General features: G+C 32.1%; 5 protein-coding genes across 5 annotated transcripts; 2 read left to right on the plus strand and 3 right to left on the minus strand.

Moving 5' to 3' along the window:
• Window positions 1–746: 746 nt before the first annotated feature.
• On the plus strand, window positions 747–6986 carry LOC126669756 (pathogenesis-related homeodomain protein). Its single transcript, XM_050363304.2, has 11 exons — window positions 747–984; window positions 1210–1706; window positions 2657–2822; window positions 3423–3546; window positions 3636–3748; window positions 3849–4205; window positions 4540–4773; window positions 4896–4985; window positions 5267–5317; window positions 5650–5880; window positions 6604–6986. Exons 2-11 carry the CDS (start codon window positions 1216–1218, stop codon window positions 6862–6864), a joined length of 2118 nt encoding a protein of 705 aa, XP_050219261.1. The 5' UTR covers window positions 747–984; window positions 1210–1215; the 3' UTR covers window positions 6865–6986.
• A 448-nt stretch (window positions 6987–7434) lies between these two features.
• LOC126670003 (uncharacterized) lies at window positions 7435–11231 on the minus strand. The gene is made up of 2 exons (XM_050363654.2): window positions 10852–11231; window positions 7435–7724 (listed from the first exon to the last, which is right to left on the minus strand). The coding sequence occupies exon 1, from the start codon at window positions 11134–11136 to the stop codon at window positions 10858–10860; it is 279 nt and encodes a 92-aa protein (XP_050219611.1). The 5' UTR covers window positions 11137–11231; the 3' UTR covers window positions 7435–7724; window positions 10852–10857.
• A 6530-nt stretch (window positions 11232–17761) lies between these two features.
• On the plus strand, window positions 17762–22012 carry LOC126668855 (uncharacterized). The gene is made up of 5 exons (XM_050362066.2): window positions 17762–18284; window positions 18682–18785; window positions 19054–19230; window positions 19428–21286; window positions 21775–22012. The coding sequence occupies exons 1-5, from the start codon at window positions 18049–18051 to the stop codon at window positions 21922–21924; spliced, it is 2526 nt and encodes an 841-aa protein (XP_050218023.1). The 5' UTR covers window positions 17762–18048; the 3' UTR covers window positions 21925–22012.
• A 2188-nt stretch (window positions 22013–24200) lies between these two features.
• Window positions 24201–29413, minus strand: LOC126669242 (uncharacterized). The gene is made up of 5 exons (XM_050362656.2): window positions 29254–29413; window positions 28826–29058; window positions 27556–27792; window positions 26381–26529; window positions 24201–24513 (listed from the first exon to the last, which is right to left on the minus strand). Exons 1-5 carry the CDS (start codon window positions 29338–29340, stop codon window positions 24335–24337), a joined length of 885 nt encoding a protein of 294 aa, XP_050218613.1. The 5' UTR covers window positions 29341–29413; the 3' UTR covers window positions 24201–24334.
• Window positions 29414–30580: 1167 nt separating this feature from the next.
• On the minus strand, window positions 30581–42418 carry LOC126666958 (putative clathrin assembly protein At5g57200). The gene is made up of 15 exons (XM_050359895.2): window positions 42169–42418; window positions 41978–42047; window positions 41527–41624; window positions 40680–40818; window positions 40442–40569; window positions 40058–40150; window positions 39834–39884; window positions 39372–39437; window positions 39202–39267; window positions 39016–39096; window positions 38490–38567; window positions 37681–37863; window positions 37489–37564; window positions 36868–36992; window positions 30581–31042 (listed from the first exon to the last, which is right to left on the minus strand). The coding sequence occupies exons 1-15, from the start codon at window positions 42256–42258 to the stop codon at window positions 30653–30655; spliced, it is 1734 nt and encodes a 577-aa protein (XP_050215852.1). The 5' UTR covers window positions 42259–42418; the 3' UTR covers window positions 30581–30652.
• Between the last annotated feature and the right edge of the window lie 13334 nt (window positions 42419–55752).

Raw genomic sequence — 55752 nt, forward strand, 5'->3', positions numbered from 1 at the left:
GCCTTCAATTTGCATTCTCCGTCGTCCTTAGTCTAGTAGGCATGAGGTAATGCTCGAGCATGGGCGTCGAACGCATCATGCTTAGATTGAAAACTCCATCAAAAATCATGATGAACTAAAAATCTGAACACCACTTAACTAAAGAGGTTGGACTACATACACCACACTTGTCCTAAGCCATGATCTATATTAATAATATTATTTAAAAATTTAAATTTATAAGGCAAAATGTTACCATATATTTTATATACGTCCGTCCATGATCAAAAAGGAATTCGAGAATCCATAAAAGTACTACGATCCTCTCAATTTGTTTTCGTCGGATTTTTATAAAAATATATGATTATAAAATTTGTTTCTTTAACTTTTTTTTTCCAAAAAAAACTTATCTACTTTTATTTTATTTTAAACATAATTATAAAATTTAAATAAATTTGATATCCCTAAATTATAATCATGATTCCGCCGTTGGTCACGATAAGACATATCATATGCTCATACTAGTTTTTTTTTTCACATTTCATCCATGGCTTATAAATTAATATTAAAATTAGAATATAATTTACTTTTATTCTATTTTTAATATTAATTGAGGCGTTCTCTGTGTTTATCTACATTTGAGTTATAACTCATTAATAAAATTAAATTATATATACTTATTACTTAACACATTTTTTGAGCTCTATTTAATATTTATAGATTTTTCTACTTGAAATATTAATATTAGCTGACCAAAGTTTATAGACAAATCGATATAATCGAAACAGTTAGGTGACGCTTCGAAATATTACCAAACATTTTAACAAATCGTTAAATCTCCCATCTTTTTTCTTCATTCAGTAGCTCTATTTCCACATTCCCACTTCAAAAAATTTAAAGACATTTTAAATCCTCAAATTAATTTCAAAATAAAAATTCATATATATATGTTACAGTGCAGCTAGCTATACATACAATTTCAGGATCCTTTGTTTCATTTCTCAGGTACCCTTTGTCTTTGATTTGAATTCTGACTGTTAAAGTTTATTTATTTATGGTAGTGTGATCCAAAGTTGTAATCTTTTTCATTGTACTGTTTGAGGTCAATTGTGGGTCATTGCATGTTTTGTTTATGAATTTTTTAATAATAATCGGAGAGCGTTTGTGGGAGGATTTGAACGGACTAGCAGTTTATTGCCCAACGCTTATGTTTGTTTGTGATTTTGACAGATAATTATGCAAGAAATCAAGAAATCTGGGAAATCTTGTTTCTCAAATTCAGAAAATGGGTCATTGTTGATTGCATCTTTAAAGTTGAAAAAGGGAAAGTTTTTAATTCAATGCAAAAAAGATAAAGCAAAGTCAAGTAGTAAGGTGAAAAGGGCAGTGCTTGTGAGTGATTCATCAAGCAAGGGGATGAAAAAAAGTATAAAAATTATGAGTAAAAAGATCTTGCAGAAGGCAATTGATAAGAAATCTTCATCTAAGAAGATGAATTGTGAAGATCAAAGAGGTAGAAATTTGTTAGGTTTTGGTTCTGAGCAGAATGGGAAGAAAGTTAAACTCAAGAAGAAGAAGAAGAAGAAGAATAAGAAAGGGTTGAATGGAAAGGCTGAGTTGGATGAGCCATCGCGGTTGCAGAGGAGGACTAGGTATTTGATGGTTAAAATGAAGCTGGAACAGAATCTTATTGATGCTTACTCTGGTGAAGGATGGAAAGGTCAAAGGTATTTTAAACTTTGTAGTTATTTCTTGATGGATTTGTTTAGTATGAATGGCCATTTGATTCTCAATTTATTAGGATAGTGTTATTTGACCACTATACCGAATTTTAAGCTATTTGAAGTAATGTAAAGACGTGTTCATCAACTCGGAATCATGGGAGCAACACTTTTTTTGTTACTTGTCTCAATAGGCTTCTCTTATGAGGGTTTAGGAATGCTTTGATAGAGAACTTAGCTGTATGAAAGCACGATATGAAGATTTGAACTTGTAGTGTGTAGTTCACATGAAAAAGCTTTAACATGTAATGCAGGATTAGAAGCTAATGATTTGCTGATTGTTAGTGTAAGATATGATAGTCAAATTATTAGGAATTGCTCTTCTACTCGAGTTTTAGGCTATTTTCAACCCGGGGCCATTGCGGTAGAATTTACAAGGTTCCTGGGTAAGGTTTATTCTTGATCTTAGCAAAAGAATAAGTTGCAGCCCAAATGGTATACCTAGAGAGTTGGAGATATTATAAGGGTCCATCTTTATCTAAGTAAAAGAATAAAAAGTGAGTGCTGCAGATGTGCTATGTGGGAACTTATAGAAACAAGTTTGAGTTAGTGTCAATGAGCCTTATTGTTCTTGTTCATATTGATTCTGCCTCTTGTAAGTGGGGTATGACTCAAAAGACAATGTTGTCAAAGAATTGGATGAAAACAATTTGGAAATACTGACCATGGTTTCATTGTTTATGTGAGATTGGTTTCAGATAAACTTTTAAATTTAGTCTTTTGCTTCAAAACATAATTTTTATTGCACTAGTTCCTAGAACTTATTTATGATTTGTGGACGTACAAATTGGGTAAAAAAATGAATGAAAATACCGGTGACTGGATATTGAATCTTGATAGCAAGAAGCTTCTACTGTAAAAAAAGTTAACTTTGATTTTAATTTTAATCATCTCAGCCGGGAGAAGATCAGGCCAGTAAAGGAACTTCTAAGAGCCAAGAAGCAGATTTTGAAGTGTAAACTTGGTATACGTGATGCTATTCACCAGCTGGATTCACTTAGTACAGTGGGATGTATTGAAGACTCGGTTATTGCTCCAGATGGATCTGTTTCTCATGAACATGTAAGCACGCGTAATCAGTATTAGTTTTGCAGTTTGTTGTTAACTATATTCTTTTCGCATTGGGGATGTCATAAGTTTCACATTATTGTAGCCCCAGAAAATCTACGAAGGCTTAACTTTTGACATCCCCAAAACTATAATTTCCTCCTTCGAGATTTGTTGACATTGATAAAGAAACATTACAATGTAGTTCATTATCTTTTTTCTTAAGAGGAAGGCTTTGATTTCCAATTTTTCTAATTTGTATTTAGAGGAAATTAGGAAAATCTATCCACCTAAAGAGGTATGCCCCTTGCCTCATTTAGTAAATCAAATTTTCTTATTGATAAATACATCCAAAACATATAGCCTTTTTTAACTGTAAACTACGTATAACAATATGTAAATACAAGTACTGGATACTAGAAGTATGAAGTGATAGTTTCAGGCTCGACAATTTGTCATTGCTTTGTCAATATTGAATTTTAAAACAGAGCGCTAGACAAGCATATCACAATTTCTCAGCTTGAATACAGATGCTTATATAGAAGGATATCATATCGCTGCTCAATCATTTGTAAATTCATGTTTTAATTCTCTTTCGGCCCATTTTTTATCTAGATTTTCTGCTCAAAGTGCAAATCCAATGAAGTTTCCCCAGATAATGATATTGTACTCTGTGACGGGACATGCAATTGTGCCTTCCACCAACGATGCCTTGATCCTCCACTAGACACTGAAAACAGTGCGTCCACTCACTTTCTTGTGAAACATCCTAACGAATTATGAAGAAAATGGATTATTCAAAAGAGTTTTGATTAATTAACTTTGCAGTACCACCTGGAGATCAGGGATGGTATTGCAAGTTTTGTGATTGCAGAATGGAAATTATAGAAGCTATGAATGCACATCTGGGCACCCAGTTCTCAGTTGATAGCTGTTGGCAGGTTATTATATAATCTTTTAAAGCCTGTTCATTCTCAATATTTGAAGAAAAACTAATTTAATGCTTCAGTAACTGTACTAATATATTTTTCCTCGATTTAGGATTTTTTCAACGAAGAAGCAACTTTCTATGACACGGGAGGCATATCAATAAATCAAGAAGAAGAGTGGCCTTCAGATGATTCCGAAGATGGCGATTATGATCCAGGAAGGAGGGAAAACAGTACCAGTGAAGCAGGCACGGATGATGATGCCTCTAGGGATGGTAACAGTGCGACCAGCTTGGATTGGTCTTTAGAAGGTGAAGTTTTGTCAGGATCTAAGGATGGGGAGACGGATAACATGGATTTTAGAAACCAATCTATTTATAGCAGTTTAGACTCCGATGAAACCAGTGATGGGGAAGTTGTATGTGGCCGTAGACAGCGAACAGCAGTTGACTATAAGAAGTTATATGTTGTGAGTACTCTAATTTCTTGACTCCAAGTTGTTATTTTCTGGTTTAGTGTAAATCTACAAAAATAAATAAAAGAGAGGAGTCTTGAAGCTACTATTTGAAGAATGTATGTTGAATTTTAAAGATTTGTCATTTCGTTGAAGTATATTCTATCACATGCCACCTTTCTTATTGTATAATGATTTTGAAAAGGTATATCCAGAAATTCTGGTTTCAACTTGATGAGTTTTTTCATTGAAACCATTGATTGAAAGTCGCTTGTTTTATTTTTGCAGCAGTCTATTCATTGAGGTAGTTGCCTGCCATTTCTAATGTCATGGTTTCATATTATGTTAGGAAATGTTTGGGAAGGATGCTCCAGTACATGAGCAAGTTAGCGAAGATGAAGACTGGGGCCCTGGAAAAAGAAAACGAAGAGGAAAGGAGTCGGATGCTGCCAGCACCCTCATGACATTGTATGAAAATGAGAAACAAAGTAAAAAATGTTTAACTATTGAAGCCAAGGGGGAGCTTTCTCGAGAGTTACGAGTTACAAGGCCACTTTTCAGAATCCCCCCTTCTGCCCTTGAGGTAGCAATATCTCAGTGCTTTCTTAAACAATCTCGCCGGGCATTTTCACTCACTGTTTCTTTTTCTTTGAGGTTACTTACCCGCTGTCTGCTTTGTCCTTTTGCTTGTTATGCTCTTATCAGAAACTTCGCCAGGTGTTTGAGGAGAATGAACTTCCCTCTAGAACTGTCAAGGAAAACCTTTCTAAAGATTTGGGTCTCGATCCTGGGAAGGTATTAACTTAATAACCCATCTATGTATGAAGTATGAACTATGACGCACCAAAAGGTGAATCAAACAACTACTGGAGGATTCGGTGCATGACGTAATAGAATTTGCATCTAATGGTTTAAATAAAGTACGAACACACATGCTAATTGGCTGGAAGTTGGGGAAGCAAAGGGCCATTCTTTAGGCTATATCCTTACATCATTGATAAACCTGGTCTTTTTTAAATCTATGAAACTACTTTTTGTCTGTCATCATCTTTTTCACACTTGAGCTGTAATTTCAGGTCAGCAAATGGTTCAAGAATGCACGATACTTGGCTCTAAAGTCCAGGAAGGTGACATTGTACTTGACACTTAATAAGTGTGATTATTATCTTTCATTATTTCTTGTTCTTAGACTTCTTATTTACCTTTAATTTAAGAATTGCTATTTATTTCTTCGCTTTTTATCTTCACATTCTTGATATTTAAATTGTACAAACAAAATTATACAGCGATTTTTTTGAAGGTGATGAACAATGTTTTTCTTTAATCCATTTATCAGTAATTCTGAATCAAATTTCTTTGCATGTGTTGATAAAACTTCATATCATATTTAAATAATTGTTTTTGAAGTATTAATTGGAATTAGCAAATCTTAAACCTTTTCTATTATCATGCATCACAGAGAGTTAATGAAGACAGTTCGAGTCCCGAAATCCCCAGGGAACCAAGATTAGATGATGTAAATAATTTAAGCTCTTCTGATCTTGATGAAGTAAGAACAACCTCCACTAAAACCAAGGCTTGTAACCAGAAGCATTTAAACCAGGCCCTTAAGAAGACGGAGTTAAAGTCAATATGCTGCAGTTTGAAACGGAAAAGAGCTTCGGTTGAATCTCCTTCTAAAAGCAAAGAGGTACTTTCTGGCTCTAAATTTTTTTATTTTAAAAATGAGGAATTACTTTTGTCTGTTTCCGTTTTTGGAGAAAAGCTCCACCTTTTGATCTCTCTGCAAGCCTATATTTTGAATTGTGTTTCAACCTCCTCGTATTCACTTCATGCCGATTAGTGTCAGATTCAACTTCTAAAAATCTTAAGACCTGCAGTCTTTCAACACTCCGATAATTCTCATTATTAATATCTTTATTATGTATGAGGACTACTTATTATCTTGATTGAACAATAGATGATTCAGTTATTCAAGTAGTTGTTAGCAAACACTTTACGTGTCTACTTTATGGTAATAAGTGCACAAGGCTCCCTGTTTTGGGCTATGTAGCACGAAAACGGAAACAACTAAATATGAAATGCCAAAACGAAAAAATGGAGAACTGATATTTTCTATAAGAATAGGTCATAAAAATATAGTTTCGGAGTTTTAAAAAGCATTTTGGTAAATGCAAATAAAATGTGAAACATAGGAGACAAAAAGTTTAGGCTCAACTCAACATTAGTTTTGGGAGTGTTGGTTTTTTTTCCTTATTTTTCATTACTCTTATTGCTCTAAGTGGAGGGATGTTTGGTGGAAGACTATGTCGGCAGATCGTGAACATACAGATTTGATGTACAGTGCTATGCCTCTTTGTTTTTTCTTATGAATACGAGCGTTTTTATATTTGTTAGTAATTGTCATTTTCAGATCAGTGATGATGTGAGCTTGAAGAGGCTGATGAAGTCAAAAACAAAGAAAGCTAAGAAGATAAACTCCATTTTGACAAGGGCAGCGCAAGCGGCCGAGGCTGAGATGGAGAGGCTTTGCAGAGCTAAGGTTCGGTTAGAGAATCTGAAGCAGAAATTGCTGAGACTGCAAAATAGCAAATCTAAGAAGACTAAGAGAAACCATTTACACCAACAAACTGTTGTGTTTGTTCCCATTGCAAAGCTAAGGGAACAAATTTAATATGTGGACAGGCCAGTAATTTTTGGCTGAAGCTTACATGTAAATATTCTCTGCCAATGTTCATTGTCAGTCAAGTACTGATTCTCACTAATTATAGAATTCCCTTTTAAGATGTGTTCGAAGTTCATGGTGTTTTTTCTAGAGGTGTGCATTCGCTTTGAATCGCATAAAATCAAAAAAATTTATTGTTTAAAAATGAAAACCAGATTGAAAATTTATTTGTTAAAAAATGAAAACCAGAATCAGATAAATCAGTAGATTTTGTTGGTTTTTTCAGTTCAAGTAGTTTTTCTTTTGGGTTTGACTTCTTCCGAAACTGAACTGAAACTTTATTACTTCAGATTAAACCGAACCAAAAAACCATATTTTATAATATCACATCAAATCAAATTCATTGATTAGGTTTAATAATAAATTGATTCAACTTTTGTACAAGCCTCTGTGATTTTAAGAAGTATCAATCTGCATTAAAACATATCCAACGAGCTCGGGACTTTTGGCTTTTCTTCTTTACCATACACCGGAAAATGGATAGCAGTTAACTTCTGATCAAAATTAATTTATAAAATATACCAATCAAAAGTCTCCACTGCATTGAGATTCAAGTTCACTGTTATACCAATAAAAGAAATTTGAGATCGCCACCCGCATAATATATCACCCATACATTATAACATAAACAAGTAACAAAAGTTATGATACTCAATGTTTAGTCTAGTGTATTTTTATTTCATGACTTCATGCTGCCATGCACTGAAAACATAGTATCTTTCTGCTTACGATTTCCAGAAACATGCGAAATCATACATCAAAATAAAATCAATGATTGTGAAATCAACTCGGAGGAGGTTCGCCAGCTCCTGCAAAAGAGATCAGAAATTTATCAAGTTTGCATAAATAGGTGAATCACATATATATGCATGTGTGCACAGCCTAACACAGAGCAGCACATGATAAGCAATGCATATGCATCCTTTGAACAGTCTCTCGGTTCATCTAAGATCTTCAAGGTCATGCTTATACGTAGGTTCACCATAAACAAGAACACACAATGAAATTTAACATGGTTCAATTCCAAAGTGATTTAAGGAAAGAAAAAACCTCATCTGCAGTATTAGATTGATCAGAGATATATAGACATAGTAGATACAAGTGGCAAGAGTGCTTGGTGTTACATGTAATATTTCTGAAAGCACAAGTGTTTTTCAGTAAGAAATATGTACTGCTCAAGTTTCATATACTAGTGCTCACTGCAAAAATCTAATGTCTTCATTAAAAACAAGAAGTGAAAAGTAAATTGATAAAAACAACATTAGGCATTTACCCTCTGAAATCAACTTAATACCAAACCCATGAACAAAATATCACAACAGAAACAAAAAACTGTCCCTGGCAATTTGCTTTCCCGGTTGCACAACCCAGAATGTATATCATTGGGAAGGCTGAAATGTAAACGGACATAAATAGTGAATAAAACAATCTTGAATTGCACAAATGTTAGAAGATTCATGTTACTAGTTATATTCTACTGCTAATTCTGCAAATAGGATGCCATCAATAGTTTCCAAGCAATTTAACAGAGCATTAAAAATTAAGGAATTTTAATATGATTGCAGTACAATAATACATGTTGTTGATTGTTAATACTACATTCTTATAAACTAACATGTTTCTGACTGTTACTACCACATTCTTATAAATTGTCACATATGCAATTTAGCTGGTCTTTTGCTCCGATTTACACCAAGTAATCCAAAGAAGCCTACTACCTCTACCATATGACATTTCTTTCTAGACATGGGAATTTCCCATTTGTAATGTACATAGGAAAGCAATCTATGCTTTAGGCAACCTAGACCTAGATGGCTAGATTGATCCGCTGTCCGGACTTAATCAAGCACTATCGGCTTCAAGTCCTGATTAAAGAAACAACAAAATGAATTTCCTATAAGGTGATGCTAGTTCACAGATTTTGACATAACTCTCCCACTGTCAAATTACTCAACACATCATGTCCAGGAATTGACTCAAAGACAATAAGAAACATACGTAAATAAAGCATTAAAGAAAACTCAGGCAGCCTAATTTATAAAATAACAAAGCAGTTCCCTAACGCACATAAGGTTGTTTCTGTTCAACTAAATGAATTCTAATTCCTCAAGTACTCCATGCCACAATATTTATTTAGCTACAAGCTTTTGATATTTCAGTTCATCTGCCTTTCAGATTTTAAACTTGTGGAGTACACAAGCCATCTTCTTATATTTGTTTGGAAGCTAGTAAAGAACAACTTCTCATCCTTCCTATAATCTACATTTTTCTGATCAAACTTCATTGGGACATGCATTTGCTCAAATAGAAAAGTTTAATAATATCAACCTCTAGAGTAGAACAGAAGAACTATGTTAAAGCCTCAATGCATCATATTGTTCTAGACTAGTTCTATCATGTATCTAATAAAGAAAAGAGCAGATCTCAGTCTTTAGATTGTAATGTCGAATACGAAAATATGATCATAGGTTATAAAATGAAATACATCTTAATGTTCATATTTAAAGGGAAAATCTGAATTATAGTCTCTCAAATCTACAGTCAGCAGGTTTTCAACCCTGACTATACAAAGATATAACAAAAAATCATGAGCTAACATTTAGAAGTCCTTAAACATCACATAGAGGGATAAATTGCGACGACATTACTACAGCCACTTGATTGTTTCTTGGAAACTGAATAAAAGAACATTACAGGCATGCCCATTTCGTTTTACTATTGGTTAAAATCTGAACAAAAAGCATCAATGCACAGAACATAATTCTAGGCTCAGACAGTAATTTCAGAAAAATTGAAATACTAGATTAACAGCTAGTTATTTGAAAAAGATATGAATAAGATTCTAGAGACCTTTGAAAGGATTCTACCATGTCCTATATGAAATTTTTAGAGATCCAGAACATAATTCTAAGTTTCTTGACTCTTACGAGTGTTAACTCTACATTCTTGAAGTTAATGCCATCATCATCACCATCTCACAATGCATGTTTCCAACTCGAGCACCTGCTCTTGACAAAAGGGATCCATGGGCAGTTTCCGGATGTGTACAAATGCAATCTTTAATTTCATACTTCCAATTATTTCCTTTGTTCAACAAAGTAAGTCTCTGATTCCATGCTCAATAACAATGACCACGGGTCTACTTATATGGATTTAGAAGCATCATTTGCGTAATAGATTAGCAAGTTGTTTTCCACTTATAACAATCTTCTAAAACTAGTCCACCAGATAAAATTGAGTACGTTTCTTCGAATCAATTCTTTCATAATCCCAGAAATATTTGCTTTTATCATCACAAATGGATCAACAGTCATTAAATCCTTTGCCTGTAATGATCCATACTCCCACTTTCACAGTGAAAGAAAGAAAATACATCTAATAGTCCCACCTTGCATAAATTTCAAAAGCTAGTCTTCACTCTGTCCATCTAGCCAAAATCATACTCTAAAATAATGTGCAGACAACAATAAGACCATGAAACATTTTCATCGATCGGAAAATCACCATAATACCTCGTCTAGGCTCAGCAGTAATCAATGAAAAGCTCTGAAGCCCCTCAATCAATAAATGCTATTTCTAATCAAAACTAAATAAAGGAAGTAAACCATAGAGTGACATCAACTCATCATCCTATCCGTCCCACGTCCCCTCCTAACTCCACAATAAAACGTTAAGAATTACAAACATAATCACATACACATCAATAAAATCCCCACAGCTAATTAACCAAAACAGATTCAATATTAGTCACAAAAACACCCAGTTACTAATTATTTTCAGCATCCAAACCAAACTTCTCAAATTTCAAATCCACAATCTGATAATAATCTTGTCAATCACAGATCAATTAACGAAAAAAACTATACCTAAGACAAAAAAATAATAACAAAACCCAAATAAAAAAATAATCAAGCAAATAATAAAATCATTAATTACCTTCAATCAGTGGTGGCCTTCTCCGTGCTCCTTGGCATGCTGTTGATGCGCAAGATGACGGCGTTCCTCGGGAAGCGCGACCAGATAAGAGAAGATCATCCCACCAAAGCAGACATGGTACAGAGGATCGATAGAGCCTGTCTGAATGTACTTAGCGTTGTAATTGTCCAAAGATTTGACGACGGATTGCTTCAAGTAACCGATTGATAGCTTTGGTTTCAAATGATTGGGTACTTCCTTCACTTTCAATCCCTTTATCTCGTTGTAGAACCTCCTTAGTGCCATTTTTTGATTGTAATGAAATTGGGGAAATTGGGGAAATTGGATCTCAAACCCTAATTTGGTCTCTGTAAATTTGTGATGAATTGGAAAATCTGAATTCTTGAAGATGAAGAGATTATGACGTGGTATATACGGCCCAGCCCCCTAACCGTGGCCCAAATTTTGTGAAAACTATAAAACAGTCTAAAATGGATTATTTTATTGAGGAAATTACACCATTTACCAAAAAAAATGAAAATAATTACAAAAGTATATGTTGACTTTTTTCATTTACAAAAATATTAATAATATTTACAAAAGTACAAAAAGATAAAAAATAATATCAAACATACGGTATATACTGTGGGTATAATGTTAGTATATTAATAAACTAATATTATATCAACATTGTACCAAAATTATACCAACATTATACATACTGAGATTTTATTAATATTAAATAAAAATTTACCAAAATTACATCAAATCGTATACTGAAAATTAAATTAATAATATACCAAAATTATACCATCAGTATACCAAGAGTATACAAATTTTCTAGTTCATTACCAACTATAGTGAAAAATACACATAAAAAAAAATACATGTTATCAACTAGAAAATATATATAAAAATTTATAATCAATATATCAAAAATATACTGAAATTATACCAATAATAAACCAAATATTATTTTTAAATTATCTGATTTATAGTTTTAATATTCCAAAATTATACCATAATTATACCGACATTATACAAATCGTACTTTTGTAATTAATTTTCATTTTTTGATACTTTTGTAATTAATTTTAAATCAGTCGTATTTTTGTAAATAAAAAAAGTTTACAGGTACTTTTGTAAATATTTTTAAAATTTTAGGTACTTTTGTCATCGTCCCTATTTTATTTTATGTTTAAATATTTTTACTTTATATCTCAAAAATTTACTTTATATTTTAAAATTTTAATTTTAAAAATATTTGAAAGTATTTAATATGTATCTACACTCTATCTTTTATATGTAAAAGTAAAAGAGTTAAAAAAAGGTTTTTTTATTTTAACAATGGAATACAAATACAATTATTTTTAAAAATCAAAAAATAAATAGTTTTATGGGAATTCCTGTAATTATTGAATTTATTTACAAAAATATGTAATGAAAAAGAGAAACCTACTCATAAATATCAATTTTAATTTATTTGTATTGCCATATCATATTATCTTTTGAAAAAAATTAACTTATAATTTTTTTTTTAATTTCTCGACAGCTCGTAGCACAAACACTAGCCTCTGCTTCTATCATTGGTGTTATCATCGTATAATAAGATAAGAATATAGGAATAGATCACTCCTGCAAGACCTCTTTCTATCCTATTGATAGAATAAAATAAGGTCAAAAAGAAAGGGAGAAAGGCACCGAAAGTGTTAAGGTTCACCGATAGGCTAAACAATGTTATTATTTTTATGTAAACAAATGAGGTGTCGTATCTGATACGCCAAGAGTTTGAAACGTCTTTGAAACGTAACACCGTTGTTAAACGAGTTCGATATGCAACTTCCAATACACGACATTGAAATACTCAATATGAAAAAAAATAACAATAACAATAAAAGTATAAATAAAATACTTACTTGTTGTAAATTTACCACATCCATTACTTTCTATTGCTTAAATAGCATAAATACCATTGTATATTTTATTTATAAATTATATTATATATTTTTAATTTAATAATTATAGTTATCAAAAATTAAAATCTAACTTAAACCAATTGAACCGGTTGAAGCCGGTTGATTTCCGGTCCGGTTTAAAAACATCGTCTAAAAAGTTTAGCTGACTCAGATATTACTTTCGGTCAGGCACAGTGATGATTGGTGAAGATAGACACGTCTTTGCCACATCAAGTCCGAATATGCCAAGAATATCTTTACGCAACTTTTCAATCATGCCCTCTCATTTTGGTGTTTTACTGAATGCGACCCTTCTTCATTTCTAAATTATGATTTTGTGTAAGTTTGCAATAAATAAAATTTAACATCTTCTTCAGTTTAATTATACTATAAAATATATTTATTCACTTTTGTAATTATGATCAATAAAAGTTTAAAATTATTACAATCATACTTATTTACAAATAAATTGTAAACAAATTTACAGAGTTAATTTGAATAAATCATAACATTAATTTCAGTATAAATTATTTTATATTTTCCATACTAGGAAAAAAAACTTTAGTGGTAAAACGTGGGTAATTGATTCCGAAGTTCATTGAATTTTTGAGTTTTTTCATTTCGGTCACTAAACTATTTTTTTTAATCAGTGAACTTGTAATTTTTTTCCTTTTGGTATTTTCCGGTCAAAAATGCTTATGTGGCAGTCAGAAGTATTTTTTTACTTGAAAACTTTCCATATATGCATAATTTGACCTAAAAACTCATTTTTAAAATGAAATTATGTATATGTGATAAATTTTCAAAGTAAAACTAGCAAAATTTGATTGTCATATGTCAATTTTCGACTGTCACCTAAGCATTTTTTGCTGAAAATACTAAAAATAAAAAAAGTAAAAGTCCAATGATAAAAAAAATAGTTTAGTAACTGAAATAAAAAAAACTAGAAAGTTCAGTAATAGTCGTAATTAAAATATGGTAAAACGTCATTTCCAAGCATAAGATGTGGGTCTTACGTTTAATAAATCTTAATAGAAGTAGATGTTGTGGTATACTCATATAATGCAATTATAATGTGATTTTTTTATCAAAGGTAGATTGTATTAAGAAAAATTGATATACACCTTGGCAAATTAAATGCAAAAACATATAATAAATAAATAACTTAAACCTTACTATGGATCTAGTTTATTTATAAATGAAATAACACTACATAAATTACAAGATGTAATTTTGAATTGTTATTTTTTACAATTAAAACAATTCTACCATATTGTTACATATATTGGAAACCAGAGAACTGAAAAACTTGAATTATATTGAAGCTTGTAGATTACAAACTTAAAATACAAACTTAAAGCTATTTATACACTAATTATGAGCGGAAAATGAGCTGTAAATGAGTTGTAATTACAGCTGTAATCTAGCTGGCAAAGACAACCAACACAGCAGCCATAAGGAGCTTCACAGCAACAGCAGCAATATACTCTAATACCCCCCCTCAAGCTGGACATTATTAGTTATGTTCAGCTTGAAATAACCTTGTAGAAGCATTTGCAGCAGCCTTGAAGCAATCTTGATGCTAGCAGTCTCGAAGTAATAGATTACTTCACGCAGCAACAATTTGCACAACATAATATGCAGCAGATTTTTGAAGCAATTTTCATTGAAGCATCAATCTTCTTCAACAGCAGCCAACACATTTTGTATTAGCTTTGCAGCAAAATAGCTGTTTCACAGCAGTCTAAGGGCAGCCAGCAGAAGCAATAAAAGAAACAGCAGCAGCAGCAATAGAATAAGTAGTCCAAGCATAAAAGCAGCAGCACTCAAATCATGGCTCGAATCCATAAAATCCGCAATATTAGCTTGGTTAATCTATTGACTTATTCTTAGAATGATAACATTGCCATTTCTTAGGTGATGTATAAAACTCAGTGGCTCAATCATCATCAATAGTAGCAAATCCATGGAAGAGCTCACAAATATAAGTTGAGTAGTTTCAGTGAGTATTTTTATCATACAGTATATGTGCATTTTCAAAAAAATGCATCTGTCTCCACATACGAATCTGGAACTGAAACTATATGAATTGTCATAGAAAACGATCCGATAATTGATTTGTGAGAAGAGAAAATTGAAGGATTAGAGAAACAAAGAGAATTTGAATCAAAGAGAAGTTGAATTAAAGAGAAATCCCAAAACAAAATATCAAATCAATATAGAACTGAACAAATTTGAGCAATCAATTTCGATAAGAGCTAAACAAATCAAACGCTGATCGAAAGAAAAAAATAATAGAGAATCAAAGAGAAGTCAAGAAATAGAATATCAAATCAAACATTGATTTGAGTTCTAAACATTTATCAAAAGAGGAATTTAATGAGATAGAACCTGGAAACTGAAATAGAATCTGAAATCAAAAAAATTCATTGATAGAGATAAATGAATACTGATCAAAGATGAAGGAACAAAGAATTGAATTGAAAGAAACTGAAATTACCGATAAGAATGATCAAATTGATCCAATCAATTAACCGCCTTGATGCAGCTCCGAACAAGAACAAAGAAGAATAACAATCAATAAAAAATCAAATTGAAACCGAAATCAATCCGGACCGCTGGGACTGGACATCCAGTTCGGTACAACGGAGAATCAAATCAATCAAATCAATCCGGTTCTCTTGGATACAACGGAGAAGAAACTCAAAAAAAAAAAATGAAATCATCAATCTGGTTCGGTGCGATACAACGGAGAAGAAACTAATAACGCGGCGGCAACTCCGGCGGCAATGCCTGATCCCGGACTTGGACCCGCTCCGATACCATATTGGAAACCAGAGAACTGAAAAACTTTAATTATATTGAAACTTGTAGATTACAAACTTGAAATACAAACTACAAACTTAAAATTATTTATATACTAATTATGAGCGGAAAATGAGCTGTAAATGAGCTGTAATTACAGCTGTAATCTAGCTGGCAAAGACAACCAACACAGCAGCCATAAGGAGCTTCACAACAACAGCAGCAATATACTCTAATAACAGAAATGGCATAAACTAAATGTTTTTGATTTATAAAATATCAACAAAACTATATCTAGTTTGAGCTTACATTAATTTTTGTGAAATTATAGTTCTAACATGATAAATTTATGCTTATTGATTTCATTTAAAATATATATTTCATATAAATTTCAATATGTTTTAGATTTATGAATGGATAAGTTTACACCATATATTTATTTTCTTGAGAAAATTATGTGTAGGGCATTTGCCAGAAGGAGCCAATTGTAAGGTAGTGGAGCTAATAAATGTGGCAGCCTTCATAGTGCTGCCACTAACTGTCTAATTGCATTGTGGAAAAAATGAATACTCTTTTGTCCCCATTATAATTCTTTATTTTGATTTATTTGTCTCATAATTTCTTTTTTGAAATATACTACTAATAAAAAAATTGAAGAGGAAGTGACTTAAACAATTAGTTTTGTGTTAAAATTATTTTGATATTTATTTAATTGCATAAATACAATACATAAATATAAGGATTACATTAAGCAAACAAAAAATTAGTTTAATTTTTTAAATACAATTTGTTTTTTCTATTTCAGTGGCTATTGAATATGGTAACAGGGTGGAAAAATGATGGTTCTTTAATTTAAAACATATAATTAAAATAAAATAAGTAACTAAAGAACAATAATTATTAAATTTCTAATTTTATAATAAAAACTATAGCATTCACCATTTTTTTATAATTTTTTAGTGTAACGTAATTATTTTTTTTATTACACTTCCTACTTTACTGTTTAATTATTTTTTATTAAAATGAAAAAAGCGGTGGTCTGACATCGATAGGTAATGTTCCGACAATGGTTGTTGGTGGCCAGTTGATCAGCAGTGTTGTATATCGTTGACTGTTGCTCGTTTTACAGTCTAGCAGAATTCTAAATGAATTTTGAGTGTACACTACTACTTGATCAGTTGATCAAATATTATTGCATATAAACAAATAGATGTTTATATAAAATGGTGTATACAACCTTACGTCATGTCAGCTCTAAATAAATGGTGAATATGGATCAAACTATTAAAATTTAAAAAAATCTTTAACCCTTCTTTGAAAGACTAACCTGCGATTATTAATTTGACACGAAGAAAGCAATATAAAATTTATCTAGGTCCATCTAAAATATTCACGAAATTTACATGAGATCCGCCATCGGAATCCGTCAACTCACACTAAAATTTAAACTGTGACATGGTTTGGATATAATAATACTCAATGCATCAAAATTCATGATTCAACTCCAACAATATTTTTAGATGAATTTTTTAAAATGCAGTATTGTTATATAAAAATATTGGGGGGCTAGTTTAAAAAAGTAGGATACAGTTGCCTTAAGTAGAGATACATTATTTAAATCTGATATTTTTATTGTTTAAAAAGTACTAGCATTTATCCTTTTAGATCAATTTAAAATTAACATTTAGATTAATTCAACCAATTCAACTAATTTTACTCATTCAAATTTGAAGACACAAAATTCAAATTAACTTGATTGTGATCTATTGTCTTCTTAAACTGCATTATACAAAAATTCTTGAACATAAATAGTAATATGTAATGTTAAATATTATCATTTTAATTAAATTAAGTATAAATTTAAACTATTAATCAATTTACAATTTATACAATATAAACTATAGTTATTAGAATTTTAAGTTTCAACATATCTATTACATAAATTAATATACATCGATCTTATAATCTTTTAAATATCGAGATATAAATGTAAAATATATTTATTTTTAATTTTTTAATTTTACTAATTTTTCATAAAAAAATTAAAAAATATTAACTTTACTAAAAAAAAAGGTTAGTTATGGGTGGAAAATGAGAAGGAATATTTAGGGAATTTTGCATATTACTAGCAGACAACCCAACTCAATGACTCAAAGAAGAAGAACTACGCCTACCCTTACCAACCGAAAATAAAACAAACTTGTTATTTTCCTCTCTCTTTCTTTTTTCTTTTTCTCCATGTCCTTTAGTTTTACCCCTACCCATTAAATTCAATTAATTTAATATTTCATGACAATTACATCCCTTCTTATCTTACCTCTATCCTCCAATCCTCAACCAATACGCAACTCTCTCCATTTTTTTCAATTTTAATTCCACATTCAATTCATTATTCAATTTTGATGTGTTAATGTAATTAATTTTTGAGGGGGTTTTGTATTAGTTGTGAGTAATTTTGATGTTGTCTCGAGCTGTTGCTATTGAGAACAAAGTTGTAATGCCGGAATCATCCGTGGTGGTTTCGGCGGCGGAGATTGGACCAAGGAGTTCCGACGAGGATGATGTGATGCTTAGACGGCGTCGTTTTCAGAATTTAAGAGGAGTTCAGTGGCGTATAGATCTTGGAATTTTGCCTTCTTCCTCTTCTTCCTCTGTAGATGATCTTCGCCGTCTCACTGCTGATTCTCGCCGCAGGTATAATAATTTAATACTACTTGTCGTTATGCTTCGAAATTGCTCAGATTTTTTTTCTTCCGGAATTTATATGTTATTTTTTAAAAAAATTATTTTTGGGCGATTTTGTAGCTCAAATTTCGGACGATGATTTGATGTATTTATTGATAATCGGATAGCAAATTGGTCTAATTAATTTGTTTGAATGATTTTGATTTTTGATTGGATTGTTCATTTATGTTTTGAAATTTATGTAATGTGTTCTTTTTTGGTATAAAATAATGATAATCAAATTAGTGTATACAGCTTCTGATGAACTTTCTTATTTTGAAGTTAATTTAACTTAGTTTTACAGAGGATTTAGCTGTTATCAGCTTATCATTAACATACATTTTGCATCATCTGTTGTTTTGCACAGATATGCCGGTCTGCGGAGGCGCCTCCTTGTAGACCCACATATATCAAAGGATGGAAGTAATTCTCCTGATCTTGCTATTGACAATCCTTTATCTCAAAACCCAGGTAAAATTTAATATCTTTTATTTAGAAAATGACTCAAAATAATTTCACAAATGTTCAGTCTACTTATCGATTTATCACTATTTTGCATTTTAATTTTTTACTTGCTTTTGGGTTTGCATTTCTGGATGTTTTTGGTTCCAAAAGCTACTTTTTTTTTATATATAATTTTGATCATAATGCTGCTTGTTATTGTGATTTTTAGCTTAGTTTAAAAGTGGTAATCTAGTTTCTTTTTGTTGACTTACTGTAATGCAATTCGTTTATGCAGACAGTACATGGGGACGTTTCTTCCGAAATGCTGAACTGGAAAAAACCGTTGACCAGGATTTATCACGTTTATATCCTGAGCATGGGAACTATTTCCAGACTTCTGGCTGTCAGGGAATGTTAAGGCGGATATTGCTATTGTGGTGCCTTAGACATCCTGAATGCGGGTATCGACAAGGTAAATTGAAGTATTCATATGGGATTAGTCCACATTTATTTTCTTCTCTTTTCAAGTTACCTTTTAAGGCAACCTTCAAATTTGTCATTTGTGATTGAATTTTGAGGGAACATTTGCATAATTCCATATTGAATTACTGATCTTTAGCACTTTTTCCAGAAATTTGAATTTTTCTTTATCTCTTTGATTACTATTAGGTATGCATGAACTTCTGGCTCCTTTGCTGTATGTTCTTCACGTTGATGTTGAACGTCTCGCTGAAGTGCGAAAAGACTATGAGGACCATTTCACTGACAAATTTGATGGCGTATTATTTCATGAAAGTGACCTTATGTTCAATTTTGATTTCAAAAAGTATTTAGATTACATGGAAGATGAGATAGGCTCTCATAGTAATTCCACAAAGATTAGGAGTCTTGATGAGCTTGATCCTGAGATACAAACCATTGTATTGCTAAGTGATGCTTATGGAGCTGAAGGTGAACTGGGAATTGTTTTATCAGATAAATTTATGGAACATGACGCTTACTGTATGTTTGATGCTTTGATGAATGGGGCTAATGGTTCAGTTGCCATGACCGACTTTTTCTCTCTATCTCCTGCTGGCGGATGTCATTCTGGGTTACCTCCTGTAATTGAAGCTTCTGCTGCATTGTATCATTTGCTTTCCGTTGTTGATTCATCATTACATAGCCACCTTGTTGAACTTGGTGTTGAACCTCAGTATTTTGCACTTCGCTGGTTGCGGGTTTTGTTTGGACGGGAGTTTTTGCTTAAAAACCTCTTGTTAGTATGGGATGAAATATTTTCCGCCGATAACAGTAAATTAGATAAAAGTCCTGAAGATGATGCAAGTTCTAGTTTTTGTATTCTTAGTTCACATCGAGGAGCATTGATCGCAGCTATTGCTGTCTCTATGATACTTCATTTGAGATCTTCACTGCTTGCCACTGAGAATGCTACAACCTGTCTCCAGAGATTGCTGAATTTTCCAGAAAATATAGATCTGAAAAAACTAATAGATAAGGCAAAGTCTTTACAGACTCTTGCGTTGGAGACCAGTATCTTATCCTTCTCTCATCCTTTTGGTAATGCTTTTAACCAGTCTAAATCCATGGTGGTGAGAGGGCATACTCTTTCGTCTGGTTCCGTTTCTCCAAAAACTCCTCTAAATATTGTGCCAGATAGTTACTGGGAAGAGAAGTGGAGAGATTTGCACAAAGCTGAAGAACTTCAGAAAAATTCAGGGAAACAAACTCCAACACCAAAAAAAGGATGGTCGGAAAAAGTAAGATTGACTTTATCAAGAACAGCGTCTGACCCGTCCCCAGCAAAAGTTGGGCATGAAAAGGTCCCGAAGCCATCTGTTAGGCGCCGTTTGCTTCAAGATTTATCTCGCGAACTTGGTTTCCATGAAGACGTCGAGAATGCAGATTGTGGTGACGACGTTTCAGGCCAGAATGATCATAACTGCCCAGAAGTTGAGGGTGAGGATCAACATGGAGTTCGTAAGGATTTCAGTTTCACCAGTGAAGATAGATCTCCAAGTGGAAATGCTGGGAGCGAAGAAACTTGTTTTGTATTCTCAGACCCATCTAGTCCCATTAGTGTTGCTAACAATCATGAAAATGACTCAGAGAAAAGTAGTGTTGCCTCAAATTTGTCCACTGATGAAACAGATGCCCATAGTGAGGTTATACAGGGAGACTCAGTTCTTCCTGTTTCTGATCTCCCTGATGATATCGCTCCAAGTTCTGAAAGCAAAAATGAGGCTACTGGAAAATTAGTGAACGGTACGAAGGAGCGGAAACTTCTTTCAGGTAAACTCCAGTGGTTTTGGAAATTTGGACGGAGTAACGTTGGTGAGGAGACATCTGAAAAAGGAATTGTTGACTCTACAAAATCTGCCAGTGATGCTGGTAGTGAGAGCAATGTGATCAGCACTTCCGCTAATGAATCTAACAATTTGCATACAAATATAAGAGGAGATGTTGTGGATCAGAATGTGATGGGTACATTGAGGAACCTTGGTCACTCGATGCTTGAACATATTCAGGTGAGTATTGACTTTTGTTGATTTTGAGTGTCGACCTTTAGATGCTACAAGTGTCCATTTTTGTTTAAGAGCACACATCAAGCGCGAAGGTCATTAAAATATGAAATTGGCATCTGACATATGTGTGGCTTATTTTAGAAATTCTCATGGTTTTATAATATAATGGTTATCTTTATATAACCTTAATGTATTTAATCCGGTCAATTTATCAATATAATAGGTCTAAGGGGAAAGCATGAACTGATATGGTAAGAGTAAAAAATTAAATTTGATGTCGATAATATCATGCACAACTAGTATGGCTTTTGAATTTGTTGAGTTTTACACGTTTCACATAAATTTCCAATTCATGATTTGAATGGAGAGACGTTATTATGTCTTATTGGAATGTTTTCTTTCTTGAACGCTATTCAACCAAACGAGGTGCATGTAAATTATTTTCATGGCATGAGCTATGCTGACTCTTTAATTTACGATTCGTGTTGCAGGTATTAGAGTCTGTATTCCAGCAAGATAGGGTTCAGGTGGGGTCATTGGAGAATTTTTCCAAAAATGTTATAGTTGGCAAAGGACACGCTACAGCTATGACAGCCCTTAAGGAGCTTCGAAAAATTAGTAATCTTCTGTCTGAAATGTGAGGTGAGCATTAATTATATATACCTGTATATATGTCTTCTTGTAATTACTATTCTTTTAGTGCAACAATAAAGAAAGCGAGTTTCTGAATTTTCTCTTCTGTTCTGATATTCTAAAGGGTCATTACTAGTCATGAGCATAAAATTCTATGCCTTGTAATGCCATAAATTGAGTGATTTAGTCAGCTTGTTGTGCTCGCTTCTCTGCATTTTCCATTGGTGTGTCGCAATACGCTGAATTGATGTTGTCTAGTTCGATTCTTTTGGATTTTGCAAATATATAACTGAAGTTCAACTATTTCTCTGTTTTTAACTTTTGGGAGTAAGTTATCGTTTCGAGAAGAATCTGGAAATAGTTTTTCTCGAGTATTCATGGATTAGGGATCTAGGCTTTACTCATTTGTCAATTGGACAAAGGTTCAAAAAAGTCATTTCAGCATTTTCTGACGGTTATACCTACAACTTATCCAATTTGAGTCATTTTAACTATGGGATTGAAATGATACATATTGGCAAGTTGTAAGTTTAAATATTAGAAAATGCTGAAAAATACTTTATTTTATCCGAATTGAGTGGATGAATCGAATCCTTTGTTCTTTGTGTCAAATACGTGGGAGTTTCTTTTCTTATGGTTTTTTTATTCTCGAATTGTCAATAGTTCCTTGACCTTTGGTTTATTCTCCTCCGTAAAGAGTGAGGAAAAGGCAAAAGGCCCCGAGATTGAATTTCCAGACTTGTAGGCAAACTGTGTTGGTGAAAATAGATGCATCTACTTTGTTCTTTTTTTTTTCAGACATCAATGATCTAGATGAGAAGTTAGTCACCGGAACTGGTATTTAGAATCATTAGTTTTTTTTTTTATAGAAATTGTAATATTTGTTAACAAGCCGGTTTTTTCACATGTTTGATGAATCTAAATTCTAATCCGGCCTTCTAGTTAAATCGACCAGATTGAGCTGCTGATTTGATATAAATAAAAGGTCTCGATCTCTTATCCGATTGCCGGAGGTTGAGAAAATGTTTCCATTTCATGATGATTCATGTTAATAATGACTAACTTTTTCCCTTTACCCATGTTCTTGATGATGCTCAGGACAATTTCTTCAATGCTCAGAGAATATATTTTTCAACTATCTGATCCCTCATTTTTTTTTTATATAATATACAGACATGTTATAGAGTTAATCTATTTTTTTATGAAAATTTTAAAATAAAACAATTTTTAAAAATTAAGAAAATAATGTTTTTTTTTTATCTTTTTTAGAAAAAGAGAAGAAATCTAAAAATGAAAAGGATTGAAAAAATTGATATATTTAAATGTGAAATAAAAAATAAAAAAATCCATTAATGTAAATCAACGCTTAATTAACAATTTTTAATCTAAAAGAAAAATATGCTTTCATTCAACTTTCTTTCCTTTTTGAATCTTGAGTTTCATTTTAATTTTTCTTTATAATTATAGATACTTTTGTTAAAAAATACAAAAAAAATTTGGGTACTCTTTCACCCATTTGAATCCCCCCGTCTTTCAGTTTAACCTGTTTAGTCCCCATCTTTTAGTTTTAACAATGTGTTCAACTAAATGAGGGTCAAATCGTGATTTTTTTTCCTTATTAACACGCTTGTGCGTCACTCTCTATCTAATAAGAAGTTAAATAAAGCAAAATTATTAAATTTGAATGTTAGAGATGAAACTAAAAGATGAAAGGTTCAATAAATGAAAAGGTACAAGTTCATCAGAGGTTAAATTCTACATGAAGCCAATTAATTTACTCTGAATATTGTAAACTGGACATCAATTATCCATATGCAATGTACATAACATCTCAATTCGAGTTCTTCATCTATATTAATTTGTCTTGATTCCAATTCCATTGACACAAATAGTTCATGGGAGAAAATTGTTTATTTAGTTCAAATATGAATTATAGACTAATTTGTTAAAAAAAAATTAAAGTTTAGTTTAATTGATATCTTGATATAAAATTATGAATCGATTTGGTCTTCTTTTCCTGGCTAAATAATGTCTTTTTAAAAAGGACTGATTAGTAATATATTTTGATATAGTAACCATATAAGCAAGAAATTTATAACCGACATTTCAACTCAATTTTTATAATTAAAATAAAAAATTTCAAATGAAAGATTTATTTAAAATATTAACAAAATCACAAAAGGTCCAGAACCATATCACTTGGTTTCAGAAACAAGGGTAGGCACTAATTGTTCAAATAGGGAGGTTGGTCATAATTAAAAAAGAAAAATTATCAAAGCTGGGGTGTGTAACCTATGATAATAATACCCTTAATAAAAAGATGATACTCTTTACATTAGAAAACATAGAAATTAGAAAACAACAGAAACCAACTTTTTTCCAGCTTCTATAAGTTGTTTGCTAGCTTGATTGCATCATCTAATCTATGTTGTGAAAACCTGGAAGAAGAGAAGTGATAAAGCCAAATACAATCATTTGAATTTCCTTCACAATTCCCCACCAGTTGTTACCACCGTCACGTCCACCGCCTTCTACTATGTTCTCATTCTCACCGGCCTCTGGAGGACGGTTTTCATTATCAGCCACAGCTTGTCCCTCTGCAACAGCACCAATAATTAGTATTACTTGGTACAACCGAATAAAATAACCAAACGAATCAAAAAACCAAACTAATAGACTGTTTCGGTCCAGTGTGATATATTTTAAATCTTAGTACATTTAGTTCACTTCGATTTAAAAAGAAAATCTAAACTCCAGTTCGATTTGATTTGAACTGAATGCATAACCAGTATGCGCAACACTACTTTACCAGAGTCCACTTTCTACAGATTGATAATTTTATCAAGGCATATTCAATCAATATCTATAGAAAATAATAGTTCACCATACAAGCAATCACAATAGCAAACATTCATAGCACATAATTTTCTAGGTCAAATAATATAAAAACGCTTGTCGGAATTGGGAAAGGAAGTAAAGCCACTATAATTGTTGTCAACTCATACACGAGCATATTCCTATATGATCCAAATGAAATAGCTGCTGATTGCCATCTGGTGCATGCCACGTGAACAGTAAATCAGCAATGTAACTTAAAGCCTGGCAAAGTTAAAATACGGCATATTCATAAATGAATGACATAAAATTGACAGGTGTACCTCATCACTTTATTAAAATCAACTGGATATGAGATCACCTACCTTAAACAAATGACATGATGATTACCTCCCTGTTTTTGTTGTCTGGCTAGTTGCTTGAAAGAAACATACGCATAGAAAAATGAGTGATTTCTTGTGTTTTGGTTGTAAAACGGAAAATCAATTAGATTTTTTTGGTATGTGGAGTACATCGGGATTTTTTTTCATTGCTAAGCTAACCACGAGAATGTATGACTTCAAAATGAATGGAACAAGAATAATATTAATAATAGAAACCATACTAGATACATGAAATGTTGAAACACAAAGTTATCTTCTCTGAAATTCTAATTTTCCATCCGTCTAGTAAAATGTAATTTGTATAAGTCGTGTGATAATTGTTATGACCCGTTGATATGGATCGAGTCACAGGGCGATGGCCTTCGTTTGAAGGTTGTCCTGTACTTGACTTGTTACGTTTTCGAGCTATGGTGATTGTTGGAGCTCAAACGGAGAGCTGCCTATCCGGGAACTCGTTAGAGAGAGTTGCCTATCTGAGTTGTTTATAATTTTCTGGTTGTCTTTATTAATAAGCTGAAACAGCTATTTATAATACAACTAGTCTTGAGTAGCAAGACTCCTAATAGAACTAGGAAATAAAAGAAGATTCCTAATTAGAATATAACTAGGAAACATAATAATACTAAATAAGAAACATAATACTACTAAATAGCTATTAAATAATAATCTGACAACTAAGGTAATTGCTGATTCTTCTTCTCCTGGAATCAACTAAATATAGAATAAGGCCATAACAATAATCACAAGGTTTTAAGATATGATAAAGTGAACCGTTTCAGTGTCCTGATTGGTGTAGTGTCATTGGAGAGAACTGGATTACATCAGATTAGCTGTGACTGTCACTATCGCTAGTCTAGACAAACACTCCAAAATGTTCCAAGTCGAGCATAAAAACAGAGATACAGTTCAATATGCAATATATCAACTTGCTTAACGCTAAAGCATGGTCTTCATTTACAAAGCAAATATTTATTTAGCTAATCCCATATTAGCGAGGCATATTCAAATGGAACTTTGTGTATCGTATTTTGTTTCTTTATGATATCTAAAAGAATCAGTTAAACCCATCAAATGGCATTTCTACTTGACTAAGGCTATGTAGCTACAGGATCCTAATGCAGCTAAATAGCTCTTCACCCCTTATGACTAGCCTAAATAATTCATGATAACTATGGAAGCTGGCATAAACAGTACTTATAATATGCACACAATAAAGGCAAGAGGACAAAGAAGCAAGAGAAAGAACCTGGTAATGCAGCATTTTCATTCTGCCTTACAACAGGAGGAGCATTTTCAGCTCTGCCAACTGGCCTAGGTGGACGGGGTGGTTGAGCTGCCCTTTGCATGCTTTGTGAGAGCCACTGCACTAATGGTGTGAGGGCTCCAGTTTGGTATCTGCAACAATCAAGATCAAGAAAGTTGGTTCCATTCATCCACAAAAGGATAGGATGATTTAAACATTTGGCGAGCTGCAAAAGTTGGCTATGCAGTGGGAATCAGAAAAGGATATCAAATCACTGCTAAATGGATATCTATGCATTCAAGTCTGACATTTTTGAGAAATAAGTTTATTTATATTTAACAAAAATCCTGCCCTTAATTATATGGTTTATCTTCTTTTTTGCCAATGTCACTGTAGCCGTTAAATACATATTTTGTTGGTAGATCGCTCCTCATCAGAAACTTTACATGGAAGAGTATGAAAGTAAAGCAGAACTTCCAAAGAGTGTCATCAAAGATGAACCTAACAATGTAGAGCATGCATATACTGTGTAAAAGTAGCTCATGGTGTTATCAAATTTTTCGCAAAAAGCTGTTCCTCGCATTTGTAGATCCTCATCCTAAATTATTTTAGATATCAATTACCATTGATTGGACACCTTGATACAGGTTCCTTTGCACTACTTTTCTCTTTAATTATTCTATAGAGTTTGCTAACCGAGGCAGAAGAGAAGCTTGGCAATTGGCATCAACACATACTAGGAACATCCTAATGCCAATCTATCTTGAGATAAAAACACAGTAAATTAAATAAAAATTCTTGTCAATGAAAAGTGAAGAGTATCAAACTACAACCATTTTATTTTTCCTACAAAGCAGTATTAACTTTCAAATGCTTTGTGACCTATCTCTAAATTAATTTGGTAATGAGGCTTTAGGTTCAATTTAATTCTACTGCACTCCTCAAATTTTGCCTGTGCGCTACGAGAAAAGTCAATAACAAGCAAATTTTACTTTGAAACAAATATGTTATGGCGTAGATAATCAGGGTAAAACACAGAATAAAGTGTACAACTGAAAAATTCTATACAAACTATTCATTTGTTATTTTCTAGAAACTTTTCCCAACCAGTCAATCAGCATCCAAATGATCCACAACTGAGTATCAAACATAAATCAAACTGAAAGAAGGTGACTTACAAATAGACAAGTGAAGCAAAGAACACGAGGACAACAAGTCTTTGTCTTGATCCATCTTGGTTGAACAAAAAGATCACGGCTGCCAGCTTGAGTATAAGTAGCAAATCAAGCTGAAATGCAATTTGAAATCTCCTCACTACAATTTGTCTTTGAGGTGCAGGCTGTTGTTGCTGATTCTGTTGTTGTTGTCCCCCTTGCCCATGATCACCAGCTGCCGCAGCATCAGGGCTTGACCTACTGCCAAATAAATGGTAAAGAAAAATAGCAATTCATTGAGAGATGAGAAGTTTACTGTGTAATTCAATTTTAAACAATATCACTATTTTTGCAGTCATTACCTATCATTTACAAATACTATCATATATAATTAACTAAGCATACAAGTTGATGTCTACTCCACACCTTACATGATTATGCTAAATGTGCTGATCTATAATTCTCTACGAAGGGAAGGTGAGGTTATTGGTTAGGGAGGGGAGAATAGAAACAAAGGTATACAATATTCACCATAATATCAGGTAGCATAACTATTTATAAATTTTACATGCTATAAAATAATACTTTTCCCCATTAGGCACATAAGCAAAACTGATGACAAATCAAAATGCACACAGTCTATGTCTCTTTTCATCAGAAACGGCAAAGCTAAATTGACCTCTATCTTAAGGTACACAGGCAAAATATAGCTTCTTTAAGCCTCAGAAGATGAGAACTGAACACGCAGCCAATCAAATAGAGCAAGTTCTGGTTTGAATTTCTGCAACACTGAAGATGGACATTTGGTGGGACTGTAATCTTTACATGGCATAGGAATACTTAGAGCTTAGAATTCACAGATCGTAAACATTGCAATGTTTTCCTAGATCTTGAGTTAACTTTATACCTAATAAACCTATAGTTTCTTCTGAAACATATCACCCACTTAGATACTGCTAATGCGATTCAAGACTCCAGGAAAACTCATCATTTGTGCCATTACCTGTTCTTCGCTCAGTGTGCTGCTTCAATAATGCATCCTTCAATGATATTAGCTTGACATTAAAGTGCACAAAAGTTTCACATTCCATAATCTTCCATAACTCTTTTGGTGGAAGAAACCCACAACTATTTAAACCATTATTAAATAGTAATACAAATTCAACTACAAATAAGAATACGAGCTATTCAACCTCATTAAGGTAATTAGATTTGTTTAGCCTTTACAGACAACTATTTAAACCATTATCAAATAGTAACCATTCCACATTCATGTAAAACGACACATACTTACGTGGTAGGTATATTGTAAGTAAGAGGAATAAGAGTATTCGACGGAAGTCCAGCAATTGGACCCATTAAAGGCGGAACAGGGACCGCGTAAATACCGGCACCACCACCACCACTCGCATTCATCTGATCCCGGTTATGTAAAGATGTTAACCCAGGAACCAGAGCAGGGTACATAATTGGATACATCTGAAAACCCCGATATGGGTAATCTGGAAAACCCGAAAAACCTGGCACCTGAAACAATATCAAACCCTAAAACAAACATAAAAAATCGAAATTCCACAACCAAAACAAACCCTAAGTTGGCCAATGCAAGAAACCCAATAAACCCAACTCAGCATTAATGTAAAAATTGACAAAGAAATGTAAATTTAATAGAAAATTGGCAGATTTTGATGGAAAAAAAATATGAATCAGAAGAGTATTAACATGAAGTTTCTTGTCGAGTGTTTCTTCAGGTGGAGTTTGATTAGTAGAAGATTGATGAGATACAGAATCAGTTTGTTCCTCTGTCATTATATTGAAATTAGGATCAAATTGAAAGCTTTCTCTTGCAAAATTGAAAGATTAATTTTTATTTTTCTGAGCAGGGAAATTTTCATATACTTCATCTATGTATGAATAAATTATTATGAGGTTCCTCATATTTGTCATAATGCATATTTTAGTCCTTTATATTTGAAAATCAAATAATTTGATTTCTCACTTTTGTTTGTGTCAACGATTTAGTAAAATATAATTATGTCAAAATATTTAGGGTTAATTGCATGTAAAATCATGACCTTTGCACCAAGTTTCAAAAATAACATTACCTTTAAAACGTGTCAATTATAGACACCACCTTTCATTTTTTTTAATTTCATCATGGGCACATTTTTTGTTGAAATTTTGCTGACTTGACAGCCGATGGGTCTGCCACGTCAGCAAAAATGCCACTAAAAATCGCCGATGTTATTTTTGAAAAAAAAAAATGAAAGGTGGTGTCTATAATTGACACGTTTGAAAGGTTATGTTATTTTTGAAACTTGCTGCAAAGGTCATGATTTTATATATAATTAACCCAAATATTTAGGATTAATGCCTTATAAAACACCGACCTTTTAACCTCTTTTTAATTCTATCGTAATATTGAAAATTGGTCAATTTTATTCTATTTCGCATTTTTGTGTTTTAATTGTACTCTGAAATATTAAATCGATATTTATTTCATTGGAAAAAAATTCAAAAGCATTCTCCATGCCTAATATTGATTGTATGTGTTCAAAATTTATTTAGATTTAGTTAAATTAATTAAGAATTTAAATTAGTCTTAATTTGATTATAGTTTTCAGTTAGTTTTTGAAAATAAAGGATTTATTTGTACTTTTTTAAATGAAAATTAATTTATTTTATCTTTCATCTTTCTTTTCCAAAATTTATACTTTTATCATAAGCTCTAAAAAGTTAAAAAATCTAATTAAATATATAATCAAATAAATATGAATATTACAATCTCTTTAATCTCATACTTATTAATAAATAAAAATATACAAAAAAAATTAAGTAATTGTATTTGTCTTGCATTATAGCTTTTAAGCTAAATAACAAATGACATTAATTTTTTAAATTTAATCAAGTACATATAGTTAAAGATAACAAAGGGCAATCAAATAATTATACTATGTACCCCATCCATAATTTTATATAAATTACAGAGTGACACCACCTATTTTTTAATGAAAAAAATACATACTAATTAAATAAAAACTAATAAGCATAAAAAAATACCATAAGATTTTGCTATTTAAAAGAATAAATTATTCATAACAACAACAATAAAATAATTAATCTAAAGTAGCATATGATTTCCTTGTTGTTGTACTGCATTTTGTGGAATTGGATCTCCAAAAGGATTTGAAGAATTCATTTGTTGCATTTGCATTTGAGGATATTGAGGTTGATATTGTTGTGGTTGTTGTTGTTGTTGTTGTAGCATCATCATTTGTCGCTGTTGGTGTTCTTGTTGTTGTTGAGCCATAATTGCCATTTGCACATTGGGCGGCGGTGCAATATTGTTTGACACTAAAAATGGATCTTGTTGTTGTTGTTGTTGTTCGAATGGATTATTTTGTGCTGCCGTGCCGCTATATCCATAGCCAGCATTCTGGAGTTGTATTTGCCGACGAGCAGTGTCATCTTCGTAGAGGCTATCGAGTAATAGTCTATCAAATCCGCCAGCCTAACAAAATTATACATGAACAAAAATTAATAGTAATAAAAACAGCATCAGCGTTATTTATAATTTTGAATTGATTGGAAAATGCTTGTTTATATAAAAATTAAAAAAAAAAAAAATCATCATTCTCCTAAAATTAGATCAAAATTATGATTCTCTTAATTTTGATAATTTATTACTTTTCCTTAACTTTTGTGTATTAGACAGCTGAAATTTATTTTATAAGGAGTTTCATTTACTTGATTTAAAATATTAAGGAGAAACAATTTTTCTTTTGAAATTTAAAAGAAAAATAGGAATTTTTTTCGAATATAAGAGGTGATAGTACCTTCGTAGCAGAGGGTCATTCTGATACCTAAACTTATGATTCGGGGTCAAATATTTCAGCCAATTTAATTAACTAAGTATAATATTCTCTATTTTTTAAGCAATTAAGGACAATATTTTTTAATTTTAGGTCAATTAAGAATTAGATTATTCCAGTTATTGAACTTGTTCAAATTATATAATTTTATCCTTATTAACTTTAAAATTTGGATTATTATCGTTAATTGATCAAAATGACTGAGAGAGAGTTATTTGATCTCGAGTTAATGGACCGGTTGATCCTTTACTCAGACCTTTTTCTAATTAAATTACAAATTTCTATCGAATTTATTTAGTACTAAACGAAACCATAAGCTTTTATTCAATTCAATTGAAATAACAAATTTACTTCATTATTTGTTAATTTTATGCTTTCACAATAGAATAATTAGAGATTATCATAAAATTTATTTTTGTTATCCTTATTAGTATTTGTTCGCGTGGAAATAATCCGCCACTCGAATCTTTGAATTTATGATTGGGATCTGTTTCGGTTTGATGCTTTAATCGGTCAAGTCGATCAAGTCTCGCAAAATAGGTCTTGCAAACTTGTCATGATCCGCCGATCGGCCAAATGGCTCGATGAGCTGATCTCCTCCGGTGTTTGCAAACTTGTCTCGCAAACGAACGTGTCTCGCAAACGAACGTGTCTCGCAAACGAACGTGTCTCGCAAACGAACGTGTCTCGCAAACGAACGTGTTCCGCGAGGCGAACGTGTTCCGCGAGGCGAACGTGTTCCGCGAGGCGAACGTGTTCCGCGAGGCGAACGTGTTCCGCGAGGCGAACATGTTCCGCGAGGGAACCTGTTCCGCAAACGTGTTCCGCAAACGGAACAAAAGTAACCAGCTAAACTAAATCTAACAGTATCGATCCGGAGGTTAAGAAACCTAAGCGGGATTGATGTCCATCTACTCCTAAATTAACCAACCGCGGGGGTTGGGGATAGAAAAGCGCAGGGCTTTGAAGTTGTGTTTTTGTTGATTGATTTGTGTCGTCTTTATTAATTTGATAAAAATCACTATTTATAGGGACAAATCCCCTAATAATAGGAAAAAGAAGCGAATTAAAACTAAAACACTTAATTAAACCCTAACCTGATAAGACTAAAAGAGTAACTCAGCTAAAAATCTAAAGGCAATAATAAAAATAGCTAATATGGGCCCGGTCCCATTGCAGCCCATTATGCTCTCTTCCTTGACAGCCCATCACTTGATAACCATGTTTTTTGGGCCGATGTCAACAATGCCCCCAACAAGCTTATATTGTTTAAATCATAGGCTTGTTCTTTTTTAAAAAGAGGCCCATCTCCAAGCATTTATTTCCTCTTATGATCCTTCAACATTCTCACTTTGGGACTCTATAAAAAGAAACTCTCCAAAATTTCTTATTAAACCCTAAAGCAAGCCTTCGCCGATCATCACGGGGTTAGTAGCTTCGCCGATCTCCACAACCTGCCGAACAAACCCATCGCCGATCATCACGTACACGACCTATGTTGATCAAATACACCTGCCGATCCTCACGCCCACGACCTCTGTCGATCAAATACACCTGCCGATCCTAAGCTTCGCCGCTTTGTCTCCACCGAGCCAGTCTCGTCGCCGATCATCACGCCCTCTCCACGAGCCAACTCATCGCCGATCTTCTCGTAGGTTACATTGAGTTCAAACACTGTCGGTCGTCTCATTAAGCTTCTCGAGCAAGGATTTGGCCGATCATTGCGTTTTATCACAAGTGTGAACAACCAATGATCGGCCGCCGATCGATCAACAAGATTATGCTCACAACAATCTTAATTAAAGTTGTCGATCTTTGCACAAAACACGCTTGTTTGGCCGATCGTTGAGTTTTATCACATGTGTGAACAACCAATGATCGGCCGCCGATCGATCAACAAGATTATGCTCACAACAATCTTAATTAAAGATGTCGATCTTTGCACAAAACACTCTTGTTTGGTCGATCATTGCGTTTTATCACAAGTGTGAACAACCAATGATTGGCCGCCGATCGATCAACAAGATTATGCTTACATTAATCTTAAGTAAAGATGTCGATCGTTGCACAACACACTCTTGTTTGGACGATCATTGCATTTTATCACAAGTGTGAACAACTAATGATCGGCCGCCGATCGATCGACAAGATTATGCTCACAACAATCTTAAGTAAAGATGTCGATCGTCGCACAACACACTCTTGTTTGGCCGATCATTGCGTTTTATCACAAGTGTGAACAACCAATGATCGGCCGCTGATCGATCAACAAGATTATGCTGACAACACTCTTAAGTAAATATGTCGATCTTTGCACGAAACACTCATGTAGGGTCTTGCTCGTAAATGCATTTCGTTGATCGTATCGCACCATTTTCGGGAAGTATGCAAACTTTATCCCTGATCGACTTGTATTTACTAATCATCAGATTTTTGCATTATGGATGATCGGCTCTTGCCCCCGAGTGTGACTGTCACTAGCGGATCAGATTTTGGCTTGAAAGTTTTCGAATGTTGACGGCACACATATTGCTCCGTCTTGAAGCATGTTTTGCACATTGGGCAACGTACTTCATAAATTCTCTCAAACACTGTTCTCTTGTATTTACCATTCTTGACATCCGTGATGGGTAAACCATTGTCGGCGATCATGGTCGTCGTACCATTTTTGAAGATCGCAGTAGGTGTAACCTTGTGTGCGACCATGGCAGGTGTGTTTTTTCTAAGAACCAGAGCTTTCTTAGGCTGATCTTCAACCGGAGTTTTCTTAGGCCAAATCATGTACAGTTAGGAAATCAACACGTGATAGTGTGAGGCGAGTGGGAGGTAGGTTGCAGACATAGTCATTTGTCTCCTTCCATGCACTTGGTTCGGATGCTTGACTATGCGGTCGTCGTCCCAGCGGGGGTGCGTCGATCCCCTTTTGCAGCTGAAACTCGACGGTCGTTGTTACAACGGAGGGTACGTCGGTCCCCTTTTGCGGTTGTAACCCTGACTTGTCGCCTTTTGTCATGATCTATTCCAAGTATGTGTTTGAATCGCGTGACGATGTGCAGCCTACTTCGGATTGGACTCGGCTACTTCGGATTGGACTCGACAAAAAGTATATGATCGACAAGAATACCGTCATATTATGATTTTATGAAAAACCATAATCTTGAACACCATGTTTCCGAAATAATCAAATACCTTACTAGCGGAACAAAGTGATCAAGTCTCACTAGCGAACCAAAATGATCATGTCTCACTAGCAGAACGCCGAATGAGCTTACTCCATTCTTCATCTTTTCGATCGGCGATATCAAATTACTTGTTCCTTGACATCCATATACACCAAGTCGGCCTTGCCCCCCAGCGTCTTGATTCGTTCTTAAAAATGAGTCATATGCCTTATCGCCTTTTTGACAATCTGATCTCACATTAAGGCGCGACAAAATATACTTGATAATCTGATCTCCTTTGTAAAGATGATCACCATTATATCGGACCGATCTTCAAGCAGTCGTCCCGCCAATGAACTCGAATGCTGATCTCCTTCTCCGTTTTGGATTAGATCGGCCAAATACCTCGACGAGGTGATCTCCAGTGTTTTGATCACATCGACCAAATGATTCAGAGAGATTATTTCCTCCGGCTTTTTGATCAGATCGAACGAATGATTCGGCGAGGTGATCTCCTCCGACATTTGGATCAGATCGGCCAAATACCACAACGAGGTGATCTCCAGTGTTTTGATCAGATCGGCCAAATGGCTCGATGAGCTGATCTCTTTCGGTGTCTGGATTTGATCCGCCAAATGATCGGCCACACCATACTTCATGTGTTTTGAAGCATTATTGTGATCAACTGCACCATTATGTATATGGCTTGAAGCATTATTGTGATTGGCCACACAATACTCCATGTATCTCACATCATTTCTGTGATCTGCAGCATCGTACTTCATACCAGATCGATTGATCGGTTGCGTCTGATCGGCAGTCCCTCTTTGCGAGCCGATCCGTGTTGGTGTGTAGCCAAGATCAACCATCTTGATGGTAGTCTCGGTGATGTTTTGTCGAGCCATGACTTTTGACATAATACTGTTTATGCTTAATAGGCTTCTTCCTATGTCCGACTTGATCTCTCTTTGAACAGTCATTTTTTTCGTCAAGTACGGTCTTCATGGCTCTCGCTAATTGGTCTCCTTCATAATATCTTGGCCGATTTTCATGCGTGATCTTATTCCTCATGGTTATAGAATCGGCCATTGATAATGTTGAAGGATTTGGGGATAGGAAACGATTATCGTCACTCGAATCGTTATCTTCGAATTGGTTGAAATTTTTGACTATGAGATCGACCGATTTTCCTTCTGTGGGAGGTATAGTAGTTCCCTCGTGCGACAGTTGGTTCTTGTCTCTCTTGGTCATGATCGCTTCCAAATCAGAGTCTAAATCTCATGGCGTCTCGCTTCCTTCGAATAAGCTTGATCGACTCATTGAGCGTGTATATCTTTTAGCTCTTTAGTACCGATTTTTGTGCTAACCATAAACATGTCCCCAGTGGAGTCGCCAAAAGATGTTCGCGTGGAAATAATCCGCCACTCGAATCTTTGAATTTATGATTGGGATCTGTTTCGGTTTGATGCTTTAATCGGTCAAGTCGATCAAGTCTCGCAAAATAGGTCTTGCAAACTTGTCATGATCCGCCGATCGGCCAAATGGCTCGATGAGCTGATCTCCTCCGGTGTTTGCAAACTTGTCTCGCAAACGAACGTGTCTCGCAAACGAACGTGTCTCGCAAACGAACGTGTCTCGCAAACGAACGTGTCTCGCAAACGAACGTGTCTCGCAAACGAACGTGTTCCGCGAGGCGAACGTGTTCCGCGAGGCGAACGTGTTCCGCGAGGCGAACGTGTTCCGCGAGGCGAACGTGTTCCGCGAGGCGAACGTGTTCCGCGAGGCGAACATGTTCCGCGAGGGAACCTGTTCCGCAAACGTGTTCCGCAAACGGAACAAAAGTAACCAGCTAAACTAAATCTAACAGTATCGATCCGGAGGTTAAGAAACCTAAGCGGGATTGATGTCCATCTACTCCTAAATTAACCAACCGCGGGGGTTGGGGATAGAAAAGCGCAGGGCTTTGAAGTTGTGTTTTTGTTGATTGATTTGTGTCGTCTTTATTAATTTGATAAAAATCACTATTTATAGGGACAAATCCCCTAATAATAGGAAAAAGAAGCGAATTAAAATTAAAACACTTAATTAAACCCTAACCTGATAAGACTAAAAGAGTAACTCAGCTAAAAATCTAAAGGCAATAATAAAAATAGCTAATATGGGCCCGGTCCCATTGCAGCCCATTATGCTCTCTTCCTTGACAGCCCATCACTTGATAACCATGTTTTTTGGGCCGATGTCAACAGTATTAAACTAACTTGATAATTATTCACATTAGAGAAAAGAAAAAGAAAAAAACTAACCAATTTGCTTTCTGTAGCATGAGTTTGGTTACTGCTAGGCGCAGTCACAAGTGCTAATTCCCATCCTGTTGCATTTGGCTTCCCAAGCTCACTCAAAGCACTACATGATGATAAGGGATCATTTCCTGTGTAGAACAAATTAATTCTTGATTAAGTTGCAATATAAAATTGGACTAATTACTTAAAAAATATTTAGCATTTTGCAGAATTTGCAATTTAATCATATTTTTTTAGTTTTTGCTATATTATAAACTTTTTAGCAAAATATTTCATTTAATCATATATCTTTCTAATTTTACAATATTATAGCCTTTTAATTTTCGCTTAACCTATCCTAAGGTGTTTGTATTTTTCATCTTTTTCTTTACTTCGTCCTTAAGTATTTTTATTTTTTTTACTTGGTTTTTATAGTTTCGAAAATAATCATATAAAGTCCTTTTTAAAAAATATATCATTTAATCGATCTAATAAAAGTTAAAATTATTAAAAACCGGTCAACAATGAAAAAATTAGTAGAATCAGACTAATCTATAAAATCTCAATTATGTAAAAATTATATTGTCTAAGTGAAATAAAAATCAAAAAGTTCTCTAAGTAGATAAATTAGGGTATGTGGTTTACCAGATGGAACAATTGCAAGAGCTAATGCATTGTTTTGCTCTAATTCCAAAGCACTTGGATTTATTTCCTTCAAACCCTAAAACAGAATTGTCATTTAAATAAGAAAATTAATTCAAGCCCTAATACAGATTTAACATATAAATAAAAAAAATTAATTAACAATCAAAATTTAAGAAGAAAAAAAAATCTTACAAGTAAATCATCAGTATCATCAGTAGATATTAATGGTAGATCTTCCACTTGATTGTTTGTTTGAGTTTCTTCAATTGGCTCCTCAATTGTTTCTTTGTTATCTTCAACATTTTCAATTTCTTTTGAAGGTTCTGAAACCTCTTCTAGTTTTTCATGCATTGAATCTTGTCTCTCTTGATATTCCTATTTGAATTTTGTATGTTATTTTAAAATCTATGATGTACCATAAAATATTATAAGTTCAATGCAAAATTACAAAAAGAAAAAAGTAAACATTTCAAAAAATAAATATAATAAATTTTTTAGTTTATCATATAAAATATTAAAAATACATATCAAAACTGAAGAATTACTTAGATTTATAAGTGGACGGAGAATTGAAATTTTTAGACTGTAAGAATTTACTCTGGACTCTTGAGTTCGACTCCAATTCTAATCGATCAATAAAAAATATACTAAATATAAAATATATCTTTCAAGTTTTTTACAAAGAGCACAAGTCTTTTTTAGTTTTTTTGTTATTTGAACTTTCAAACGTTGCAAAAAAGCTCTTTAAATTTTCAAAAAGAGCACTTAATCCATTATATTTGTTTTTACAACTTAACTCCTCACTTTTTTAGTTATTTCTATTTGCTTTGAAGCATAGGGGTTTATTTGCACTATCTAGAAACAGTAATGGCTAAATGGCAAAAATAAACTAAAAAGACCGATGTGCTCTTTCTAAATCCTATTTTTATTTATTAACAAAATTTATTATATTCTTTGAGTAATATCTCCAATATAAATTTGACATAATAAATATGTCTTACCAATCTTTTTTGAACAGAGCCTGCCTGTGGCGCTTCCTTAATATATTCTTCCATTGTTGCAAGAAATGATGGAGGTGGCTGTTTGAAATTGGTAAAACTCCAAATTAGAGTTTAATACATAAATTAAAGGGTTAATTCATTCCTTAAATTTGAATTTTAGAGTCAAAAATTGTTAGGTCTTTTGGCGAAAATCTGATTACGGGTTTAACACAAATAACTCACTTTCAGCCATTTTGATCAATTCAGGACAATACATTCTATTTTTAAATTAATTAAGGACAATATTCTCTATTTTAGATCAATTGAGGATAGAATTGAATTTATTTTGGTCCATGAATTTGTTTATATGGTGTAATTTTATGCTTAATTGATTTAAAAATAGATAGCATTGCCCTAATTGATTAAAATGACTGAAAGTAAATTATTTGATCTCAAGGCATAAATTCAGGGACCAAATTGACCCTTTATCATTAATACATATGTTATGCATATAAAATATTTAAATGAAAAACAAAAAGAAGAGAACCTGTCTTAGTATTGGGAATTGAAAGTTCCTAGCAAGCTCTAAACCCTTACAATATTCATAAAATTCTGCAAGATTTTCAGCCTAAGCAATAAAACATCAACATCAAATTAATTGAAAAATGATTCAAAGTAAAACATTAATTTAATTAAATTGTACCAAAACAACTAATTATTGTAAGAGAATAACCTGTTGGCCAGCTCTTTTGTAAATATTGAGTGCTTTTACGGCATCATGTCTTGACATATCAAAAAACTAAAAGAATTTTTAGGATTAATATTAATAATTTTAACATAATAAAGACTATAATATAGATTAAATATGTAATCTCAGAAATAGCAATGGAACAAAGAATTTACCATATCCACAAGATTAATAATTCCATCGTTAATTGCACAATATATTTTGAAGCTCTCTTTTAATATCTACATAAACGTCAAATTAGGAATTATTAAATAATGTGAAGATAAATAATTATGCATAAAAGTCACTTTAGTATAAATATAAAATAATAATAATAAGATTACCAATACTATTTTCTTAAATTTAGGTTGTACTTATTTTTTTCTAAATTTAAAAATCAATATTTATTACCCGGCTTTTAGATATTAGATAACCGAGACTTCATTATAAATATATTTCAGTTAAAGAAAGCTGAAATATTAAAAGAATAAAAATAATTTTTAAAATTTAACTCGGGCCTAAATTTAAGAGAATAATAATAATTAACCTAATAAGAACATTTCATCCAAATTTGAGATTTTTTAACTTTAATTTTTTTTCTTCTATCATAATTTATTAATTATAAATACTATACATACCAAAGCCAAAGCATATTGGATGAGAAAATTGCTATAAGATCCTCCTTCGGGCTACAAAAGCAAAGCACAACATTTGAAAATATAAGTAAAATTAGATAGAAAGAAACTAAAAGTTTGATTAGGTATCTGATTAGTTGAACTTAAAGTTTAAGAAGCTAAAAGGTTTATATGGATAAATATGGGAACCATAAACGTAAATTAAGTTTTTAAGAAATAATGCTTACATGGCAACCAATTAAACGAAAGAGAAGCTGTTGCAGTGCAGGTAATTGCTCTAATAATTCATCTCGAGTTAAAAGTCTTGTTCTACTATGTACCTGTTTCAATTAATAAAATTACATACAATTATGAAAATTGCTGGAAAATATTAAAAAATAAACCAAAAAAAATTATTTATTATTTTAACGTTTAATTTAAGTGAGGTCTACTATTCAAATATTTACATTATCGCATCATTAATCACTTATTTATTCAAACATGATTGATAAACACGTAAGAAAAATATACATGATAAGATAATCAGATAAATTAAAAACACATATTTTATTTCAATCTATTTTTTTTATTCAAATTTAAATTGATAAAAACCGTAAAGGTTTGAAAGAAACCTTGGTAGCAACAGGAGTAGATTTGGTCAAACGTTCAGCCTCAATGTCGTATTTTAAAACTCTAAAACACTCTAATCTTTCCTCTAAGAACAGAGCATATGTTCTAACCCAAGCTGAGCAATCCCATGCTATAAAATTAAAAATATGTAATTAAATTAATAATATTAATTAAGAGAAACTTAATGAGATATAATTAATTTTTGATATTTATTAAGAGAAAATTAATAAAATAATTTACCCATTGGACTTGATTCATCTTTGAAATTTGAGATTTGGAGAACATTTCCTCCATGAGCATAATTTAATAGCTCCTCTCTGAACGTAGGATCTCCCTCTCTCAATGTTCTGTGAATTACTATTAATGTCTTCACTGCAACCTGTTCAAATCGTACCAATTTATCCATTAATCAAGTTTTGCTTTATTCAATTGTTCAAAAATAACACTTATAATAGTTAGAGAAAAATTAAGAAAATTAACCGTCAACCGTCAACCATTAATTATTTTTTATTGTTCTTTTATTCCTTTCGATATCATTTAATATAATTGTTTCATTCCGCTCTCTAATTTAGTCGTCGGTATTCTTTCTTAATTCTACTATTAATGATAATGGATTCCAGTACAACTTAGTTAACTTTCACTAATTGTTTTATGAGCTATTTTCTCTCCCTTTTTTTTAGGATTTAATTGTTTAATAGTTGCGTCCATCAGTTTAGAGCTATTTTCGTCAATTTTAACGTAACATATCATCTGAGGTTCAATACGGACACCCGAATTTTGTATTTTTCTATGAGGCGGCATGTAATTAAACTACTCATTAATATTATGTGTCACGTTAATAAAATTAGCGGAAACAACTCTAAACTAACACGTAGTTATTAAAAAAAAGTCTAACGACAATTGATATATAAATAAAAATTTGTAAATTTTTGTATTCATCTAATTATCCATTACTTCCCATTTAAGGAAAAGAATAGAAAGCCCTATATATTATCTAAATTATTTATTCATGTTAATCTTTTTTAGCACAATTATATAATCAATCAACTAAATTTACCGAATAAAATTAGGAGAAACAAGAAATTACAATCCAATTTCGCGTTTTAGATAATCTCTTGGAAAGGGCATGAATGCAATAAGCCACATCAGCTCGCGGACGTATCACTGAAGTTGCAGAAAAGATCTCTGCATTTATATGTTACAAAATATAAAAACAAAAAATGATTATATATTCAAAATATAAACAAAAGCATTTCATTTTTTATTTATTTCGTAATTTTTTTCCTTCTTTTTATAAGAAATAACATAATAAAACTTTTTAAAGCATTTTTGCATGTGGATCAAAATCCTTAATCAAGTAAATATATCTAGCTATTCATGAATCAATGTATTAAAAAGTTTACAAGGGTTGATTTTCTATGAATAAATTATTTATACTCTATTTTCAAAAAAAAAATATGAAATAAGTTATATCTAATTCATCTACGGATAAAATAAATTTTAGATTAAGATTATGTGAAATAAAGAACAAAACTTACTACGAACATGACGTTCTTTAGGAGGACATTCGACGTGATTTGTAGCCTTTACGATTGCAATATCTAATTCCTTTAGCATTGGAAATTAAAATTCAAAAGCTATCAAATTGAGGAGAGAAAAATGGGGATCGAGGGATTTGAGATATTAATGATAATTAAATAGTTTTTGTATTAATTAAGAAAATAATTACCTTGAATTCGCTATTAACCTTTGCAAGCCCCACCTTTGTTGTATCTTTGAGTGCTCCATAAGCTTTTCTCAAACTTGTAAATGATCCCATAATTATTATTTCAATTCTTTTGTAATTATTTGCAGAAAAATGAAAGATCTTCAAACATAAATTTGTGAAAATGTAGATTTATTTTTATGGCATAATTTTGATATAGGAGAGAGAAAGTAGTTTGTTTTGTTTTTTCCTTGTTCTTGTGTTTTTTTGTTTTTCTATTGTTTTTTTGAGGTTGCTTACTTGGCTCCAAAATGTGCGCAACAACATATGACTAGTAATTTAAGACAAGGATAGTTATGTAATTTTTAAATTGACCTTGAAGAGTTATATACTTAATTAATTTTTTGAGATCTCTACAAAACATTATTTGTATTTTAAAGAAGATAAAAAAACTATAGAGATGTTCTATTATTTACTTAGAACGATCGAGTTTTTCTTAAAATTTGTTTTGGACTATCTATGTCTAGTTAGACTTTATTGACAATATCGGTTAAAAAAAGACTTTATTGACAATATCTCATTTTTTGTTAAAAAATGTAGCAAAACGAAAAGTAATTTTAAATGAAATTCACTTTTAAAAGTGTCAGATCTTAATGATTTGTGTTTTGTATAGTGATTTAGATCAACACCGTATATTTTTATGTTAATATAATTAAAGAATGAATGAAAATTGATGTTCAAAATATCACTCGTTGAAGTTAAAAAAAATTAAAAAAATTATATAAGCACAAAATCCCTCTACATCCACTTGAAAACAATTTTTCTTTTTAATTTTGAGAACTTTTGCCAAACTTTTCTTTGAACTTTAAATTTTGCACCCTTTCTTTTTTCCAAAATTGACTACAAATCCAAATATTTTTCATGGTATTTTTTTTAAAAATATAATTGGGAAGGAAGGAGCGTTGGTAGGAGAAAATAAACTCACAGTTATAACTATGTCCAGCGCTTATAACATTTAGAGCAATCTCTAGCAAATAACAAACTATCATAAACAAAAAAAATAAATGCGACACCTTACATCTTCCATCAAAACCAATTCCCTAAACTAGATTATCCCTCAATCTTGATTAATAAGACTGAACTCCTTGGACATAGACAAAAAAAAAATAGAGAAAGGGGATTCCCTATTTAAAATGGGGAACAACAAAGCCCTTCAACTTCACCATTTTTAAGAAAAACATTAACAGAATAAATGTAATTCATTAATTGTGTCACTAAAGTGGGTTAACCCGATACGAACACGACTCACCAACCCACTTTGACACCCCTACTTTTATCTATAAGCCAAAGTCTTAGACGCGATCTTATAAGTAACATTACATGGCTAGTGGATCTAAAATGAAAAATGCAGTCAAAACTTTTCAAATTTCGGATTAAACCAGTCATCGTATCATTTATATATTATACTACTCATATTAAGATTCGCATTAAAAAAATTCAGATATATCAAAGTGATCTCCTTAACTGCAAAAATAATAAAATCAAATCAGTCCTTAAAATTATTTTGACACAAACATAAATATAAATTTTGTTTTTTTTTTTAATTTAGGGGCTCAATAAATCCAATTTAATTTATTTTATTTTTCTTACGTTTGAATTTGTTAAATTTTCTTACTTCAATTACTTTTTAAAAATAAAATATAAAATTAATAGAAGATTTATTTTTCAAGAAAAAGAAAATGTTAATAAATATTAAACATTGGAATTAAAATCATTAATACATTAAATTCTATAACAATTTAATTTTTATTTCTACATATTAAATATGTAAATTTAAAAACTGAATTGAACTTTATATTTTTTTTCTTTAAGTCCTTTAACTTAGTCGATTAACGCAAAAACTAAATAAAATGGCTTAAACGTTAACAAAATCAAAATAAAGGTCATATCATTTGATTTTCAAATAAGAGGATGAAAGTGTGAATCATGATACAAGTAGAAAACCTGAAAATAATTTATTTTTTATTTTGTAATGGATAAGAGGGCATTGCAGCCTGGTTTAATAATTAAAAAAAAAATCGAGCGTCGTATTGTATGACTATGTAAAGTTCATAAACAAAATTTCAGACTTTGTCTCAACTTATACGATTTAATATGTATTTGTTTAGTAACTCTATGTGATTTTACTCTAAATTTATCTTAACCGAATTGAATTAAAAAAATCATAAATAATTTCATATAAATATTTGATGTGATTTAATTTGTTCTACTTTTATAACATAACTTATGACTTTTTTTAATTAAAATGAATCAAACCGAAACATACATCCAATACGTAATTTATTATGGTTTGTAGTTCACACACAGTCGATTTGATCATCAACATCTTTTTTGGATATTCATTTAGGACCATTGCACAAAATGTGAATCTCCTTAATGGTTGGGTCTCATCTAAATAGCATGGAAAATCATTCAATTAACATCTTTCATTATAAAAATATGTTGAGAATTGAACGTTTCGAACACAAAACTTCGTTACTAATATAAAAAAACCTTAACAGTGTTCCGTTCTCCATTTCCGTATTCGAGTAATCTGTTTCTCCGTTCTACCTAGGGTCTCACTGTTCACTCAAACCACAATATCTCCCTAGGATGAAAATAAAATTGAAAAATTAAAATTACCTTAAATAAATAAAGAAGATAACAGATGTACCGTACATTAATGATGTGTGTCTGAAATTCTACTATAAGATTTCCTATAATTAGAGAAGCTTTGTTATCCAATTTTAAAGGCTGTGGAGTTTCCAAGTCACCGTATATAGATAAGGGGTCTCAACTTGTAGTATGAATTTCAACTACAAGATACACATCTATGGCCATAACTCTATCGGACCACAATTTGCTATTCAGATCTTCAAATTGCTATATATGTATATTTATCTTCTTCTTTTTTAACTGAATTACAATTTTTACGAATTAAAAGAGAGTTTATTGATCCTTTATTTAAAAAATTAAAATTATATAGTTACTTTTGGTAAAAAAAAAAAATTAAAGAACTAATGGGGGTTGGTCTAAGTGGTAAGTGGTTTGGTATCTCTTAAGTAAGGTCTCGGATTCGAGTTTTGTGAATGCAGAAAATTCGCGCGGGGAGACTCACCCACCATGTCAGGTGCGCGACGCAGGTCTGATCCGGATTAGTCAGTGCGAAACCCTGGAAACCGGATGGGCAACCAAAAAATAAACTAAAGAAAATAACAATTTGAAATTTTTCATAAGAAATTTTAAGCTAATAATTTTGACTTAATATTTTGATTATATTTTTAATTTAATTGAATAAGTTAAGTTGGATTTGTTATGATTATCAAACACTATTTAATAATAATAATTACTGAACATTTTAAATTAACTGTTTAATTGCGTAAAAAATCATAAATTTTAGCGTGTTTTGCAAATTTAGCATAAACTTTTAATTTTGGCAAATTAATACACAAACTTTTGAGTTTTGCAATTTTAGCACTCAACAATTTTCCTTCAAAAAAATAGAGAAAAATGCTGATGTGTACAACGGCATAACCATTGTTCCGGCGACCATATCAGTATTTTTTTCACGCAAAATTGATCGGTGCTAAAATTGCAAAAAATCAAAAATTTGTGTATTAATTTGCAAAATTGAAAGTTTATATTAAATTTGCAAAACAGTTAAAATTTGTGATTTTTTATGCCATTAAGCCTAAATTAAATGATAAGTTGAATTATTAAAAACCCGACATAATCTATTTTATACAAAAATCATTCATTAAATTTCAAATACTCAAATTTATATTTTTAAAAAATTATTATATGCGGTTTTGCAAATTTTTAAGTATAGGTAAAAGTAGAACATGTATTTGAAAATTCATAGTTGCCAAATGTTATCTAAAGTCAAAATTCAGATATTAACAAAACCTAGAAGAATGTATGGGATACTTTTAGATATTTTATGGGAGCATTCTTGAAGCTAGAAAACCAAAAAAGTGCAAAATAAAATATTGGAGTTTATTTCTATTTGAATATAAAATTTTATATGCAGAAATTTTGAAGGGTTTATCGTATAGACGTGGCATGAAAAGGACTTTTAGTGTCTATTCATAATCTATTTGTAATAGTGACCTCCAATATTTCTTAATTTATATTTGGCTTAAATGCTCCAAAAATCACGAACTTTCGCGTGTTTTTGGTATTTAACACGAACTTTTAATTTTGGCTTAAAAATACATGAACTATCCAATTTTTGCAATAATAACACCGGTGTGGATTCCGGCTTCAATCAGCTTATGTGGCACCGACAATGTCATGCTGTCCCAACTTATGGTAGAATTCATCCTAGTCATCAAAACGCCACCGTTTTTTTATTAAACACACCTAAAAAATATAAGGACTATTTTTACACTTTTTACCTTCATCTTTTAAATTAAATTTTCTCATTCACTCACAACCTTATCATCAAGACGACACGTTTCACATTCATTCTTTCAATCTCTCTACCCATGCCCATCGTCATCTTCATCTGTTCCATCTTTCACAAACCCATCTCCCAACATCTTTATAGCACTCACTATTAGTTCTCTCTCCCTCTTCTTCCCACTCTCAACACACAAGAACTGAAAGTGATTGATTTTAAAAAAAAGTAGAGAAAGAACACAACTTTAGGTATAAATAAGTAAAAACATTAGCTTTTCAATAAAAAAAAAAAAGAAACCCAGATTTAGTTTCTCTTTTCTTGTAAATTTTCTCTCGTTTTCTCACTCCCCAAACAGAAAATAAAATCACAATCTCAACAAACAAACAAACATTGTTATGATTTTCAACACAATAATACATACTACTATTATTATTACCAGCACTTCTCATCTTTTATACGCCGTCAAATTACAGAACCTCGTTAACACAATCAACACAATTTCTTCTGTGAATATCTCCGATCAAAAAAAAAATTATGAGCAGTATAATAAATCAAATAGATCTCAGTCCGGTAACGTGGATTGAGTTTCTCCATTTTATGACGGCACTGCACGGAGGTCTTCGGCGGAGATGCTACAGGTAATCGATTAGCAACAGCGTCGACTACTTCTTGCCAATCGTTGACCTTGAGATTACCAAGGAAGAGGGTGTACACTTTTCGCGGTTAACGTCGATGAGAGCGATGGTCTCGTCGTGAGACTAACAAGGCGACGGTAGATGGCGGGAATTGGTGGAAGGTTGCGGAGGCGCAGGGAGTAGGGGTATAGAAGGGTTGCAGAAGGATTGGAGGTTGCGGAAGGGGAGATCCGGGAGCGAGGTGGACATGATGAGGGGTGGATAAGGAAGAAGAGGAGGAGGCACGTTTTAGTAGAGGAGAGGAAATGAGAGGCAGTTGTGGCGGAGAAAAGGAAAAAATAGGGGGATACAGTAGTGGTAGTGGCGGAGTTAGGTGAAATACGTTGAATTGATTGGGTGTGAGGGAGTAAGAAAAATTAATTTAGAAGATGAAGGTAAAAAGTTTAAAAATAGTCCCTATACTTTTGAAGTGTGTTTAATAAAAGACGGTGCAGTTTTGATGATATGGGACAACATGATTTTTTCCGGTGCCACATAAGCTGATTGAAGACGGAATCCACACCGGTGTTATTATTGCAAAAATTGGATAGTTCATGTATTTTTAAGCCAAAATTAAAAGTTCGTGTCAAATACCAAAAACACGCGAAAGTTCGTGATTTTTGGTGCATTTAAGCCTTTATATTTTCCACCATGAAATATCTTTGTGGAGGGTTTTGCTATAAATACTGTTTTTAATTATTACTACATAGTAGTATTTTTTTTCTTTTCGTTTGCTTTTATTCAATTTATAGACTTAAAAGTACAAAAATATGAACTATAGGATCTTTTAATGATTTTTTAAATAACATTTTAGAATCAAAAATTCAAAAAAAAAACTCCAATAAAGAGTGTATGGAATATTTTTCTCAAACCGATAATAAGAGTGAAATAAAAAAGAATAATCCATAGACCATTGGATTATGACCCAAAATGAAATATGAAAATAAAATACTCTATAAGAAATAATATCGAGATCTAAAATCTAATTAATCGATCTAAAATCAAAGAAAGTCGACACACATGATTAGACAAACCGTCGAGCTAAATGAGGACAAGGAGTTGCGAACCTTTTAGTAGACGACATGCTTAAGGAAAACAAGATCGACGAGCTGCTAATCCTACTACGATCGTGGCACTTTGCACATTAAAATTAGCTCGAGAAATGCAAGCATCTCAACTAGCTGTAATTGAGTGCTCGAGCCAGGCACCTATGAGAAGGAAAGTTGCTCTAGGAAATGAGGTGTCTCGTCGAGCTGCTAGAGCTTCTTCAAGACGAGGGGCGACATAACCATTGATGGAGCCAATATTTCTATATAGGGAGGGCCAAATCGCAATATGAACTATATGGAGAAATAATTTTTTTAAAGATAAAAAGGCCAAAATACAAAAAAAAAAAAACTGCCCATGCTAATTTAGCTAATTGTCAAAAATGAGGGAAGGTCAAGGCCATCCGCAACATGCCCCTACCTCCTTCATTAAATATAATCAAAATAGGATAAAACTGACTAGCTCAATCAAAATACAATGGTACTTTGATTACTAGGCAAAATAAACTCCAGGAAGCCAAATAATTTTTGTCGAATTTTTGAACGGTGTATGGATTTGAGAAAAATTGGGTTCGTGTATGAAAATGACGATTTTAAAACGGCGTAATTAAAATAAAAAAACATATAAAGTTAGTGAATTTCTATAATATTATCTTTTGATAAAATACATAATAAAGCCAGATAACCCCCTAACCCTAGCTTAAAACTGCACTATGGATACCACCTTAACTTTACAGTTAAAGGGAATAATTATTAATAAAAGAGTTAATAAAATTATTATAAGTATTATTATGCAAGCTCTCAAATCTCAGGAAAATTTCGAGCCAAATTTAAACTAGAAACTCAATTGAAAGAATTGGAATTCCTTCAAGTTCATTTGAACTTGAAGGAGTCATGTTCACGATCCACACCGTTCATTATAAAATGAACGATGTAAATTAATTTAATTAAAATTGTGCTTTTTTAATCTACACTGTTCATTTTGTAATGAACGGTGTGGATCGTGAACATAACCTTCTCAAGTTCTATCAGAAATTAAGAATTGATTATAAGATTTTTCATTAAACTGAATTAATGTGTTACAGCTTGTATAAATAGAGAGATTAGCTCCACGTGTCTAACTCTTATTTACAGATTTAATCTAACGGCTACTACCTCTAACGGTAACTTTACTAACAGAATATTTAATTAACTAAATAACAGAAAATAAACTAACTTCTGTTTCTCTGTTGTTTAACAGAATGCAGTCATCTTCTTCATGCTATTCAGATCACATACTGAAGTGGATTAGCTTGCTAAGGAAGCTGAGATTGTACTGTTATATTTAACATCCCCCCTCAAGCTGGAGTGTATAGATCCTGTACACCAAGCTTGCTAAGGAAGCTGAGAAAGAGTGAAGTTGATAGAGGCTTTGTGAAAAAATCAGCTAACTGATTTTCAGAAGAGATAGGAAATAAATGTATAAGACCTGTTTGAAGCTTTTGTCTAACAATGTGGCAATCTATTTCTATGTGTTTAGTCCTTTCGTGAAATACAGGGTTATGAGCTAAGTAACAGGCAGCTTGATTATCACAATAGATGTTAGCAGGTGTTGAGTCTTGAATTTGTAAATCTTGTAACAAATATGTAATCCACTGAATCTCACAGGTTGTGTTTGCTAATGCCCTGTACTCAGCCTCTGAACTTGACTTTGAAACTGTAGGTTGCTTCTTAGTTTTCCATGATATTAATGAATCACCAATAAACACACAAAACCCTGTTATTGACCTTCTACTATCTGGACATGTAGCCCAATCTGAATCTGAGAAAGCCTTGATTTTACATCCAGTTTTGCTGTTTGCTGAAAAAGATAATCCTTGGCCTGGAGATTTCTTTAGATATCTCATGATTCTTCCTATAGCTGCATAATGTATCTCAGTAGGACAATCTAAATACTGAGATAATTGTTGAACTGAGAATGCTATATCTGGCCTTGTGCTACATAAATAAATGAGCTTGCCAACTAATCTCCTGTAAGCTTTGACATCAGAATATGGTGAACTGTCATCTTTACTTAACTTTGTTGTTGCTACCATTGGGGTACTAGCAGGTTTAGATCCTAGATAACCAGTTTCTTTGAGCAAGTCAAGAGTGTATTTCTTTTGGCATAAATTAATACCATTCTTGGACCTAGCAACTTCCAGTCCCAAAAAAAACTTTAAACTTCCTAAGTCTTTAATCTTAAACTCTTTGTGTAAAAATGCCTTAACTGAATTTATCTCAGTCATGTCATCTCCTGCTAGGATCACATCATCCACATAGATAAGAAGAGCTGTGAAACCAGTATTTTGTCTTCTTGTAAACAAAGAAGAATCAGAACTTGCTTGCTTATACCCTTGAGATTTTAAGGCTTCTGTTAATCTAACATTCCACTGTCTACTTGCTTGTTTTAATCCATACAATGACTTGTTTAACCTGCATACAATATTAGTTTCCTTGCATTCAAGCCCAAGTGGTACTTGCATATAAACCTCTTCATGTAAATCCCCATGTAAAAAAGCATTATTAATGTCAAGTTGTTGTAAAAACCAATTATGTGTGGCTGCTATTGCTAATAAAACTCTTATGGTTGTCATTTTAGCTACAGGTGAAAAAGTATCTATATAGTCTATGCCATTTTGTTGAGTATAGCCTTTTGCTACTAAACGAGCCTTATGTCTCTCTAATGTTCCATCACTATGATACTTGGTTTTATAAACCCATTTACACCCTATAGGTACTTTTCCAGTTGGAAGAGGAGTTAAATTCCAAGTGTTATTTAAGGCTAATGCTTCCAGTTCTTTATGCATTGCTTCCTGCCAACAACTATGTTTAATAGCCTCATTATAGGTTTTTGGTTCTATATTTGAATCAACAGAAACTGATAAAACCTTATGAGTAGAAAGCAAATTTTCATAAGTAAAAACTTTAGACAGAATATGAGGTGTTGACTTACTTACATTACAAACATAATCTTTTAAAAAATTAGGTTTCTGTGTTACCCTAGTAGATCTTTTAATAGGTATGTTTGAAGTATGTGAAGATTCAGATTCCATAGATGAATGTAAATCATGTATAGAACCAGACTGTGCAATAACTTCTGGTTGTGCATTATCAGACTCTAATGAATAAGACATGTCTTTGTCCAAAGTGTAATCAATTGTTGTATTTCCAAACACAGGCAAAACAGAATCTGCAGAAACAAAAGTACTAGCTAAAGTAGAATCTTTATAAGGAAATAAATGCTCATAAAACCTAACATCTCTAGAAATAAAAACTTGTCTTGTCTGAATATTATACAGTCTATAACCCTTTGTGTTTTCTGGATATCCTATAAACAAACACTGAGTGGCCCTTGGTGTAAATTTACTTCTATTATGTGCTATTGTTGATGCATAGGCTAAACAGCCAAAAACTCTAAGTGTATCAAAAACAGGCAACTTTTTAAACAAAATTTCATAGGGAGTCTTTTTATCTATAATAGGAGATGGACTTCTATTGATTAAATAGACAGCATGATGAACACAATCAGACCAAAAATTTAATGACACATTAGATTGAAACTTTAAAGCTCTAGCTAAATTCAAAATATGTTGGTGTTTTCTCTCAACTATTGAGTTTTGTTGAGGAGTATAAACACATGTTGTTTGATGAATTATGCCCTTTAAACTATAAAAATCTATCATATTAAATTCCAAACCATTATCTGTTCTAATTACCTTAATCTTTGTATTAAACTGAGTTTCAACATATTGACAAAAATTAACAATTATTGATCTTGCCTCAGATTTTAACTTTAACAGATAAATCCATGTAAATCTACTCTTATCATCTACTATGGTCAAAAAATATCTATGTCCATATATAGAATGAACTCTAGCTGGTCCCCATATATCAACATGAATAAGATCAAAACATTTATTTGAAACAGAATTACTTAATGGAAAAACATTTCTCTTTTGCTTTGCTAAATGACAGATCTTACAATGAGTATCAACAGGTAGTTTTATATTTGAATCTATAGACTGTAAACACTTTAATCCAGAATAAGCTATATGACCAAATCTAAAATGCCACAAACTATTAGAATCAACTTTTTCATCTAAACAATTTGTTACACAATTATCTAAAACAGAAACTTTATCAGAACTAATATTAGCAACACTCTTATTTCCACAAAACTGATCTTTATCAAGATGATAAAGACCTTGAAATTCTTTAGCTAATCCAATCATCATCCATCTGGTATGATCCTGTATAATACAAAGGTTTTTATGAAGTATAAAACAGTAGTCATATTGTTGAATAAGTTTACTTGTAGACAACAAATTAAAAGAGAACACAGGAACATATAACACATGTTTCAAAATTAAATCCATGCTAAACTGTACTATACCTACATGAGTAACAGCAATCTTTTGATTATTTGGTAATGTAACAAAAACATCACTAACAGTTTTATATGATGAAAATGCAGATAATGAACAAGCAATATGATCAGTAGCACCAGAGTCAATTATCCAAGTTGAACATAAAGGTTTCTTGGCAACAGCACAAGCAGTAAAATTTTTAAAATAAGAATAAGTTCCAGAAAATGTACCTGTCTCCTTTGGAACAAAATTTGTTGAGACAGTATTCACTCTAGGTGAAGCAGCTTTAGTAACAGACATATTTTGTTGTAGAAGAGACATTAATTGTGCATACTGATCTTGAGTAATAGGAGGTGTAACAGCATTTGTTTCAGCAGCAGAAACATTTGATACATTTTTAGATTGATGCATTCCTTGATTTGCATTTGGTTCATACTCAAATCCAGAATCATGAGTATACATATTCTGATCTTCATAACCATACTCTTCATAAGTACAACCTTGTTCTAAACCATATCCATCTTCTTGATCAGTTGAATGAACCAATTCTCCTACTTGATTGACATAGGTTTGAGGTCTAAATTTAGGCTTATAACCAGGAGGATAACCATGTTTCTTAAAACAAATATCAACTGTATGACCTGAAAAACCACAATGACTGCACATTGGTTTTCCATTATTTGGTATATTATAAAACCTCCTTTGTCCCCCCTGAGCTCTAAAAGCATTCTGTCCAGAATTTACTCCCATTGGTGGTCTATAAATTCTATTAAATTGTCCCCTATTGTTATTATAAGTCTGTCTATTGAATGAACCGGTACCAGTACTAGTTTGAGCAGCAAAAACTTGAGGTTCAGCAGTCTGTGTAACATTTAAACCAATTCCTAATTCCCTCTCATGTTGCAAGGCTAATGAAAAAACTTTATTTATCTTAGGTAAAGGTTCCATCATCAAAACCTGAGTTCTAACTACAGAATATCCTTCATTAAGCCCCTTTAAAAACCTAATTATACAGTCTGCCTCTTGATAATCTTTTACCAAAGTTAAAGCATTACAATGGCATTGAGGAATACACATACAAACAGGAATCATTCTCAAATTAGTTAACTCATCCCACAACATTTTCAAATGTGTAAAGTAATCAGTTACAGATAAATTGTTCTGTTTAAACCCATATATTTCCTCCTGTAAATCTGAAATCCTAGTGACATTTCCTTGTGAGAACCTATCATGTAAATCTTTCCAAACATCTAGAGCATTATCTAACCATAAAATGCTTTGAGCTATTGAAGAAGATAAAGATCTTAAAATCCAAGATAATACCATTGTATTGCAACGCTCCCAAACAGGATGAATTGGATCAGTTTTTGCTGGAATTGTTATGCTTCCATCCACAAATTTTAACTTGTTCTTTGAAAGAAGACACATACGCATAGATCTTGCCCAAGAATGATAATTTTGTCCATTCATTAAAGGAGAAACCAAAATCAAAGAGGGATTTTCATTTGGATGTAGATAGAAAGGACTAGAAGACAATTCATGATCTGGTACAGAATTAAACGCCATTTTTGAAGATGAATATCTGATAAGAATAAATTTGTGATATAGAACCAAGAAATTAAGATTTATTGAATAGAAATTGAAATGCTGAAATCAAGAACTGAAGAAACTTGAAAAACTAAATCAAGAACTGAGAAATCAAGAACTGAAGAAACTTGAAAAACTAAATCAAAAACTGAGATTAAGAATTTGAAGAAATTGCAGAATAAGAACTGAGATTAAGAAATTTGATGTTTGAATCAAGAACTAAGATTAAGAATTTGAACTTTGATTTGAATCAAGAACTTTATGAGATTAGAAGCGTGATTAGAAGCTTTGATACCATATCAGAAATTAAGAATTGATTATAAGATTTTTCATTAAACTGAATTAATGTGTTACAGCTTGTATAAATAGAGAGATTAGCTCCACGTGTCTAACTCTTATTTACAGATTTAATCTAACGGCTACTACCTCTAACGGTAACTTTACTAACAGAATATTTAATTAACTAAATAACAGAAAATAAACTAACTTCTGTTTCTCTGTTGTTTAACAGAATGCAGTCATCTTCTTCATGCTATTCAGATCACATACTGAAGTGGATTAGCTTGCTAAGGAAGCTGAGATTGTACTGTTATATTTAACAAGTTCATTTTGAACTTGAGAGAATCCTAATCCCAATTGAAATTCAAGATTCAATCATTCAAATTAAAATTATTCAAAAGTCTATATTAGATTCTTTTTTTTCCAGATTAGCTAAAAACATGTTAAATATTCATAATGGTAATTCCGAGAATTCAAATCAAATCATACTACATCACATAAATCTTTCTAATCATATTTAGTTTATTTTAAATGCTAACAATAATTTTAATTCGATTCCATTAATTGTTCAATTTTATATGTATTTTAGTATTTTTAATAACACCAAAAATTATATATATGCATATTAAATTTTGAAATTAATATTTTTAATGCATCATGTTACATACTAACTCATCACAACTTTTAAAATTTGACTAATTATTGATGTTACTTATCTATAAAAGTAAAATAATAATATTTGTATTAGGTCTATTTTTTTTAAATATGGGTTTTTTATAGCACATCTCACGCTCATATTTTATAGTCGGAGTCTCAACATATTTTATTCTAATTTAAAGAAAAGTGGATGCCACGGTTCGAACTTGAAATCAAAATATACATGGATAATAGAAGTCTAGAAACTCTCTTTCAATTATAGGTTGAAATATTATTTGAATTTTTATAAGAATGACGTTAATAAGATTTTAACCATTAAAAAGGCTAAAAAATAAAAAGACAAATTAATAAAGGGACGAAATTGCAACAAAGAAAAGTAAAAATTTGTGTTTGATATTCTAATCACAAGCTATTGAATGTAATAAGCACAACGTATGATTGGCATTAGCCACACATAAAAGAAGGCCAAAGATACCAAAAAGGTTCAAATCATTTCTCCTTATTAACATTTTAAAGTTCCAAAAATAGCCCTACCC

The sequence above is a fragment of the Mercurialis annua genome, linkage group LG2, assembly GCF_937616625.2.
Source record: "Mercurialis annua linkage group LG2, ddMerAnnu1.2, whole genome shotgun sequence".
NCBI lineage: Eukaryota > Viridiplantae > Streptophyta > Magnoliopsida > Malpighiales > Euphorbiaceae > Mercurialis > Mercurialis annua.

Bases quoted from the DNA above. Each gene is read 5' to 3' on its own strand.
- LOC126669756 (XM_050363304.2), top strand. From the start codon at position 1,216: ATGCAAGAAATCAAGAAATCTGGGAAATCTTGTTTCTCAAATTCAGAA. The intron at 3,749-3,848 runs GTTATTATATAA...TCCTCGATTTAG, and splicing joins CAGTTGATAGCTGTTGGCAG to GATTTTTTCAACGAAGAAGC. The intron at 5,881-6,603 runs GTACTTTCTGGC...TGTCATTTTCAG, and splicing joins CTCCTTCTAAAAGCAAAGAG to ATCAGTGATGATGTGAGCTT.
- LOC126668855 (XM_050362066.2), top strand. From the start codon at position 18,049: ATGTTGTCTCGAGCTGTTGCTATTGAGAACAAAGTTGTAATGCCGGAA. The intron at 18,285-18,681 runs GTATAATAATTT...TGTTTTGCACAG, and splicing joins ACTGCTGATTCTCGCCGCAG to ATATGCCGGTCTGCGGAGGC. The intron at 18,786-19,053 runs GTAAAATTTAAT...TCGTTTATGCAG, and splicing joins TCCTTTATCTCAAAACCCAG to ACAGTACATGGGGACGTTTC.
- LOC126670003 (XM_050363654.2), bottom strand. From the start codon at position 11,136: ATGGCACTAAGGAGGTTCTACAACGAGATAAAGGGATTGAAAGTGAAG.
- LOC126666958 (XM_050359895.2), bottom strand. From the start codon at position 42,258: ATGGGATCATTTACAAGTTTGAGAAAAGCTTATGGAGCACTCAAAGAT. The intron at 40,570-40,679 runs GTAAATTATTTT...TTAATTTTATAG, and splicing joins AGATGAATCAAGTCCAATGG to CATGGGATTGCTCAGCTTGG. The intron at 40,151-40,441 runs GTTTCTTTCAAA...TAATTGAAACAG, and splicing joins CTACTCCTGTTGCTACCAAG to GTACATAGTAGAACAAGACT.
- LOC126669242 (XM_050362656.2), bottom strand. From the start codon at position 29,340: ATGACAGAGGAACAAACTGATTCTGTATCTCATCAATCTTCTACTAAT. The intron at 27,793-28,825 runs GTAAGTATGTGT...TTTATTTGGCAG, and splicing joins ACTTACAATATACCTACCAC to TAGGTCAAGCCCTGATGCTG. The intron at 24,514-26,380 runs GTTCTTTCTCTT...GTGCTGTTGCAG, and splicing joins TGAAAATGCTGCATTACCAG to AGGGACAAGCTGTGGCTGAT.